Source organism: Choloepus didactylus, chromosome 12 (assembly GCF_015220235.1).
Source record: "Choloepus didactylus isolate mChoDid1 chromosome 12, mChoDid1.pri, whole genome shotgun sequence".
NCBI lineage: Eukaryota > Metazoa > Chordata > Mammalia > Pilosa > Megalonychidae > Choloepus > Choloepus didactylus.
Genome location: NC_051318.1, coordinates 25,962,934 through 26,035,022, shown reverse-complemented (window position 1 = coordinate 26,035,022; position 72,089 = coordinate 25,962,934). Strand labels below are relative to the sequence as shown.

The 72,089-nt window shown below is 40.5% G+C and overlaps 1 protein-coding gene across 3 annotated transcripts; it reads right to left on the bottom strand.

Annotated features, from left to right (window-relative positions):
• Window positions 1-28,484: 28,484 nt before the first annotated feature.
• IRS2 (insulin receptor substrate 2) lies at window positions 28,485-57,669 on the bottom strand. Of its 3 annotated transcripts, none has more exons than XM_037799990.1 (3): window positions 53,472-57,669; window positions 42,097-42,323; window positions 28,485-29,260 (listed from the first exon to the last, which is right to left on the bottom strand). In XM_037799990.1, exons 1-2 carry the CDS (start codon window positions 57,631-57,633, stop codon window positions 42,115-42,117), a joined length of 4,371 nt encoding a protein of 1,456 aa, XP_037655918.1. In that variant the 5' UTR covers window positions 57,634-57,669; the 3' UTR covers window positions 28,485-29,260; window positions 42,097-42,114. The 3 variants fall into 3 exon arrangements, with proteins under 3 accessions (XP_037655918.1, XP_037655919.1, XP_037655920.1); XM_037799991.1 differs by having other exon boundaries at window positions 42,187-42,323; XM_037799992.1 differs by lacking the exon at window positions 42,097-42,323.
• Between the last annotated feature and the right edge of the window lie 14,420 nt (window positions 57,670-72,089).

The following is a 72,089-nucleotide window of genomic DNA, read 5'->3' as shown; positions in this document are numbered from 1 at the left end:
GACCAGCCAGGAGGGTGTCGTAACTCTCCAGGTAGGAGGTTGGGGCATTGAGGCACCCCAATAGAAACGATGACAGTAGACATGGAATGGAGTGAGAGATTCTAGAGAAGAAACCTTAACTGAGCTGGGGGTGAAAACCCCTGAAAATGTGTGCAAATTCTGCATGGATGTGCAAATATGTTTTTCTTCCTGGGCAGAGTTTTAACAGATTCTCAAAGGAGTCTGACCTAAGAAAATTTAGCAACCCTATTTTGGTGATGCTCCAGTGGTCAGGACTTGGTGTTGTATTGGATGATGATGATTGGGAAGAAGACAGCATTGATCCCCTAGTGTCTGACTTCTCTTAAGCAGAGTATCTAAGACAAGGAGCAGTTTTGAGACAGGTTGCTTTTGAGGCGTCTGCGAGAGAATGAAGACAAGGGAGTCAGGAAACACACACACACATACACACACGCCTTGGGCGCACACACGCATTCACACGTTGGTGTGTCTTTAGGATGCTGCACGTGTTCTTTAATTGTGTTAATTGCTGAAGCACTGAATGGAGTTAGTTCAATCCAGGGAAAGACTTGCCATCTCAGTTTTCTTTGCCTGTCTCACTTCAGAGAATCCAGTTTCAGCCAGGCTGTGATCCTTGGCACAGTGAGAATTTGATACAGTCTACCCTGGTCCGCATTTGAGATCCCAACGAGGAAATGAGCTACAGTCTTACCGCAGGCAAGTACAGAACAGTTTCCTGCGCTGCATAAGAGGGCCTGTTTCACAAATTCCAAGAGGTGGTCGGCAGCTGGAACAAAGGAAGCAGCAAGAAACTAGAAAGGAAAACGGAACAGCTCTCCTTCTCATAAACGTTGCTTTAAGCCTGGTCCCAAACAATTGCCTTCCAGTCACTGCGAATCCCTCGGTGGTTTCACAAAATTGCAAATTAAAAACAACAGCCTGCCAGTCAAAGGCAATGTTTTTAAGCACAGAAAGAGTAATGCCACTGTAGGAGGTGGATAAAAGGGCTTTTGAGTACCTTAGAAGCTGCTCACACACAAAAGCACCTCTATGTCTTTAAACAGGAACACCTATAAGTTTCCCAAGGTTTCATAACCTGAATACCGCTGGTACTGCTGTGGTTTGGAAATTAACCTTCGCTTTTCTTCCCACTGCTGTTTTACATATTAATTAAAGTGTTTTCCTCAGATCAGGAATGCCTGTAGGCTAGCTCGGTTCTGCAAAGGCAGTTCCATTTCCCTACTGCTTCTCGCCATAGCCCCCGTTGTTCTGCACAGTTCAATGATTAAAACTTTCTGAAGTCTGCTGCAGACCCACTCCCCTCCCTTAACTGCCGTTGTTGTACAGAATGCGCACTTTAATATGGTCTTTAAAATATAATCGCTCCCCCCCCCCACCCAAAGAAGGATTGTGCAGAGCTAATTTAGAGGAGTTGTTTCATAGAAGACATTATTGAGAAGATGTCCAAGTGATTTGCTCCAACTCTAGTTACCTCATTCATAAGCCTATTTCTTTGTGTGTTTTTTTTCCAGCAATGTTTGGAAAACGTGTGAAATCACTCACATTATATGAACAATTTGACTTGTTTTAATTCGTATATTTATGGGGACTTATGGTGTCTGAAAGTCTGAAGGCAACAAAAGATCTGGCCACTGAATGTGTGGAATTGAGTGCAGATTTCAAACTGTGAAAATTTGCATATCGTAAAAAAGTTGAAGATTCATAGAGGTGTTCAAGATGTACGATAACTCCAGTATTATTTTTGCCATATGGTTAATTTATCTGTGAATCAAGATCATAAAATCCAGCCATAGTTACTTTCTTAGGTGGCAGACAGTTTTAGCCTTTTCAAGTTTGAATTATAATTTGGACTATATCCATGAGCTTCTTGGATTACATTAAGTGAACGTATTTGTTTGTGATTATAGGGAATACTTTGCTTTCAAGTGTAAGGTGATTTAACTATAAAATGCAAAGTGTAGAGACTATTGGCAATCAGTAATGAGGGCAAATTAAGTTTATATATCCCAAAGCAGATTATTCCAAAATGTGTATAACAGATTGTAAATAGATACCCCTATTGGTGAATCCAGCCGATTTATTGAAAATAAAATAAAACCACTTTCTATATGTTCCTTCTTAACACTCATGTCCTAGTTTGCTAATGCTGCAGAATGCAAAACACCAGAGATGGATAGGCTTTTATAAAACAGGGGTTTATTTCACTACACAGTTACAGTCTTAAGGTCACAAAGTGTCCAAGGCAACATATCAGCAACCAGGCACCTTCACCAGAGGATGGCCAATGGCGTCCAGAAAACCTCTGTTAGCTGGGAAGGCAGCTGGTGTCTGCTCCAAAGCTCTGGCCTCAAAACGGCTTTCTCCCAGGACGTTCCTCTCTAGCAAGCTTGCTCCTCTTCAAAACTTCACTCCCAGCTGCACTCAGTGAGTTCCCTCTCTCTGAGTCAGCTCATTTATATAGCTCCACTGCTCAAGGCCCACCCCAAATGGGTGGGGCCACACCTCCATGGGAACATCTCATCAGAATCATTACTCACAGCTGAGTGGGGCAGATTCCAAGCAAATCTAACCAGCACCAAAATTTCTGCCCCACACAAGATCACAAAGATAATGGCATCTGGGGGACACAATACATTCAAACTGGCACATTCCACCCCCTGGACCCCAAAATGACATTATCTTTCCAAATACAAAATACATTCATTTCATCACAATATCAAAAAACTTACATCATTTCAGTAACAATATCAATCCCATCAAAATCAATTTAAGCATGGTCAGTCCTAAGGCACAATTCCCCTCTAGCTTTGAATCTGTGGAGTTAGAAGTTATATGCTTCCAACATACAAAGGAGGGACATTCATAGGATAAACATTTTCATTGCCATAAGGAGAAACAGTAAAGAAAACAGGGTTAACAGGACCAAAACAGTTCCTAAAACCCGCAGGACAAACTCCATTAGATTTCAAAGTCTGAGAGTCATTAACAGAATGATGTTGCATCCTTGGGGCTTGAGAGAGTGGGAGTCTAACACTTCCTAAGTGCTTTTGTGGCAGCCCTTTGCTCTCCAAATGCTTGGGTGAGTGCTCCAACATATCCACACATTGGGGAGACCACCTTCTCGGCCCCACCCTCCTCAAACATCGGGGCAGCTCCCGGATTCCCTTCCATCTCTGGGGCACACGCTCAACCCCTTCAGAACAGTGGGGTGGCAGCCAGGCTCTCCCCAATTCCCTGGAAATGTGCTCCACCCTCTTTGGAACCTGAGGTGGCAAAACTCGTCCAGAGCATCGAGGCGGAAAGCCTGCCCTCGACCTCCAGGGCAAACTCACCCTTTCCATGCATGTGGGCTGCTCCGCTCTCCCAGTCCCAAACCTCTTGACTTCAGACCTCAACCTCCATGGCTCTGTCTTTGAAGAAATTTTTCCTTTAATTTTTTCCTTGTCTGTCTCCTCCAGTCCAGACCAGCAATGGCTCTGTCTATAAAGATCTCACAAAAATTCTGTTGGCTTTGCATGAAGCACGCAGGGGTCAAAGCCATCAGACAATAGGACTTTCCACAAATCCTTTCTGCTTAACTCCTTTTCCAATCTTGGCTTGTACTGAAATGGCGGCTGGGTTCCATGTTTGGTTACATCCTCATGTTGGGCTACAGCTTCAGGGATTCCACCCCCTGGAAGCTCATAATTTCCCAAGCGATCAGCTTCTGGTCTCTTTGAACCAAAGAGTTCAGTTCTAAGTTTATCTCTCTCTGCTCGCATTTTGCTATAAGCTGCAAGGAGAAGCCAGGATACATCCTCCACACGTAGTCTGGAGATCTCCTCAGCTAAGTATTTCAGGTTGTTGCTTTCAAATTCTTCCTTCCATCTGACACCAGGACTCAATTTTGCCAAATTCTGTGCCACTTTAAAACAAGGATCGCTTTTCTTCCAGTTTGCACCAACACATTCATTATTTCTGCTCAAGTCCTCATCAGAAGTATCTTTAGACTCCATATTTCCATAAACAGTCTCTTTAAAGCAGTTTTGGCCTTTTCTATCAAGCTCCTCACAACTCTTCCAGAAATTCCCCATTATCCATTTAAAAAGCCGTTCCAACATGTTTGGAATTTGCAAACTCAGCAGCAAAAGCACCCCACTTCTCCGGTACCAAAATCTGTTCTAGTTTGCTAATGCTGCAGAATGCAAAACACCAGAGATGGATAGGCTTTTATAAAACGGGGGTTTATTTCACTACACAGTTACAGTCTTAAGGCCACAAAGTGTCCAAGGCAACACATCAGCAACCAGGCACCTTCACCAGAGGATGGCCAGTGGCGTCCGGAAAACCTATGTTAGCTGGGAAGGCAGCCGGCATCTGCTCCAAAGCTCTGGCCTCAAAACGGCTTTCTTCCAGGACGTTCCTCTCTAGCAAGCTTGCTCCTCCTCAAAACATCACTCCCAGCTGCACTCAGTGAGTACACTCTCTCTGAGTCAGCTCATTTATATAGCTCCACTGATCAAGGCCCACCCTGAATGGGCAGGGCCATACCTCCATGGGAACATCTCATCAAAATTATCACCCACAGCTGGGTGGGGCACATTCCAAGCAAATCTAACCAGCACCAAAATTTCTGCCCCACACAAGACCACAAAGATAATGGCATTTGGGGGACACAATACATTCAAACCAGCTGATTTATTGAAAATAAAATAAAACCACTCTCTATATGTTCCTTCTTAACACTCATTTATAAAATCCAAAAGTGGTGAATGAGTGTTAGAAGTAATTGCAATGACAGCTGAGCGGCTCATGGCAAGGTGGCCTCCTAAACCATATCCGCTGTATCATCAGGAATCCCCCATTGACTCATTCCTTCTCAGTTCCTTGTATCCCTTATTCCTTATATCCCTCCTGCATATCCTGAGTGTGGCAGAAAATGGAATTAAACTAGTTTAATTAATAAGGAAATTTAATAGCTCATATAATTGTAAACCCAGAGAGAGAGGCTGCTCCAAGACTGGAGGAGCCTGGACTTCATTGATGTCATCGAAGTCTCAGGTTCTTTCCATCTTTTTGTTCTTTCATCCACAATATTAGCTTCATCCCCAGGCTGATCTTCTTGTAGTCTTAGACTGACTGCCAGTAGCAATCAGGCTGCATGTGAACTTACATCTACAGAGAGAGTTGCTTCCAGATTTCTCTGCAAGGCCAGGAAAACCTTTCCCAAGAGCCACAGCAAACCTGTCCTCACATGCCACTGTAGCATTCTTGCACTGATAACCAGAAGAGGGAGGTGGGGAGCGGAACTGTCACTCCTGGAGCTGGTGGGGTGTCAGCTTCCTTTGAGGCATGTGGTCTGTATGGGAATCAGTGATCTCCTGGAAAGGCTTGTTGAAGTGAACTGACTGAATTCTCTAATAGAGGGATGGACTGTGAGATGAAGTTGCAAATTCCACATCCCCAAAATAACTGAAGGAGAGGAGAAGAGGTTGGTTACCTGTCAGGAATGTCATCCCAGCGGTTTCTGCACTGAAAAGGAAAAAGGGTTCAGCCACATCGGAAGTCTCTTCCAGCTTCCAGACAGGTACCTATCTGAAAAGAAATGCTCTTTGACCTTTATCTAAGGAGTCCCAAAGCATTTACTGAGCACCTATTATAGGCTGGGCACTGTTCTCAGGTCTGGATAACCAGCTGTGAACAAAGCAGACATCCCTGCCCCATGTTGCTTCCATCCTGATAGTAAATATAGACAATAAACAAGATAAATAAAAGAGTATTTTGAAGAGAGACAAATACTAAATAGAAATTTAAAAAAAAGGAAAAGAGCATAAGAAATATTGAGGCAATGGCTGGAGTTTTAATTTTAACTAAACAGCCAGGGAAGTTTTTCTGAGAAAGTAGCCATCTTAGTATCGCACACACACACACACACACACACACACACACACACACAACCTCCAACACGCACAAAAAACAAATAGTTCCTGAGACAAGGATTTGGGCTTTGGGTTCAAGTAGTTTATTTGGAAGACAATTCCACAGAGTAAAGTGAGGAAGTGAGGGAAGTGAAACAAGAAAGGGAAAAAAAAGGCAAGGAAAGGTGTGTTACTGGATGAGTTGATTGCTGTCAGCAGTTGGAGCTCAATCGCACAGGACCCTCTGAGAGACTGTAAAACTTGCTTCAGAATTCTCTTCCCAAGAGGTGAGAAAGCTGGGGCATTAATTCCCTGCACTTCTGGCCTCAGTGCCCAAAAATGCCCTCAGGCAGAGGGACACGGGGGCTTGAGGTATAGAGTCACCGAGTATGTATGGAAATGTTCACCGAAACTCCAGGTGACCTGGGGTGAGCTGAGGGGACATAGGTAGAGTATGAAAAGCATCTGCTCCAGTGACTTTGGACTTTTGAAAAAGGAACTGAAAGGAGTGAGGTGGCCAGCTGTGTAGTTACCTGGGGAAGTGCAGTAGGGGCGGCTTCTACTGAAACAGTGGTTTCGAGGGCTCTGAGGTGGGGTGTGCCAGTGCTGCCAAAGGCCCTCATGCGTGAGTGAATTCAGGGGGTGGGGGTGGGGTGGAGAGGAAGCTGGGAGGAGACCAGATCTGAGAAGTCACTGGAACCAAACCGCAGAGGTTTTTAGGTCACAGTAAGATTTTTACCCCGAATGAAGTTGTGACAGAATCTGACATATGTTTTTAACCGGATCACAGTGGCTTCTTAATTAAGAATAAACTGAACGGAGGCAAGAACAAAAGCAGGGAGACCCATTAGGAGGGAAGGAAGCTATTGTCAAAATCCAAGCAAGAGGAGAAGGCTTGGGCTAGAGTGGTGGCATGGGAGTACAGAGGAGGGCTTACAGTTTGGATGTATTTGAAGGTAGAGTCTACAGGATTTACTGATATATGGAAAATGAAGAATATGTCCAATTCTTTTGGTCTAAGCATCTCCAAGAATGAAGTTGCCATTAAGTAAGATTAGAGAGACAAGTGGAATCAGCAAGTTTCTTTTGCCTTTTTTTTTTTTTTTTTTTTTTGGTGGGTTGGGGGAGTGTCTAGTTTTGGACATGTTAAATTTCAAATGCTTATTAGACATCCAAGTAGATAAATTGAGGAGGAAGCCATTGTTATATACAAGTCTGGGGACATACAATGGAAAGTCCTGGAGATATAGGATATTTACTGCCATGAGATTGGATAAGAGCACCATGGTGGTAAGTGTAAATAGAGAACAAATATGTCTCAGGCTTGAGATTAAAACAGGGTAATGTTTAGTGGTGTGGTCAATAAAGGAACAAGCAAACAGACTAAGAAAAAACAGACAGGATATGAAGGACAAAAACCAGGTATGTGGGACATCCTGGAAACCTAGTTAAGAAAGTGTTTTAAGGAGAAGAGAAAGATCAAATGTGATTCTTTGGTCAAATCTGCAGTATTGGAACATTCACACTGAGAGAGAGAGGGAGAGAGAGAGAGAGAGGAGGAAGAAGAAGGAAGGAGACAGGGCAGGGGGAGACAAGAAGAAAATGTTAACTAAAACAAGTCTGCTTTTTGTTTGCTTGCCTATGTGTTTGCATTTATGACACCAAATAAGAGTTTGAACCTTACATACGGTATAAAAACAGGAAACATCCAACTTACGAGAGTGAAAAAATCTTTTTGTGTTTGCTGGCTGGTGGAGTAAAAACTGTGTATTTGGGGATGATGTCCCTTTCAGTTAAGACAACTTGGCCTCAGGAAGAAAAAGCTGGACTGTATTGCCACTGATTCAAACTGTTATTTTATTTCTTGTAACCTTTCCACACATTGAAAAAATGAATGTGCACATTAAGGGTTTTAACAAAATTTTCAATGAATGAGGGAATTCAGATAGAAGATTTCTCACAATGCCAGTATCAATTGGTTAGATCTTCTAAAGAAACATGTAAGGTTCTGTTATGAATAGGTTTATTAAATCCAAGGGGCAAAAAATAAAAATAAAAACTGAGGATACACACTTAGAATATATTTGCCTGAGTTACACATAATCATATCTTTCAAAAACAGACCTGCCAAAATATACACAGCAAAGTATAGCCCTTTCCCCAGACTAGCCACAAAAGTCATTTGTCAAAATCCAAAGTTGGTTCCCTACATTACAGACTTTTCATACCAATCCATGATTCTACAAACAAATGATTTTGGAAACCCAAACTTTCACATTCTTTGAGAGATCCATTGGCATTGGCATAAAACCTTAATCAGTGGGTGGCAAACACTCCACTAGATTTAAACTCTCCTAAGGCTATTTGCTCCTTAGCAACCACATGGCATACCTCTATAATCTAGTGTGTGTGTGTGTGTGTGAGCATTTTCACATTTTTTAAAGGATTGTCCCTGAGTTATAAAACCATAGTTACAACCATACTCTTAAAATCATATATGATTATTTTGATTCTATTTTCTAAATATTTACATCCATAAGAGTCAAGGTTCCTGGTACACTGGGCAGTCATTTGTTCTAACCTCAAAGAACATACGTTTTAGCAGAGGTATAAAACAGCTACCCCAATTCAGAGACAAACAGTATGAACAACAAGAAAGTGTTATGGGTCAATCATGCTTTCAAGGGGATTGGGGAAGTCTTCAAGGAGGAGACAACAATGACGAGAGGACTTGGAGGGTGGGAAAGCTTTCATCAAGCAGAGCTAGGAGAAAGTGAAAGAGGCATGCTGAAGATACGAAGATGTCTCTCCTGCCACCAGGTTGCTATAGCACAAGGGATGTGCTGATAACCAATCAGAGAAAAACCTGGAAGTTTAAGTTCACATCCCCCTAGAACACTTATCTGTAAATTTCAGGCTTTATTCATTAAGATTGGGAACTATAAAAGTTTTGTGCGTAGAGAAGCGACATAATCCAAGCTGAACATCAAATCGATTAATCTGGAAACCTGCAGAGGTGGACTGAGTGGGAGATAGCTGGAGACAGGAAGTCCAGGCAGGCAGTTATAATGAGATGAGAAGGAGTGAGTAATCAGTAACGTGTTATCAGGGGGAATGGCAAGGAAGGGTGGGTACAAGTGACATTTCAAAGACAGAAACTGATTTAATGTGGGGAACGGAAAGGGGTCTGTCAGAAATAAGAGGCCAACTCTAAATGTTAGCCTTGGTGACTCAGAGAAAATGGAGAAAAATGGAGAAGTGGAATTGGATGGGATTGGTTTTCAGGAAAGACAATGATCTATTTTGGACATGTGAAATTTAAGATGCCATTAGGAAAGCCAAATTAATGCATCCTGCAGGCAATTGTAAATGCAAGATTGTGGCTTCTGGGATGTGAGAGGCAACTGCAGATAGATGAAAGCAGAAGCCTTGGAAAGAAAGAGATTGTAGAAGAAGGAAATGGAGAAAAGAGAAAGTTAATGATGGACCATTGGAAGTTGATAAGGTTTAGGGAGCAGAGGAAAAGAGAAGGAGCAATTAATGCAGTAGCCGAAGAAAGAGGGTAGTTCAGCAACACAGGAACCAAAGAAGGAAAGGACCACTGTGGTCATGAGTACAGTTTTGGAATTATGACAAACTTGAGTTTAAGCCCTGAATCTACTCTTTTGTGGCCATGTGGCCTTGGGAAATTTATCTAACCTTTCCCTGTCCACATTTCCTTATATTTTAAGTGAGGTTATTAAGTGAGGATGAAATGAGATGAGGGTGTTTGGTACAAGGTCTGATATGCAATAAGCACTCAGAGAATGGTACCCATGTCTTCATCAAACAGGGATGCGTCAACAGAGGCTGCTGCTGCAGAAGATCAGTAAAGGACATTGTTTTGGCAACTAAAGGTTGTCAACACAGCCATTTCATGGGACGGTGTTGGCAGAAGCCAATTGCAAAGGGCTCGGGAGTGAGTAACTAGGAGGAAATGGACATTTTATTTCTTCCCTTCTCTACCTGGAAAAAGCCTTTTGTTTTTCCATGTTGTGACTTAAATTTTCTCTCTCTAAAGCTTTCGTTGACTCTTCGAAACAGAACCAGTGGCTCCATCCTCTGGTGTCTCCACAGGTCTTGGTTCTTTACGTTCGACCCTGATTAAGTAGTCCAATAATTTACTTTCTTACATACTTGTTTTCTACCAACCCACCTGTCACTGATTAAACTGAGAGTGGCTCAAGAAAGGAATAATTTCCTTGTCACAAAGGTCTTGACATACAACATGCTCTATATAAATACTTGTTGAATAGATGATTGACTCTGTGGATGAAGCAGAATGAAAGAAGACAGGATGTGTGAGGAAGCAGGGAGATTTTGAAGAGAAGAGGAGGGAAAAGAAGGAGGACCCTGCTTGGTTAATTCAGTCTCGTGGAAATAAGGATCATCGACATAGGACCAGTGAGAACCAATGACATTGTTAGGTAATTAAGCCAGAGCAGGCAGAGTAGAAATCCTTTGTAATGAATATCCTGAGTTGTCAATAAAAGAGAAAAGAATAACCAAGCATCAGTGAGACCTAAATTGAAATGAGAAATTATAGATTTGATTCAGGGTATCACCTGCAACCCACAGTGAGGAATGCCCCTGACCATAGCACCATCTGGGACCAGGGAGTTGAAATCTGCCAGGCTTTTCTCTGCTCATCTCTTGACTCTGCTTATGCCTGCACATCTGCTTCAGGATAAATGTGGCTAGAAAGGCAGGTGAAACCATGGAAGGGTGTTGGACTGGTAGAATAGAAAAAAGGTGAAAGACTAGAGGTAACCACTGTCTGGGGACAAGTTCAAGAGGTTTATCTATTGTCTGTTTCCTAACTAGTACACCCTATCCCCTTTTCACTCTTGGTTAATTAGTGTTTTATAACTGAAAAAGGAGAAGAAAATGATTGAACACATGGTTACATTAAGTTGCATAATAATTTTTAATTAACCCCTCTTCCACCTAAAGTATTATAGCTACTGTGATTTATTATATGGTATGAAATAGATTACCTTATAATTCAAGGAATCTGATTCTGGGCCAACTTCCTAATACCATGGCTTGGGAAATCAAACCCAAGAATGTTGTTCTATTATTTTATCATCAACCTAATTTATTTCAGCCCCCAATTTTTCCATGACAATTAACTCCATATTTATTCCAGGTTTTCTATTTAGGTTCCAGCATTCATGAAATTCTTCAGTAAAAGTGAAACTCCCCCCGCCCCTTTTTTTTAAATTCTCAGTCAGCTTTCAGTGTTCCTTTTGTCAAGAAAAAAAATGATGATTCCACCCCCAAACTGCATGATGGCACTGGGCTAAGAAAAGCCTCCGACCACAGAGGAATGGTGCATGAAGAAGATAGCTAAGACAAGAGGAAGTGGCTCAAAAGCAAGGTTCCAGAATGAGTAAGTACCATGGGAAGTAAATAGTGAACAAATGATTTGACTAAGAAACATCTGAAGTAGCAAGCAGAAGCGATCAGCAGGTAATAGTCAAGTCTGCTGGAATTGGGTACTTGCGTTATAAAGGAAAAACAGGAAAACACAGTCAAAAGATACTATTCTTAGGCATTGATGACAGCAATTCATACATCAGTTGTATTTAAAACTTTCAGGTCTGTGGAGACATTCAGAAAATGTATGTTTAATGAAAATGAATGGGGTAAATATTAATTATCTAAAGATAATTGGATAATCCTTTTTCTCCTTTTCCAGTTTTAATTGCCCCTATAGCTCCAAAACATGTAGTGATATATAGCCCTGTGTTCTAGTTTGCTAATGCTGCCAGGATGCAAAACACCAGAAATGGATGGGCTTTTATAAAGGGGATTTATTTGGTCACACAGTTACAGTCTTCAGGCCATAAAGTGTCCAAGGTAACAGCACTTCAGCATGCCTCAGAGGAATGATGTTCAGAATAACTGATTGCAGCTATCCTGGTTACAAAGTAGGTTACCACTTCCTATTGGAAGAAATGAGTGAATCTTTCTATTTTACCTGTGGCTTATTAGCCCTACTATTACGCAAGTTAGGTAAGTCAAGGCTTGAGGAAGAAGGGAATACAGTGAAGGACACTTTTAAGAGTTATCTCCTCTTCCCAATATGCTACTTCCACCCACTCTAGGATATGCATTTTATACCCTTGGTACTACCCAGGAGGTCTGAGGCCTTGCAGCATCAGCTTCATCTGGGAGTCTGTTCAAAAAGCAGAATCTCAGGCCCTATCCCACCCCAACCACCTGTATCAGAATCTGCATTTTAACATGAACCCCGGGGGATCTGCATGCACATCAAAGTTTAAGAAGCACTATTATATGTTATTAAGTGACATGTCACATAAGTTTTTCCAGCTTCTAAGGAAATTTAACAACACTTTGAAATGTCCACACTTTTCGGTAAAGAAAGAACCCATTTCAGTTATCTCAGGTGTATAACAAAATATGAAATAAAAAATAGGGTGTTCATGGCCATCTTAGTGGCTAATGTGGCTTTAATAACTACTTGGTACAGTGCTTCACTCTTGATAAAGTACGTTCATATGTGTGTATGATTTTAGCGATACAACAAAAATCTAAAAAGATATTATTCTTGTACTTACTGATGAATGAAGACAATGAGCCTCAAAGATCTCAACCATTTGCCCAATATCATGCAGGACTCGAAAGAGGACTTGAGTCAAGGTTTGCTGAGTTTATTTCCTAGGTTTCTTTGATAAATACATGCAATCTCCATGTGCCAGAGGCTGAGGAGTAAGTTCTATTATTTTCTGCTGTCTACAAGTTTTGATTTTTACTTATATGGCTTAAGTTCAGTTAGTCTGTATATTATTCTGTGTATTTATTTCACAAACAACGATTAGAAGTTATTATTCTATAGAAAAATGACACAAAAAACTACTGCAATCTCTCTGTCAAATTCACTTAGATGTGCACTTTGGTACAGTTCAATAATTGGAAGTCTCACCTTTCTACCTGACCTTCGTTGCAAAGCATACATGATTAAAAGGTTGTTTTTCCCCCTTCCCCAAGACAACAGTTGATAGGGCAATTTAATTAAACACTGTAACCTACAGAATGGAAGAGCATGTGTGAAACCTCCTTTCCTGTGTGAAATTATTCTTAAACAATCAAATGAAAGCGACTGCCAGCCTTTGCAATATGCTAACCATCTGGCCTCTGAATCCTGCTTGAGTCACCAAATGAATAGCTACAGGTTGTTTTAAACACACTGCACCCTGCACAAGCTGTTTCGCTCTGCTACGCACTGCCCTTAGGTGCAGATATTTACTCCCAGGGTTGAACATATTTTCAGCCACACCTGGATGCCTCTAGGTAATTAGGAGAAAACTCAGTGGAAGGAAAACAACTTACCTCTGAATAATCAGAATGCGTATGCAGTGGGAAGGTTAAATGGGAATGGATGGGGTTACTTTCCTTCTGAATTTAACAGCTTTGCTTCCTATTGGAAAAGCATGCAATTGAAAGGAGGTAGATATCCTAAAAGGCTTTCCGTGACTCCTTCCTGCTGTATTCAATTAGCCTTCTAGAGGATGCCAGAAGGGAAGCTCAATTACCAGAGAAACTCCAGGATTTAAGAGAACACTGGAGGGCAAACGAAGGGGGTTGCCATCTTGCAAATGTGACATGAAAAACAAGGTGGGGAGTGACTGCCGTGATTGAACTCTATACAAAGTTTTTATTATAATTTTATATTGCTATCACTAGAGTTGTCCACACTACCCTGCATGTGGGGTTTTAAAAAATATACTAGCATTCAATAACTCATAAGGGGGAAATGATAAGAAGAGAAAAGCACAACTCTCAGAAGTGTCCAGGTGTTGGCCTTGCTGAGAATGGACTTCTCTGGGGGCAGTAGCCACTGCCCTTGGAGGATTCCAGAAGAACAAGGGTTTGTGCACCATCCCCACCCACCCACCCACCCACCCCCTTGATGGGCTGGCCTCTTGGGCAGCAGCCGCCTGGCTCTGGCCACTGGCAGGAAGTCATTGTTTTAGGCCAAGCATATGAAAGCAGGAGGCAATGACTACAAGCCAAGGGCCTAATGTTTTTTTTTAAAAATGGACCGGATGGGAGGAAGTATCCTGAGTTTGCTTTTAGAGCAGTAAACAAAATATTGGCTGCCTGACAGGGAGAAGTATACTGAAAGCAAGTAGGAGATCCTCGAAAGCCCAGTAAACCAGCTGATAAAGGCTCTTTTGGATTTGAATGAGGCAGCCAAGAGCCAAAGGCTACCACTCTGTCACCCACCAGGGCAGTGGGCATCCCTGCTAGAGCTGCACCCAGTAGGGCAGGCTCTGGGCCGCTCCCGCAGAACTATCAACCACAAATACCTCCGGAGGGATTCATTTCTTGTGCTTTGATGGGGAGAGAACAATGGCAGAAAGAGCGAGCCTGGGTTGCGGGTTGTGTTTGATGTTTTGAGATAAACCCTACCCTAGTACGGCTCAGTTAAGAGCAGGAGGATAGAGGTGAAGCAAACCAAGGCTGCATCATCCCACTAGCTCCTCTCTCGGCTGAAAAACTGGGAGCTTGTGCATATTGTGGTTCTTTTGCCACTAAATAGCTACATGGGTTTCTTGTAAGGAAGGCTTTTAGCTCTGTTCTTAGCCAGAGGCCTCCCTTTCTCTGTTGCAAGGTGTATGGGAGTTGTATGAACACATCTAAAAAGATAAAAGAGCTTTGCAAGTCATACCCTTAGTTGTGTGTCTTCTACTGCTTTTGCCAATTAACTGGGCTCTGGTGCTTTTTAGGGGAAACCTGCTCACACTCCTCTCAGCTCCATACAGTTATTTGCAGAATATCTAATCTTAAAAAGGTGCAGTCATGACGATTTCTGTGCATTTGTTGGCATTGCTTCGTATTACTGTATGGTTGAGTGATGTGCTGCAAAAAAAACACAAGGTGGATTGAGAGGTGGATTTTGGCTTTGAAACCTTATCTTTGTTTTAATAGGACATGCCAATCTCCTCTTCTTGGCATTGTCATGTTGATAAATGTTCATTACCGTGTAAGAAAAGGGACAGTGACTTCTGTGTGCTTCTAAATTTCTTTTGGAAAGCATGGACATTTTTAGTAGATGTGAGTGATGATAATAACCAAGATCACAATAATACCAATACCAGTAATTATATTGGTAAATAAATAAAATACATGGCATGATAATTTTTGATTCTATGAACTGACAAAATTAAGAACTTCAAACATGGTGTGATGGGTACATCAACCTCAAGATCTTGTTAGCATGGGGCCCAACTCATTTCAACTAGGGATGTCATCTAAAGGCTTGTGTCTGATTAGACAGTGATTAGATAACACATGTGCTGCATTACAGCATCAGAGATAAGCTTGGTTACAGCAGAGTACACAAGTGCAGTAGGCGTCATAGAAAAGCTGATCAGCACCAGGCCCAGGTACAATGACAGTGCTTCTTGATGCTCTGAAAACCTCCGCTCCTGCAAACTATTTTTTGACGTGTCAGTAAGAAGAGAATCAATTGCACTGTCAGCTTTAGTTTCAGCAGCAGTTCTGGATCATTAGAGAAACCAAGTGCTTTGTTGGGACAGTAGTATAGAGGCAGTCTCGCCCAGCGGAATCCTGGGCACTGAGCACTCACTATTGCCCATTGCTTCACTTACGACTGATTCCATGCACATGGGGCATCACATCTACCACCCCCAGAAGATACTATCTAACCTAATGTCCAGCCAACCTATGTCCTGCCCTCTCTCAAAGAATATAAATGCATCCCAAAAGGCTAACCTTCAAAGCCAAGGGAAGTTTCTGTGTATTTGCTTAACGCCGTGCTTCCTCCCCCTCCCCCCACCTCCTCTGAATTAGGTGGGAAATGACAGTTCTTAATGATCACATTTAAAAGGCAACATTTTGGTAGATTATGTTTATAATTGGTTTTCAGGTAAACATGGGAGTTCTGAAGAGTGAATTATAAAAAGTGGAATGGCAGGGCAGGACATTTCCCAAAATGTCAAGCATTCTTCTGCCCCAGGTCCTTTGCACTCACTGAACTCTAGCTTTGGATATTTTTCCTCTGAATATCCACACAAGTGCTCAAGTATAGCCTTCTCAGAGAGGTCTTTTTTGTCCATCCCTATAGAAAATAATGCTCTCTCTATCCACTCCTGCTCTAGCCTGCTCTGTTCTCATTTCCTGTCTTACTTCTTTACATCTCATTTTATATTCATTTACTTGTTTATCATCTCTCTCCCACCACTAGAAGGAAGTTCCATGAGAGCAGGTACTCAGGTTTCTTCACCACTATATCTGCAATACCTGGAAGAACCAGACATGGAAGAGATAGACAATAAACATCTCTGGGAGAAATGAATAATGGAGAAAAAAATGTTCTCAGTGTAGTGCGTTTCCAATATGAGGGCATATATCATGTCTTGCCTTCTGTATTACTTGAGGGCAAACCATCATCACAGCTGGGTGGGAATTGCTGGAATTTTCTTATATCTTCTTCCAACTGAATTTTCTGCTAAGACATAGGGTTTCCTGCAGTGAATTAGTGTTAAACAAACCACCCCTTACCTTCAGACAGCTGAGCGAGGACCAGTCCTAAGAAGGGCCATCAGAATTAAGGTTCAAAAGTAATCTCCATAATTTTAAATTTGTACGGTTTTCCCTGAGAAAGGTGAGGTGTTCTCACAACATAAGATTATTGTTTCTAACAGACATATCGATATGTAGACTTCCTATTCAGCATTGCATAGGTCAAATTCATTTCTTGGTAAAGGTAAAACACTATTCTGCTATGCCCAGTGCTTTTAGGACATATCCATACATACCCTGCTTTTGAACCAAGTCCTCAGTTCAGACTCACACTATTTTATCTAAAATGGAAACCTGATAAAAGATTTATTTTAAAAATCAAAACCTGATCATGTTAACAAAAAAGACATAGCTGTTTGCAAAGTCAAATTTAGAAATTTGATGTTTTGGTTTGCTTTAGTCTACTCAATAACCAATCTCCCCATCTTCCTTAGATTTACAGCTTGATTGTACTTCAGGGCACCATGATCCCAGTTCAAAGTCCATTTCCCAGTTTCTATTTCAGCCTGTACCATGTGCTTAAAGCCTATCTTACAAGATTTAAGCAGAAGATTCATTTGTAAAGTAGCTGACTCAGCCAGAAGGGGTACCCTTTTTATGTATCCCCCATTCATTTTTCTTGCTGGGAAAGCAAATGTGATAGCTGGAGCTCCAGGATCCATGTTAGACCATGAGGTGAACTTGAGGATAGAAGACATGCATTGAAGAAGGCAAAGCTGAAAGATGGAGGGAGCCTGGGTTCCAGGAGACTTCATGAAAACACTATACCAATCTTTAAATGTCCACATCCAGTCCTTTAACATTTTTAAGTCATTGTTGTGTTGGCTTTTCTGTTATATGTAGTTAAATGTAATTCCCATAAACACGAGGTATTGGGGGAACCATTGGGATTCAATATTGGAGAATTATAATTCAAAGAATACAATGTAATTCCCCGAGTAGTGTTCTGCCTTCACAAAACCAAAAAATAAATATTGAAGAAATCATGCAAGTATACAGTATCAATCATTCAAAGCAGCCAATTCCCTGAGTGTGGTCACATTATGGTATATATAAGAAAATTCATTTGAAATATTCAAAAAAATTTCCTTGAGTACCTATTATGTGTCATATATTTTGTTAGCTCTACCAAAATATAGAGGAAAGAGCTGGAACTTGGAATAAATGCTTTGAATTCTGGCTCATTTATTAGCTATGTGACCCTGAGTCTGTTGTTTTATCTCTCTTCGCTTCAGTGTCCTTAATAATTCTTAGCCCACAGAAGGTTGTGAATGAGAAATGAGAATGTAGTAAATGTCTTAACAGTTGCTTAGCAGTTATGGAAGCACAGTTTTAGCAGCTATCGTATCTACCTTGTGATCCCTGCTATCATGGAGTTCCCTTGTGGGAGAAACATATACAGACAGATAACATAGTGAAACTTGGAAGATGTTAAAACACAGGGGTAATCAGGGTTCTTTGGGAATCCAGAGAAGTAACTAGTCTACTTAGGTGAGTCAAAAATAGGTTGTGTTTTAGTCATTAGGACTGTTCACCAAATATTTCTGGTTTTCCTCCCTCTGACACATAGCATGATCCCTTCTCCACCCCCACCGAAGTTAGATGTGACCATGGGATCATTTTGGTCAATGGAAAATGAGCAGAAGTGACATGTCTCACTTCTGAGTGGAAACTTTAAGAGTCAGTGAGTAATTTTCCATGTTTCCTTCTCACTGCTGCAGTGATCATGGGAGCAAATGATGGTGCCTCCATCAGCCCGGCTCTCTGGTGACTATGATAAGCCAATCCCCCTTCCCTTTGCTCTTCCCCCTCTCCTCCAGCTCACATTGCATATGTTGTTGTGAGTGAGGAATAAACTGCAGTTGGGTTAAGCCTCTAAGATTTGGGAATTGCTTGTCACTGCAGCATCACCTAACCTAGCCTGACTGGCACAAGAGATGATATCTATTTTGAAGACCAAGAACAGGTTTCTAGGTAAAGCAGGGGGTTTCAACAATCTAGGGAAAGAGAATTTGTTAAGGGTCTAAAATATGGTGACAAGTTCAGTGCAACTGTTATTAACACTGGGGCCCATGAAGTAGAGAGATAGAAGTTGAGTCTGGTTGGATAGATAGGGGACAGATTGTAACTGGCCAAGATTTATTTATCCTGTGGTAGGAATTAAACTGAGCAATGACAAGATCATAGTTTCTTTCTTCATGAGACAACACTGGCAAACATATTAAGGAAAGATTAGGTTTGGGAGAAACTGGTAGCAAGGAAGCTGACTTGGAAAGATGTGCCATGTTTTTCCTGGAGGAGATGCCATGTAAAGTAGTGTTTGTGGGAATAAAGGATCAAGGTAGGGTTCAGCTAGATTTGTTGACCAAATCAGGCAGGGGCCTGTCAAGGGAAAGATGGCAAATTAAGAGACTATTATTGAAGAGTGGTCAGGGTTTAGGGAAACAGACAAAAGATAGTGCAGTTCTCCAGGTAGCAGGAGGGAGCCTTTCCCATCCCTAGACCTGATGGGTAAGGGAAAGAGCAATTACCAAAATCCAGGATCATCCAAAAATAGGCTATCCAATCCTAGGTGAAGCTTTTGATGATGGATACAGCCAAAAAATACTGTCCCAGAATGGGAAAAAGTAAGTTGACCTCACTCTCCCTTTGCCCTTTGAGTTCCTGGCAGCACCTACTACTGGGTGAGCCCAATGAAATATTAGATATTAAAGGAAGCGTGTGATGTAGTTGTGCTGGTTTGAATCTATTATGTGCCCCCACAAAAGCCATGTTCTTTAACATAGTCTTGTGGAGGCAGACTTATTAATCTTTTGATTAGGGTGGATCCTTTTGATTGAATGTTTCCATGGAGATATGACCCATTCAACTGTGGGCGAAACCTTTTGATTAGATCATTTCCATGGATGTGTAACCCTGCCCATTCTGGGTGTGTCTGGAGTCCTTAAGAGAGCTGAGAGCCCACACAAATCCAGACACTTGGAAATGCTGGGAGATGCAAACATGACATTTGGAGATGCTAAGCTAAGAGATGAAGCCCAAAGTTTGCCCCAAAGAAGCTAAGAGAGGACCCCCCCCAGACACTTAGAGAGAAATGCCTCAGAAGAACCAAGCAGAGAGCTGAGAGAAGCTAAGAAGACAGAAGCCCAGAGACATTTTGGAGAAAGCCATTTTGAAATGCAACCCGGGAGCACAGGACCAGCAGACGCCAACCATGTACTTTCCCAGCTGATGGAGATGTTCTAGATGCCATTGACCTTTCTTTAGTGAAGGTATCTTCTTGTTGATGCCTTAGTTTGGACACTTTTATGGCCTTAGAACTGCAAATTTGTAATAAGTAACCTAATAAATCCCCTTTATAAAAGCCAATCCATTTCTGATATTTTGAATAACTGCAGCTTTAGCAAACTGGAACAGTGGTCCATATAAGATAGCATCATGGGGTAAATAGCTGGGGAAGTTGGATAGAAAGTGGATGTTGAGGGAGACAAGTGGAAGACATCTAGCACAGTAGATCACAAATGTGTAGATAAGTATGAAAAATAAGTATCAAATATATCTTACCTTGGGAGAAAGGGCCGAAAGTGATGTTGCTAGCATGATATCAAAACAGGAAGAAAACATATTTTGGTGGAAGAAGGGATAAACAGAAAGGGATGGGAAACGTTAAATTTGTGTAGTTGTAGAGCGTTGTTATAGAAAGTCCGGGACACAGCTGACAATGCCGAACTTCAGCATGGGAGATAAGTCAGTCTGAAGCTGCTAGATGCATCAATGGCATATCAGTACAGATGAAATTATAAAAGTGGAAGTTCCCATTCAGAGATTATGGAGAAAATGATTATAATATACGGCTGAGAATGTTTGCCTAGAGGGCACCAGGCATGACCCACATCTGATCTCTGCATAGCTTTAATCTGAAGAACTGACACCAAATGTTTGAGTGCCACTCATTTACAAGGGAACTTTTCTCGGGCCCCTTTAATCTTTACCTAAAAGGGGAAAAGAAGGAGATTGGTATGAGATAGTGTCTATAGGACAGTAGAGAATGCTGCTTTTGTCAGGCTGCCTCCCAGTCTTGCTTCCTTTTGTAATTGCAAAGAACACACAGCATGCCAAGAATCATTGAAACCAAATGTTCAACACTGAGACATGTACTGGTTAAGCTACTGAACTTCAAGGATAACAGCAAAAATCTTCAGCCATCTAAGCAGAAAGGGAAAAACACTATAAGAGAAAGAAATCAGGTGAGGTAAGATTTCTACAGGGGGACATTCAATACCAGAAAGCAATGGAGAAATATCTATAAGGTTCTTGAGAAAAGAATATGTGACCTAAGGACATTATACCCAACCAATTTGTTGCACATATAAAGACAGCCTATGGAATAAAGCCTATGGAAAGGTCTCTTGAAAAATGTTATTATGTTTGATTGTTTTTAGTACCAAAATTCAGACAATTAATAGATGGATCAAAAGTGAGTGTATTCACATCCCAAAGCAATTTGGGTGGAGAATAAAAATATGTATTCGGGGCCCCCCTGAGGAGCTGGGCGAGGATGTGGAGGTGTTGGACTCCCTCACCTGGATTGTTGCTGATGTTCTGACAAACACTGGTGACTGATGGCTTGACATGCTGAGCCCTCTGTCTTGGGGCTTGCCCCTTTGAAGCTTGTTACTGCAAAGGAGAGGCTAAACCTGCCTATAACTGTGCCTAAGAGTCATCCCCCGAGTGCCTCTTTGTTGCTCAGATGTGGTCCTCTCTCTCTCTCTAACTAAGCCACCTTGGCAGGTGATCTCACTGCCCTCCCCACTACATGGGACCTGACTCCCAGGGGTGTAAATCTCCCTGGCAACGCAGGATATGACTCCCAGGGATGAATCTGGACCTGGCATCGTGGGATTGAGAACATCTTCTTGACCAAAAGGGGGATGCGAAATGAAACGAAATAAAACTTCAGTGACTGAGAGATTCCAAATGGAGTCAAGAGGTCACTCTGGTGGACATTCTTACACATTATGTAGATAACACTTTTTAGGTTTTAATGTATTGGAATAGCTAGAAGTAAATACCTGAAACTAACAAACTGCAACCCAGTAGTCTTGACTCTTGTAGATAATTGTATGACAATGAAGCTTACAAGGGGTGACAGTGTGATTGTGAAAACCTTGTGGATCACACTCCCTTTATCCAATGTATGGATGGATGAGCAGAAAAATGGGGACAAAAACTAAATGAAAAATACAGTGGGATGGGGGGATGATTTGGGTGTTCTTTTTTATTTTTATTTGTATTTTTATTCTTGTTCTGATTCTTTCCAGTATAAGGAAAATTTTCCAAAATAGATTGGGGTGATGAATGCACAACCATATGATGGTACTGTGAACAGTTGATTGTACACCATGGATGATTGTATGGTATGTGAATATATCTCAATAAAACTGAATTTTAAAAAAGTAAGTGTATTCAAAATAAGCCCATGAAAAGATGCTCAGCATCATTAACCATCAGGGAAATGCAAACCAAAACCACAATGAGATACCGTTTAGTACCCACGAGTATGGCTACTATTTAAAAAATGGAAAATTTTGGATACAATCGGGAGAAATAGGAAAACTCATTCATTGTTGCTGGGAATGTAAAATGGTACAGCTGCTGTGGAAAAGAATTTGACACAGTTAAGTATAGAATTACCATATGACCCAACAATCCCTCTTCTAGATACATACCCAAAAAGAATTGAAAGTAGCGACTTGAGCAGAGATTTGCATAGTGGCATTATGCACAACTGCCAAAAGATGGAAGCAACCCAAGTGTCCATCAATGATGAACAGAATGTGGTATTTACATATGATAGCATAACATTCAGCAGTAAAAAGGAATGAAGTTTTGATACATGGGACAAATTGGATGAATCTTGAAGACATCATTTCATCATGAGTGAAATAAGTCAGACACCAAAAGGGCAATGATGTCACTTTAATGAAATAATTAGAATATGCAAATTCATAGAATAGAAACTAGAATAAAGTTTACCTTGGGCTGGGGAATGGGTAGGGAATGGGGAAGTAACTTAACTGGTACAGAGTTTCTGTTTGGGGTAACAGAAAAATTTCTCAGTGGATAATGGTGATGGTAGCACAACACTGTGAACACGATTAACAGCACTGAATTATATATTTGAATGTGGTTAAAAGAGAAAATTTTAGGTTGTGTATATGTTACTAGAATAAAAGTTTAAAAAAAAAAAACAGGATTGTATAACACAGTGAACCCTAAGGTAAACTATAGACTAAAGATAATAGTATAATTATAATAATATTGTTTCATCAGTTGTAGCAAAGATCCCACAGTAATGCAAAGTGTTAGTAATATAGAAAATTGTGTGTGTGTGTGGGAGTAATATGGGAACTCAATTTTCTGCATTATTTTTCTGTAAACCTACAACTAATAAAATAAATAAATACATATGTCCAAAGAACTAATTTAAATGGAGAATGAGTATTTAAAAATCACATAAATTACATTAAAAATGAAGGGAGAAATGAGAATATGAATGTCCTCAAATTTCAAAGGAAAAAGGCAAGGAATGATGTGTAAAATTTAAATGTATATTTAAAAAATTCTCCCAACTTCTAATATTTAGCACTAACTTTTCTAGTTAATTTTCTAGTTAAAAGATTCAGGGATCTTTAGAAATCATATATTTCCGGTCTCACTCTATGTTTTCTCCCATGCGTAAGCAGGCACATTTCAAGCAGTTTAGTAAGGCTGGGTGCACGTGCAATGGCTGGAACACGGGGGAAAGGGCCATGAAGATGAAACTAAAACACTTGGCAGCAGCCAGATCATCAAGCGTCTTGTGTTTACCATGTTAAGAAATCTCTAACTTTTCCTGTAAGGTAGTAGAGGCAGAGGGAGGATGCACAGGGGAAATCAAGGGATTTGTCCAGGACATAAACATAAAATGTATATGATTAATATGGATTTTACAAAGATCACTTTGGCTGCATTGTGTTTTGAAAAATCTCTTTAAGTGACGTGAATTACAGACATTCCGTCAGCATGGTTTTATAAAGCTAGATTATGGTCAGGATTGACCGAATATCCTGAAATTTCTTTTAAATTCTTAAATTCTTAAACATTACTCTGGCAAATTCTTTTACCATAAAGTAAACTAGGTGTAATAAACACTGTAATAATCCTTTTTTGTTTCCTTCTTAAATCCAATACTAAGTAATTCCATAATCCTCAGAGATGCCAGGATGAGAGACAGAACCAGGCTATGTGGCCATCGAGGCTGTGCCCTGCACAACTTCAGGGGGCGCCATTCCCATGAGCAACAAGTTATTGGCACCTCTCCCAAAGTTGTGAAACACAGTGGCCCTGGTGGGAAGGGAGAGTTGGGTTCACAAGGTCTAGTTTGGCTATCTCCCATCACTTCAAAGGAAAATGGCTGTAGAGTTGTATTTTTAAAGCATGAGACCTAAATTCTTTGAGTCAATATTGGTATTTAATATCCCTCATTATTGTTCCTTGTGGAAAATGAATATTTCTCCCATTGCATTTTGTCCCTTGTTCTGGTTATATTTTATTTTGAGAAGGTCAGCTGAACAACCTTTCTCTTAGAATAGCTTCTAATGTAACTGAACCTGGTACTAAATTATACTTCAGATTTCTCTGTCGTAGCCTAAATAGTCCTAGATCTTTAATGTACCTTTAAAAGTCCAATTTTCTGATCCTTCACATATTGATCCAACGATGAACAGAATAGCAAAAACAAACATGTGAAGAGCATAATGGTAGAATTATTTCTAGGGTCATGAAAGTAACAATTATGTCTGTAAAGGCCAATATCACCATTCTGTTGTTGATAATGTTAAATTAATAGTTTTATTCTATTTGTATTCTATTATAAATTCTCTTTACAAAATTGCTGTAGATTTGGGAGTATGTTCACCAGGTATAGAGAGCATGCCTTTGAGATATGATTGCATTTAAAATGGGTTTTGATCACAATGTCATTTGCTACTATAGTAGCAGATGCTGTTAGCTGCCTATCGATTAGAAACAAGCTCTTCTTATTCCTTGTCACCAAAACCCATCTTTTGTTCAATTATCTGGCAGCCAGGTACTTCACAAGATGCTGACTCCTTCCAGACCCTAAAGGGTGACTCTATATTCGTGTAAATCAATCATAGTATTTCTGTTCTTTTCTAGTGATTAATATAAGAATAAGCATGTGACTCAGTTTTGTTCAATGTGAAGTGAAACAGTCTGCTGGAGGTGGGATGGTTCTGGGATCACTTGCATCCCTCCAAAAAGGGGGGGTCTCTCTACCCAAAGAATAGAGACCATTTCCAACAGATGTTGTTGTAGCAAGATAATGCTGTTTGGAGCTGCCACAACCATCTTATAAACACAAGGGGACAAATCTAAGAGATAAAAGCTAAGATCATGAGATGTCAGAGTAGAAAGATGAACGCAGTCTGCGATCTTGATAACGTGGTTTAGTTGCTGAATTAACCTTACCCTGAATTTCTTGTTATGGAAGACAAATCATTTGACCATTTAAGCCAGTGTTTCTCAAACACAGTTCCAGATAGCAGCAGCCAGCAGCACCTGGGAACTTGTTAGGACTGAAACAAGGGTAAGGCCCCAGCCATCTGTGTTTTAACAAGTTCTGCAGGTGATTCTGATATACCCCGAAGTTTGAGGACCACTGATTTAAGCCATTTCAATTGGATTTTCCATTACTTGCGCTAAATGCAGCCTAATTAATACACCTCCTTTGGTGTATTTTATCCATTTTTCCTGGTGATCTATTAATCAATATGATGTTTTGTTTTATGTCCGTGTCATCCAAGAATTAACAAGATTATAAATAGGAAGGTCTGGAGCGATAGAAGCATTTTTTTTTTGTTTTTTGTTTATTTGTTTTTTCCTGTGATAAAAGTTTGAGGCTACCCAGGTGGGCTGTTAAAGAATTGAGGTAAGTTTCTTGGGATGTAGGGAATTTTTATAAAACTTTAGAGTTTTTAGAGTTCCTAGAGGAAAGGAGGCAATTCTTAAATACAGAAGAAGAAAACTTAGGTACAGAATCAGAACTCAAATCAGAGGAACTGATTAAAGTGCCTAAAATAGAACAAGGAATTCCTGTAGGCACTGGCAAGGGCACCGTCATATGAACGTTCAGGTGGATTTAAGTAAAGTAGTTTCAGCATGAAATTAAGGAGGAGCTAATGATAAGCAGACATAAAAACCATATATTGCTATTTAGGGACACTCAGAGTTGTGGAGTGAAGATAGGCTGGCCATACAAAGAGAGACTCAACTGGAAGGGTCAAAATCTAAAATGAGTTTCTGAAAGAATGTTTAGTTTTAAACCTGTTAACTGCACAAGAGTACAATTGCTATTTCATATGAAGATCATTTGCAACCCAAGAATCATATTTCTAATTGAAGAACCCAAGAACACTCTATTTCACTTAGTTGTATAATTCAAAAAAAATATGAAACTGTTACACCATTGGATGATTGATGGAGAAGACACTGAATTTTTTAAAGGAGTAATTAGCATGCCCGATTTGATCCAACAGATCCAACAACTATACTTTTAGCATATATAATGGATGTACAAAAAATGATTTCTAACAAGCAAGTAAAATTGTCTTTGATAAAAATCAATTGGCAACATTTTTGTATTTTCTGTTCCATGAATTTCATCTCCTGGCTCTGGTGCTATTACTTCTACGTACTCTTGATGTGTTAGGATGAATGCCTTTATGTGTGCATTTCTGGGAGGTAGCCTAGCAGAGTGGGTAAGAGCAGATTCTGGGGCTGCACTTCAGGGTTTGATCTCTGGTCCTGCCACTCAGGAGTTACATGTTCTTGGACAAATTACCCTTTTTTGTGCCTCAGTCTCCTAATCTATGAAATGGGGATGGTAATTCCTATCACCTAAGGTTGTTATAAGCTGTAAAGGAGTTAATATTTGTAAAGCACTTAGAAGAGTATCCAGTACATTGTAAGGACTCTGTTTGGTAAAGTATCTATAAAATTTGTTCTGTTTCATAATACATTTAATATTTATAAATTTTGGGATATTAGGATATTTTCTGATTTCTAAAATAAAAATTTTAAAGTTAAAAGGCCTCAAAGGATTTTTAGGAGTCTAGTATTTTTAATCTATTTACTCTGAACCAGAATCCATGCAGAGAAAAAAATACACTCAAAGCTTTAATCATTTCATAAATAATGTATTTTATTTTATTGCATATGGCTATTAAGGAGCATCCATGATCAATACAGACTAAATACAATGCACTATTCTAGTTCCATTTATTCGTCTCCAGCAGCGTCACATTTATCCTTATATACAGCGTGTACATTGGAAGACAGAGCAAGATAAGTTAAGTCTCTTGTCGTATCACAATAGCAAGAAATATATTTAACATCTTGATATCCAGAAACAATACGTACCCAAAAAGAAAACACTGTTTAATAACTGTTAAAGTTTATATAGCAAAAAATATTTTAAATTTAAGGTAAGTCAGGCAAAATGTACAAAGACCCAATATACATTGTGAAGTTTTAGCAAACATAACATTTACACATTTTGGTTCCATTCTGTAAACTAAATTAAAAATGTAAATATTGCATATGCCTTTTTTTTTTTTTGAAATGTACAGGATAGAGGAAAATTTAGTACATTATCAACTTTTTATTTTGCTTGATTTAAAGTTGCAGTATGAACATGAACCATTTGTATAGTGGCATGACTACTCTAAAGTATAGAGCGCTACTTAAATACGAGTCAATACACTGTATTCAGCAGGGTCCATATTCAGTCCTATTGTACCTCGGGGTGGGAGGGAGTTACATAGCAAATACCACCCATCGATTCCTATTCCCAAAACTAAATAAAAATTTTAGGACATTTTATACATTTTAATAAAGTATATTATACACTGAAATTGACCTTCAAACTAACATTGTATGGCCTATGCACTGCTGTGATGTGTAAATTTGGGAAATTAAAACCTTAAAAATGTTTAGGGGGATTACTTTACATTCAACTTTGTCTTGTAATACAATCCTCTGTTCTAAAAGTTCAGCATGTAAGCAGGAAGACTTTTGCATTGCCATTAAATATATTTTTAAGACATTGAATTTTTTGGTCTTCCTCTAAAAAGCCTCATTAATGCATTATTCTATACTGATATATATCTCTATCTCTATATTTATATATATTTTTCTCCATAGCATGGATTTTTTTTTTCAAAAAAACAAAAAAAACAAAACCTCACATCTCCAATGCATTAGTGTAACATCTATATGACTATCAGAGAAGATAGGCACTGGGGATGCACCCATGGGAGGAAACACCTACAGCTCTCCAATCAGATGTGTCAAGGGATGACATAACATTCTGCTGGTCTGGTACAGCAGCTCTATGTGACATCTGCGATAATCGCCACAACACTGGTATTTTCAGAATACTGAAAACATAAAACAAGGGTCATCTTGTCAGGAATTTTTTGACAAGTGACATGTACTGCAATATTTTTTTTTCTTCTTTTCCTTTTAGTAACAACGGAGTTGGAATGCCTCTTTTATCATTTTTTTTTTCCTTTTTTTTTTTTTTTTGTTCAGGACAGCCTTCTTGGCTGGCACAACAGAATTATATTAAAGAGAATAAATACTTTTTTAAAAAAATCTGCCAAACCCGTGACCACCCTTGAATTGCTAGCATGCCTACATGAATTTTTGGTTAAAGAAATGCAAGCTCAAGATAAGGATAGCAGAGAAATTTGAGCTTGTAAATAGGATAAAAGGCTTTTGCAATTTGAAGTACCTACATAAACATCTACATAGAGAAGATTAAACAAGTCTGTTAAAGGTAAAAAGAGATATTCATCCCATTCCCAAATCCCTTCCCTCCCACCCCCCACAACCCAATACAGTTGATGATTTTTCAAAAGTAGGTTGCTTCAGTTACATGTAATAATTATTATTTATTAATCTGTCTTCAAAGTCCGATCCCAAATTCCATTTCAGTTTAGAAATGTCAGCCCCTCACCGGGCTCTGTCGGTAAGTAAACACCGCACGTCCCTGGACTGAAGTCCAACCAGGGGCTGTCTCCTGGAACCAGTTCAATAAGGCCGATGACCATGCTTCAGACACATTCAGCACAGAGAAATTCAGGAGGCCCTGCTGTAGCCCAACCATGCAAATCCGGCTTTACCTTGAACTGAGGTAGGACTGTGGTAGTTCTGAGTGTACGCCAGTAAATACCAGATTTTACCATTTTAACGGGTTTTAGTAGAATCTCCCAGAATGCTGAGGAACAAATTTGCTTTGCCAAAATGAAAGTGAAAAGAAATGAAGACACTGGCCACAATTTAAGAAGGCCAATGAAAACATCCAATTTTCTTTAGAATAACTTCTTCAGCTAACTTTTGTTAAAAACAAAACAAAACAAAACACAAAAACAGCAGCACAACGATGGATGCCAAATACAGAGAACCAGTATGTGAGGCAGGTGTTCTTTCCTTGTTGATTCCTTGTCCAACACAGACCTTAAGTGTTTCAAAACTTAGTAATTGCTCAGATCCAAAAGTAAATTGTAAAGCAGCTTCAGAGTTTAAAAAAAAATGCTGAGCATCTTCTTTTGTTACTCTTTGATGTGTGAGGTCATGGTGATAAAGCCAGATAGATCTTCATTCTGAAAAAGAAAGGCGAAAAGTCAGTTGGTGATTGTCCCAAGAACAGAGCAATCTTTACAGTTACAGAATAGGACCTTTCAAACCTGCCTTTACAATGTTGTCATTTTCATAAAATACAACTTTGTAACATTTCCTTATTTCATTTTCCAGAAGCAAGTTAAATGAGTGAAGTCCAACTCGATTTTACTGGAAGCGGAGTCACTGGATTTATAGTAAGTCGTGAAGGCTATAGAGTAAGGTTCCTATTTTCAATTTAACAAAAATATTCCCATGTCTTTTCAGGAATCATTCCACTGAACAAGATGTAGAGGCATGATTTTACTCTTCAAATTGAGAAGCTGCGTGACCCAGAAACTATCACTCTAACTTTTCAGGTCTCAGTTTTTCATGTGTGCTGTGGGGTAAATAAAAATGACTGTATTCCTCATAGGGTTGTTGAAAAGATAAAAACACGTACATACGGTAAAATGCTTTGTAAACCCTACTTAATATACAAATGTTTATTATATTAAGAAAGTGGGAGACATAATGAGTCCATACTTCTGCCCTCAGAAAATTCTTCCAACTCCATAAGTATATCCTATTCCTAAGAACTACCAAAATATTTAAAATCTCCTTTAGTGGCATATGTATTGTTGCATTACCTTCACTATTAGAAAAGGTTTCTTTTTATCTAGCCCACTCTCATATGTTCCAGTTTAAGTAATTTATTCATGCTCTGAGTGCTGCGGTCATATGATGTAAGTATACTTAACCAGATCGAATGGCTTCCTCCCTTCCAAGTTGAAGGATCAAACTTCTTTAAACTTTTCTCTCAATTTCCAAGATGTTAGACATATTTTTACTTGATACATTCCTTCTTTAAGATACAGACTAGACTTGGGACACTGACATTTAATAGCATAGTGTTGTGTTGTTGTTTTTTTTTTTAAGCTTCTTGGCTTTTTATCTAAAATACCATGTTGTTAATTTTCATCGTTCACCACAGTCATAGCTAATTCTGTCAAACGTGAACACTGCTGGTCTTAAAGAGATGAATTTTCTTCCTTTGAAGTTTTCTTTACATAAACTTTGTTTCTGAACACTTGTCTAAAATCATTTAGAATTCTGTTCCTGTACTTTAACACTCCATGGTTTACATTTTTTTTTTTTTTGAATCTATAATTATTTTCTATTACTATCGAATACAGAGGACTGATCCTAGCAAGAGAAAATTTTCTGGTGTGTCCTGAATCTGAGCGTTAAGTGCCTAAAAATCGCTCTCTGGCTCTGCTATCTAAGACCATGCTCCTTGCTATAAACTTGAGGCAATGCATCGGATAGCCAGAAAAATGAAGTTTATACAGAAAAAGTATTTGTCAATGTGCAAGGTAAATATTATATCTTGTAATGCCTCCTTTTAAAAATTCACTACAATCTTACATTTGTAGGCAATGCTTCATCTTATTATTTTCAAAAAGTTTTAATACCTTTGAGAAGTTAAGAGGTAAGCATTCTACAAACAAAACAACTTAAAACAGGGCCCCAAATTTCCTCCTAAGATCTATTTTCTAACTATTTTATATTTTATGTTTGTGATTTTCAGTCCCAAGGAACTTCATTGATAACCTTATTTATTTGCACCCCCTAAAAAGTAGACGTTTACTAAAAGTCAACAGAACTTACTTGCATTTCACCATAAAGTGAGTTAGCATGTGAGATGAACCCCACTGCCACCCCAGATCCTATGCTTTACATACATAAAGACTTTTAATCAAAGTTTATTTTAGTTTTACACTAGCAATTAGCTAAATGCTGCTAAACTTTCCCCTATTGACTCTAAACCCATTATCATGGAAACAGCTAAGCAAGTGAGCTCTTAAGTTTCTCAAATGTAAAAATATGGTCATTATTTTAAATAGGGGCCTGTTAATTGCTGAAAAATTTACTTTTCATTTACACTTACAAACCCATGGGGCCCCTGAAGGTTTTACTGTTTTTAAGGATGTTGTATCCCTGTAAAACACAACTCTTACCAGTAGATCTTCATAAGTTCTAATTAAGTTAAACATGTAATTCTATTTCTTTAAAGTACAATACAATTATCAACACCTTAATTTCTAAGCATTAGTATTTTGAAAGAAGGGAGCTGCTAAAAGGCAAGAAAATCACTCATTCACTCATTCATTCATTCAATGACCTTTCAACATTTTTTTTTTAAAATTCTACTCTGGTGCAGGGAATAATCTAGGCAGATGGGACACAGATGACTAAAACGGAGTTCCTACCAGAAAGGAAATGACATGGCAGTTATTCTGCTTGTCAGGGGAGTAAAAGGAGTACTTTAAACGTGCACAGCACTCTGCAAACAGGTGGAATTTGACCTGAATTTTGAAGGATTGCTAGGGTGTGCTTACCAGAAGAGGAAGAAAAGCTATTCCAAAGAAAGCAACAGAAGTGATAAATGCCACACGGTAAAGTTACAAGACGTGATGTCTGGACAGTAAGTAAACACAATTCATGAAGACGAGACTTCGGGCACAGTGGGCCTAGAGTCCTCACTGAAGAGCCATGGAAAGGAACTTGATCCTAATACATAAGTCATGGAGAGCCACGGATGATTTGGGGAGAGGAGACTGGCAAGGGGAAAAAAAGGAAGACAAATCCATTCATAGTATGTGGGAAGGAGGCAAGGAGGTCTGGGTGACGGAAACTGGAAACAGGATGACCGATCAGTTCAGAGACAGGGGACTGGGACTGGACGTGACTTCTAAATGTACGAACGCTCACTGGAGCAAACAATGAGAATGTAGTTTGTCTCCTACCATGTTACAGAACAACTGTTTTCTGCGGGTGCCGCCTGTCACAGCTCCTGAGTCTCCTGGGGCCTATGGAATTTTATGCTCATGCTACATCAGCACTGTCACTTCAACCCCACTGCTTTCCCACGGACGCTCCCCGGCAGGGCCACAGCTGATACAGGCAGACAGTCTGAGATGCTCAGTACTCGCACCAAACATAAACAGAATTAGCCATCAGAAACAATCCTGCTGAGCCGGGAAAAGAAAAGGAGCCAAGGAAAGGCTGGTGACACAGCTCAGCCCTGGCTCATACGACAACTGTCTTGCAGAGCCCATGGCAAGAGGATTCTGACGGAATGGTGATCTAGGAAACAGAAATACTCACTAAAAAGGAACAGAGTAACAGAGGAGTCCACTCTGGAAACCTGACTCTAACTTTGTCGTCTTTTTTAGAAAGAAGGCCTGCGACATAAGTTGTCTGCCTCAATGGACATTTAGAATACCCTCTTCAAATGAGAGCCAGCTGTAAGATCTTGGGTGCACATGTGAGGACCCCTGAACTAGGATCAGCAACAAGGGAACCTGGCCTAAAAGAAAAAGTTGAGGTGGAAACTGCAAAGGAAACATGCCTGAGCTAAAATGATTAACACGTGGCAATCAGTCAAGCAGCTTCTCTGCAGTTGAGGCCACAGCATTTAGACATCAAAAACCCAGAGTTCGTGCCCCTACTTGCCAACCACCATTGAAGGGCTGCAACTGCCACCCACCTGATACACACTCATTAATGTCACTTCCCTAGTCTCAGGAGAAAGGAAAGAAGGGGAAGGGGCTGTAAAATACTGCTGTACACTTGAAACTGGGAATGTGGATGAACTTTTGCCTTTTTATTTATTTTCTTTTAAACTAAGTCAAATTATCCCTTCCCTGGAAACTATTCTGGGTCATCCCAGTCTTGGGCCGGGGGGGGGGGGGGGGGTGTATTTTAAAGCTTACTGATACTCAGTGAATTTGTCATAGAACTATGTACTATACTAGTCTATCATTTGGACACTGCTTTTTAAAGAAACCCATCCACAGAAGCATCTATCTAGAGTGACATGAGTCAAAAAAAAAAAAAAAAACAATTTTTTTATCAAAGAAATTAAAGTTGTTCCATATGACACAACATGTAGGCCAGTGACTTTCCCAATGTTTTTCTACTCTGTCACATATGACAAATGATGTTCATATGGGGGATACAGTCCCATGTGCCAGTTATCATGTTTCAGGCTAACTACCTATAATTCCACCCATTTTCTCTTCCACTTAGAAGAGCAAGAGCAATCTGGAATGCAAATGGCAAAAGTCCTGTTTGTAAAGGTCTCATCTTCAATGTGCTCTACTAGGAAGGAAGGAAGAAAATAGGGAGGGTAGGAAGGAAGGAAGGAAGGAGGAAGGGAAAAAAAAAAGTAGTAAAACTTTGCTTGCAACATACAGCACAAACATCAAAAGACCAGTTGGTCACACCACCACTGAGCCGGGCACCATGATTACAAACGACCTGAAAAAAAAGTAAAGCTGAACATCAAGTCCAGAATAAGAATAAATCAAGAAAATGTGCCAGGCAAATAAAATCAAGCAGCATTTCAGCTACGCATTCTGACTTGCTACTGCATTTCGGTTATGATTTCTCAAGAGAGTTGGGTGTCTGCACATGTTTGACATCAAAGTCTTATTTCAGTGTTCAAAGCCTGGTACTTTCACCCTGCCCAAGGCTGCTACTCTGCCCATGAGGCCAGGATTCTTGTTACAGAGGGCCTTCTGGACTCCGTGTCACAGATGACGGGTAAGGGCACTTAGCAGACCTTTGGTGAGAAGCACTGGAACAAACGCTGTAGAAACGTATTGAGTAGGTAAAAATGTCCAAATTTTCAGGAATTAGAAGCATTACAGTATTGATTTGCATAATAAAATGAAACAATAAACTGTTTTTAAAAATTAAAAAATTTATTTCTATTATTTCTATTAGCAACTAGGATTAAATAAGGAATAAACCCCGGTCAGTCCAAACATGTCCTTGAGGCATATCTCAGTACTCAGTTTAGACCTTTTATGTTAAACACAGAATTGGGAGAGAAAATAAACCTTTCATTTACATGAGAAATTCCTAGAAAAATTAGCCTAATTCAGTATATCCTTACTTTACTGTAAGCAAAACATTCTAAGAATATGCCAAAAAAAAAAAAAAAAAAAAAAAAGGGTAAGGTGGGGTGTGATAACAAATGAGCCAGAGGTTCTAAGAAAAACGTTAACTTAAAAATTCTTTTAAATTGGAAAAAAAATTCACTTCAAAGGAAAATATGGAAAAACAAATTGCCCATGACAAATGGGGGCAATGACTTACTTTACCAATCCTACTTTTGAAAGATTTAGAACTTTCTTTTATATGGGCTCATCACTTCCACTGACAATTAAAATCATGTCATTCAAATGCTTGTTAGTAAAAGAAATATCCTAACATCGAGTTGTAACTTGACGTTAACACCACAACACAAAGCAAGATGAGGCACTCTAGCTTTCATATAAGTCTAGCGTTAATAGAAGCTACCTTTTCTTCTTTAGCTCCTATTTAATTCTTCACATAAGATCTTGTCTTAATCACCCAAAGCTAGTAATAACTAAGTCTCCCAACTGTTAACATTGCACTTCAAATTTCATCTACATATGAGAAATTTCATATAAATGAACTTGTATTAATTTTACAGTGCATAGCCTCAGCAGATTTTATACTGTAATACTTAAATATTTGTTTCTTTCCAGTGTTTGCTATTAACAAGCCTTGACATGTGCATCATGTAAGCTATTCTTCTGTAGCAAGAATCTTCAGCCATACCTGTGGCAACATCATCCAACAGACATCTGAGAAATCTTATCAATCAGCGTGCAGCAAACACCTGAGATGCAAAAATGTCACTTGAATCACTGATGGACCCGTTCTCTTAAATTATGAAATGCTGTAACTTTTCTAGTTGAAAACCACATGAAGAAGCATAAAATGCCTTGTCCAAAGCCTCTCAGCTACTTGATAGAAGAGCTGAGAACCTCAACTTCTCCCAGACAGCTTTTCTCACTGCTCCATTCAGGATCAGCCCTTGTCAAAGATTCTTTGCAAAGAACAAATGATGGCTGGGGCTGGGCAAGGAGTGGGGAGGTCTGAAATTTTCACTTGGCAACCGGAATTGAAAATTTTACACTGCACCATTGCTCTTTATAAAGATCTACTCAAGATGTTAAATACGACACAGATAATGTTTTTGAGTTTCTGGAAGGAGAGACCAAGACTTTTTTTTACCTTTATGTGCCCAACATCTGGCTTAATGCATATTAGATCCTGAATAATGCTCTGTTGAATTGAATTAAAATAAAAAGCACATGTGGATCTATGCCATTTCTGTAGGCAAAAATAAGGTTTTTATTTTTATACTGGTTATATTCCTTACTTAATGGTTCAGAAAAAATAAAATCTAAAGGAGAACAAAACTTTAGAACTGTCTCAGACCCAAAAGAAAACCTTTCATCACACATCAGGGTGATGTTCTAAGGCAGAGGTAAGTAAAGTATGGCTGGCTGGCCAAATCTGGCCCAGTGCCTATTTCTGTAAATAAAGTTTTATTGGAACACAGTCATGTTCACCCATTTACAGCTGTTTAGAGCCGTTTCTGTGCTATGCTGGCAGAGTTGTGTAGTTGTGACAGACACTGTATGGCCCAAAAAACATAGAATATTTGCTATTTGGCCCTTTCCAGAAACAGTCTGTCAACCCTTCTTGGACATGGCAACTTTTATTTAAAAAAAATAGAAAGAAAGAAAGACAAATTTGTCAAAATCCCACAAATTTCCAACTGTGTTTTATACCTGGAGACAAACTGATAACCCCTTTGAAAATCAGCTGTAAGCTTACGTACTTTAGAAATCTAATACTATCTACTAAAAATGGCTATCCTGTTACAGACCCTACTGAAAATGAGGAAGCAAGTCATAAAATCATTTATGAAGTCAGTACACTTCTGGAATTAATTTACCATACCTATGTCTCTTCTATTTGGTTTTTCATGCATAAGACAAATATATGAGTAAATCTGATGATTTTAAAATATATCCTATACTAGCATTCTCTCATCTAACGGAGATAAAAGTTATAGTCTTCACATCTGCAGTTCAAAAGAAAGACCACATCTTTTCTCTGTCTTGGGTCGACTGAGAATGTGAATATAAGCATTATGCTTCTGCCCTATGGAACAATAAGAATGTTTGGACCAAATGATTCATCTTGCTTTAAAATCACAAATATCCTGTGAACAAAGAAATTCTTTCCTCAGATTTCTTTAACACATTATTGTCTTTATGACTTTATACTTGTGTAAAAATATATGTTTATGTGCACTATAAAAGTATACTGTGTATATCTGAAGTTCTAAAATTTAAATACTATGTTTTTTCCTATGAAGTTAAGGGAACGTAGAATGTCCATTTTTTATAATCTATCTCCAAATATCTTGTTATTGTAAATCATTTCAAGTATCCTTAGGATACTTAAATATTTAAGGGATGCTACTGAGTGGATGTTTTTTTCTTTCTGGTTTTTCTGATTCCTTGTTTATTATTAAAATCAAAATAAGCATTTTCTGAAAGTCTGAAATTATCGCAAATAGACTTCAGATCCCCTATATAATATCACTGATTAAGAAACATATTTATGAGTATGGTTAAAAAGATATACCTTTGGAATTTTAAATATATGTTGGTTTTCACATTTAACAATAATGTAGTAATTTGGAAATATATTTAAAAATACAGTTTAGTGCAGTGTTTGTCTTTCATGACTGGAAAAAAAGAAAAGAGTAAAGAAAAAAAGACCAGACCAAAGGAAAGAACATCTAATCCACATCTGCCTCTACCATCCCCAGTGATCTCTGGCCATCTTTCTTCTAGATAACATATTTCTATGGGGCACACATACAAAGCGGCCCGAGCAGCCTCTGCATCTAAACTCTGGGCAAATGTCTACTGAGTATGTAAAATCCACATAATACAGGATTTCAGCTTATGTCTCTTGGCTCTGAGGGAGGGACGTTGACAGGGGTGGGGGTGGAGATATATCTAATTTTAAAGCCCTAATGCAAATGAGCATGCAGCCTTTAACCATAGGACCTCCTAATAAAGTCAAGGTTAAGAGATCAAATCCTGCTCTGTAATTGAAAGTGCAAACTTCTCTTTGCCCTAGTCACACACAGGAACATTAATTCCACCTAACCAGCCCTTTCAAAAACATGCTGCTGTTCACAGGGAGCTTAAGAATGACTCAGAGCAAGCCATCCCCACACCTTAAAACCACATGCCATTCTGATGGTTAAACATGATGTAGGTGTGGAAAGCATACTGGCCACACCAGAATGAGGAGCCTAGGGTTTACATTCTGTGTTATCTTAGACCCATCTACCTCTGTCTGTTTCCTCATATGAAAATGGGGGTGTTATCTCCTGCCCTAAATTCCTCACTGGGTCATTGTGAAACTATCAAATATGATTTTACCTATAACATTTATAAATAAAGAAACGCATGCTAATAATGCAACTAGCATTTTGTGGTTGGTTTTCCTTTGCTTTCTTCCTGCACCTTTAAATGATGTGTACATGTAACCACATGTTGTGTTCTGAACAACTACAAACACTTGTTAAGACCAGGCAGCCCTCAGATGCCAAGGAAACACTGCCTCCTCCCACTCTGCTTTTCTGGCTAATTTATGCAGTTGTAGTGGGGGTGGCTCTCAGCACATTTGCCACCTCCGATTTTTCCTCATTCAAAACTATATTCATGAATGACATCACAAACAATTGCAACTTCAAACAGCAAATAAACAACTGATGAATGCACAAAAACAATGGCAAATAGCTCTCAGAATAAAATGAATAAACTTGTTTTAATTGGATAGAAGCAGAACAGAAGTAGAATTGTTTTTCTGGGGGTAACCAGAGGCCATTTAAAGCTAATCGTTCTCAAACACTGCAAAGAGCTAGGGCCTTTGCCTAGCTGCTTTCTTCAGGCCCTGCGGATGGTAAAACAAAACAAAAAACACACCCTGAAAGGGGCTACATATGTCCACGGTGCAGGCAGCTGCACGGTTAGAGAATACACAAATCCCTTTTAATTTCACATGTACTGAGCAAGTACAATGCGTCATAAACTAACTAGACTCTGTCTAGTCCAGGTCATGGGGTAATAGCATTTTTTGTTCTCTTTGGTTTATACAAAAAGGTACACTAAAATGTAGATGGACATTAAAGTCCCTCTGCCCCAGCTGAAGATTTACATTCAGATGATGTACAATTTATTCAAATTCCACTCATGAAAAATAGAAAGTTACAAACTATCTTAGTGAAATTCATTGGAAGAAAGAAGGGAGGGAGGGAGACAGAAGGGAAGGGAGGAAGGGAGGGAGGGAGGGAGGGCTGGCAGCGACAGCTGCTGATGGCCAGGCGCTGGAGATGGAAGGGAAAACCACTTCCACGCTTCCTCTTCCCCCTTGGACTGCTCACGACCCACCAGTCCAGGTCTTCCTGCCCAACTTCCACGTGACTCCACGGTCATTTAGGAAGTGCCCAATTCATGTTAAGTTATTGCACACTTTCTTTCACTCTGGATGTTACAGTGTCTATAACATTATTGGAAAAAAAGAGTCTCAGTAGAATAAACATTCTGAGGAATAACTTCTTTAGCCTTGGTAAAACCTAAAATGACAACGATCTTGTAAAAAGTTTGAATTACTCGTGGGGCTGGGGGGGCTTACAGATCAGCAGAGCCCAAGCCTTGGGGACACCTGGAGCAGCGAACTGGCCTTGGTATAATTTAAGGCTCCTCGGCAGATTCTAACAGGCAGCAGGTGGGACACCATGGAACCCAGCTCCTCCTGGAGGTAGTGGGGGGGGGGGGGGTGAAATGACTTGCCCAAGGTCACCAAACTGTTAGATTCAGAGCAGGGATGAGCCTCCTTCTCCTGCCTCTCTGTCTCAGGAGGTTTCCACCACTGGGGCATGGAGGACTGAGACACCTAAGACAGAGTCTGCACATCCGGCTCATGTCCAGACTGGAGCACGGCCGTAACATTCCTGAGGCGTGATCACACACATGTCTGGTTACCCTTCCCTCTTTACCAAGGAGTAGAGAGCAGCATGAAGAAGCAAATATTTAAAGAGAGAAACACACAATTTCCCAAACTGCCAAAGGTCTGGAAATGGGGGAAACAATTAATTACAATGAAGACATTTCTTACATGGAAAGAAACCTGCACCCTGGGTGATCATTACAAAGTCACATTTCCAGGTTTCTCAAAGCAATAAGTGAGTTTTCTTTTTTTTTTTTAAGGCTTTTAAGGATGAGATATGAAAGAGCTGTACCTTGTTAAGCATCTCTTTATTAATTAATATGACAAAATCAGGAGACAAACACATTGCCAATTACTATCCAATAAATATGGCGTATATACTACAAACCCAATAAATTCCTTCTAGGAGAACATCACTCAGAATAGTGATAATTCACCCAGAGAAATCAATCTGAGTATTTAAAAAAATTGTACTTGTCTAATTTTGTGATATGCAGTACATGTGAATTAATACGAAACAATTATTTTTCTCAATTTTTCTTAAAGAGAAACAGGCCACTTTACAATTTCTGCTTGTTTTATGGAGCTGAACATGAATGGGATTTGGGCTTTAAAGACGTAAGCAGGGTCACAGAAAGAAAAATAGTAAACTTGCTAATAATTGAAACCATTTTGAACAGATACTATAAGACAACAAGTGAATTAAATCAGTCATGAATGTATCTTAGCAAACTGCTTATAAGGCAGGTAGCAACATACACAGGGGCTTCTAAGGCATCAGCTTCCTTTCATTCTTCACTTCCCCCACATTATTCTTTATTCACAACATTTTCAATTGTGACCTTACGAACCAGAGAAATCAGGGAGATCCATCAGCATAAATACATTTTTAAAAATACACACTTGACAGTAAAAATTTAAAATTTAAATTTCACATTTCTGATCTGGAATAAGTATTAGCAACCCCCTGGTGGAAAGAATAATGACTAATACGGGTAAAAGAAAGAATTAATGGATGAAGTCCTCAGTCCTCTCTTATTAAAAGCCAATGCAGTTCTTGAAGACAGTTTATGCATGCTATCACTTAACACGCATTCTTATTTCAGAAAAATTAAGTAAAACTGAGCCTAAGTTCTAAAGATAGAAGTAAAGCACCATATCAAGACTTAGAAATCATGTAAGCTACAAGTAACTGTGCAAAGTTGGCTCATCGAGTCCAATGATTAAACGTGCATTTCCCTCACCACCAGGCTACAAGGGAGAGCAGGATCTTTTTATACATGGCACACTAATGTTTCTCAAATTTTTACAACATTAGCTCTAAACTCATCTCATTAGTGCTTTTCTATTAAGCCAGAATCTTTATGAAACATATGGGATAATAAATTATCTATAAATTTGCTACTTTCTATCATTTTAGTTTCCAAATTAACTGCAGAATGAAATCAATTTGTTTCATAAGTCTAAATTTAACACTCCCTACATACAGTACAGGAGAATATTTTGGGAACCCTGCCTCAGGTAAAAATTAAGAATTAGCAGCTACGTATATCACAGACCGAACTCTGACAGGTACATTTTATCAACTATCAGAGGGACCTTTTTTCTTTTTTCTTTTTTCTTTTGTAAGGTACCACATTACCTAGAAGATACAGAACCTGAAGCAAGAAAAACACGTGTTCTGCAGACCAGGAAAGGGTTCTCCAATACACCTGAGCGCACCAGGCCACATGGTCTAGAGCATGTACTTAACATCTCTGGACCTTGGTTTTGTCATTTAAAAAATAACAATACTAACAAGAACCTACCCAACAAAGAGGCTATGAGGATTCAGTACTATTTAAAACACGCTTTATTAACTGTCAGGTGCTATGGAAATAGAAGGATTTATAATAAAGTATGTAATCCAATGACTAGACATTTGTGCTTCTATTTTGTGGTTTATCTTGTGAAAAGTTTCTACTGGTTTCCCAAATGTTAATTACATCTCAATGTTTTCATTCCACCAGCAAGTTTGTAGGGCTTTTCAAATTTTATATAGATTTTTTGAGACAGAAACTCAAGAGGTGACATTTTCCTCACCAAGTACAAAATATCACTCAGGGCTACTACAAACACTGCAACAGAACTAGATGATTCTAGTATAAAAGTCTTAAAATGCTTTACACATTGTTGCAAAGAGACTATATTTCCCTTTTACAACATTAAATATGACCAAAAGTCCTTATGGTAGCTGACCAGGTCCTACATGTTCTCGCCCTTTGTTACTTCTTTCACATTACCTACTACTACTGTCCCCTTAACTCCCCCTCTGCCAGCTCCACTGGTCTCCTTATTACAGAACACATCAGGCAACCTTCAGCCCCAGAGCCTTTGCACCTGCTAGTTATGCTGCCCACTAGAACTGCTGTCTAACCACCTTCAGACTGACTGGCTCAAATGTTACCTCCTCCCTCCCCCCTTCTCCTGCATTGTTTTCCAGAGAATTTACGAACAACTACAATAATGTGTTTTCAACACACCGCAAAATTAAAGTTTATTTCCTAAGTTTCAAAGGTGGACAGTTAACTGAAGACTTGCCTTTTGTTTCTCATTTTAACTTGAAATCCAAACCTGTTTATATCCAGCCTATACTGCAGTATTTTTCAATGGGTGAAATACTTTCAAAGGATTTAACATGCATTATTTGGCTTCTTTGTAACAAAAGAATGGTAAAATTTAACAATTTGGTTAAATTGAAAAATTAAAGGGAGACAAAATTTTCTGCCATTGCTCCTCCTGCTCCATGTCCCACCCTTCTACCTTTTCCGAGAAGCCCCTTAAGTGAAGTTCCTGTCGTTTTTTTTGGCTTTTTATTTTTTTTCTTGAAAGAACAGTAAAAGCTGGCAAAAAGTAAGAACGACAGGAAACTCACCTGGCACCGACTCCCACATCAGCCCGATGGGTTGGTAACACAGAGCTGCCCAGCCAAAAGAGATTTCCCTCCTCCGACTACGGCGCTCACCATAGTGGAAGGCAGGGGGTCGAACAGCAGTAAGTTTTCAGAGCTGGAAGCACTAGGAGCAGTAGGGGCTGCTGGTGGCAACGATGCCTCCTTTGCACATGAAGGGAAGGGGGCTTTCCTGGATAGATCATGGATGTCTGTAAAAAGGATGGGATACATGCTTTAAAAAAAGGCTCCTGAGCCACCTTAAGGCTGTTACAGGTGTGTCTTAATAAAACATAATACTATTTGGAAATTACTAGGACAATGACTAAAAAATTAAGCAATTTTGAAGTATTCAATAAAAAAGAACTCTGATCATTTTAAATGTTTGTGGACACTTGATGAGAAAAATGTTAACCAAAACCAAAATGGTTATTTGTTTTAATAGAAGGGCACAGTCACGGGCAAGTAGCAGATCCACAATCATTTTAAGATGTAAGCTTTCTCATCACGAGTATGAAAACACAGGAAAGGTTATGAAAAGAAGAGATGAGTTCAAAGAAATAATTCATATTACACAAATTAAAGGCATATCTTTGTTAAATAACAGGTGAGGGAAAGTGGAGAAGAATTCCAGAAGTAGGAAAGGGAGAATAATAATCTTAACAATTGAGAAGTTACTGGAATATTAGCATTTACAACAAAGACTGGGAACACAAAGGGAGTTACAAGGCAAGGATGCCAAGAGCTTAGAGCAAACTGACATCTAGGAATTATGACAGAGCAGCAAAATCAAACCTACGGTTTCTCAGAGAAGGAAACTGATTAAAAAAATACTGCCTCATCTTAAGCACCCCGGGTGTGTGTGTTGGTGACGGGGGATGGGGTAAATGTTTGAGGGGTTCTATCAGAGTTTTTCAGTAAGGATACCCACAACTCCAGTAGAGACATCCTATTCTTTGGCTTAGACAAGAATGCCTGATGGATGGGCAGGCACCGAGTGAAGGAATCAAGGTGGCCATCCAGAAGATAGCTACAGGTGGGACACTGTCCAGTAGACTACAAGGTATTGAGGGGGCAGACCAGTGTCATATTTCTTCTGTATCTCCCAGAACAACTACTCCTGTGTTGGCACATTCTGAACTCTCAATAAATTGATTGGTTTAAAAAGTCAAACTATACATTAAAAAAAAAAAAAAAAAGATAAGTGATACTGAATCAAGGTGAATCCATTTTGCTGCATCTTTAAAACCCTGATAGGATCCCAAATACCAAAGCGTCATTAGGTTTAGGAGCTACATAACTTAGAAAGAAAATGCCTGCTTAAAAATGTTGTCAACATAAAAACTAAAGAATGATTTAGAAGTCTTCAATGCTTAACACTTACAATGGTTTTATCAGGCTTTCATATTTAGTTTTTCAACATTATTAGTTTTAATATTTTCTTTTACTCAGCCAGCTAAATTAAAATTAGTTTTCTGAAACCAATTATAATTATAATAAACTTACACTCCTGGATTTACAATACACTAAAGAAGAAAAAAATACAGATTTTGCAGTTTTGCTAATATATTTTGCTAAGGCATACCTAAACATATTTTAAATTGAACTGTATCCTTATTAGACGTCTACTTGGCAAAATAACAAAAGTTCTTTGTAGAAGTTTTACCAAACTCATTTGATAAATATAACTGGAAGAGCTTAGGGGTAGCAGCTTATGGATTTATTTCCTGTTTCAGTTTCATATGTAGAAGTGTTATTTTAGGTCACTTTTATGCTGGGGGGGGACAAAACATGCTATCGTATAAGAATAAAACAGAAGCGTAACATGAATATTTGCCACAAATCACTTTAGTAATTTAGTTTCTAAAATGTTTCCAGGGCATGCTATGAGAAACTGACTACCAGAATCTCCTTTTCTAGGAATTTCTGCAGTCTTAGAATCTCAGGCGCTCTGCAAGACTGACAATATACTCAAGTCTAGCACCTCCATTTCTGACCTCGTCAAACAAAAACAAGCTGCTCAACATGTTTTAATCCATGCATCATTTAATCCTGCTTATTGACTGGAGTTTCTAAAGCATTATTTGCATAGTTTTTAAATTTAGCAGGAACATCCTGGCCTATTTGCAAAACTTCTCCCACTACTGCACAATTTCCCGCCATTTATCCATCTATCAAGGGCCATCCAAAATCTTGAACAGTGAGGCCCACACTGATGTGAACTGCTCCCTGGCACGGCAGTTAACAGATGGTGGTGTAACTCAGATAGGGGTTTAGGGATGGATTCTATCACAGACCTGGGAATTCACAAAGATCAAACAGTCACTGACTTCAGTCCCTATTTTAGGTGACTGCACAACACAACACTGGGCAATGTACATGCCTGCTCAATTCCCAGTTCCTCAGAAGCTGGTGAGGGTTCACACAAGGAACCCAAACCCCACCCAGGAAAAGACATCTTGGTTTCTTTATCACGAACTTCATAGTGCATCACAATCATTATTCCCTTTAGTTTTTCTATGTAACTTGGTAAGTCCTCAACAACTCTCAATAAATTGATGGGTATTCTGAGCTTTACTTTCTTTTTAACCTGAAAAGATGTTTCATCACTCCTTGAATCCCTAAGAGAGAGACAAAAACATCTCCCTATTTTGTTTATCCCGTGCTGGGATAGGTTACTAGGTGCAATGAGCTTACGAAGGCATGGCCCTGAGGCTGCCATCTGCTAGGAAATATTCTCCGCTAGGATGCCGAAGAGACTGACAGCTAATGTAAACAAAACACTGAATCACCCGGAATAGCACAAGGCCATACATTCGCCTATTAAATTCTTTTTCAAATATGGATGTCTTATGAATTTGTGTTTGCTTAAGCAGCCCTTTATGCTTTTGGAAGGAGGATTACAGTCATTAGAAAGGTGGCAGGCTTTTGTTAAATTAAGTTGGTATGAAAATAATTTCTATTCATTTTGAAATTCAGTTAAATAATTTTTCTCAGGAAAAAAAATTTATCTTAAAAATAATAAAGGTGCTGGTAAAATAATCATCTCCCCAGAAGACAACTACCTAGCAACAACTGATTAGTTACTTATCTGTCCTTAGGCAAATTCTAAATTTGTTAGTTTTCAAATAAACTCATCATTAAGTAAGTTAATGACTCATTTCTGGGGAAATTGTTAATGAACTTATTCATAATGAGGAGTATATGATATTTCACTTACAGAATAAATGAATTTCAAAGACACGTAAAGCAGTGACTGAAACAACTGACTCATTAATTAGTGGATCTGCAGTCCAGGCTGAACAAATCTACAAAGAGCAAAGATTTAAATTTTTCCAGATAACATAGGCTTTAAATTTGAATTATCCCAAGAATATTTTTTCAAAATCAGCAAATGTTGTCAATCTTCACTTTTCTGCCTCTTCAGTAAACACTGCCCACAGGATCTTGAAGAGCCATATTTTCCTGATTTACAGGTTTCCTTATTTAGGTGCCTTGGCATTCTCTATTTCTGCCCACTGAAGTAGCTTTTAGTGTATGTATGAAGCAATTCACCAAAATGCTCCACAGTAAAAAGATGAATTCTGCTTCCACAAATACTAAGTAGCTGGAAAGGGAATAGCCTATATCCTGGGAGAAAGTTATTCATCAGTATACAAAACACCCGACAGATACATTTTATACTTTGTAACACATTCCCCTATTCCTTCTTGAAATGTTTACAAACATCTCTGCCACTAATTAAAGAAGTGACCTTGGACAAGTCACCCACCCTCCCCTGGCTTCTGTTTCCACAACTGTAAAATAAACAAGTTACATTAGATCAATGGGTTCTCAACCTTTACCCTCAAAACGTCCTTGAATTTTGTTTTCCAATTGTCATGATTTAACCAGTGTTGTTACCACACTGAATTGAAAACGTTTTAATGATTGGTAGAGGTGGGCAGGAGGGTAGAGGTGTGCAGTGTCTTATGAAACATAATGTACAGTTTGCTTTAACATACTAAAACCTGATAAAAATAACTGAAGGAATATAAGTTTTCCACCTCTGTAGACCACTAGAGATCTAGGAAGCTGAGTTAGAAATCACTAGGGGGAGATGACTGCCCACTCCAAAATTCACAGACAAAATGAGAGCCCTGAAACTAATACCAAATTCTAAGTCTTTAAAATGGCAGATCTAAAAAATGGTCAAAATTTTAGGGGGCTTTCCTACCATGTTCACTCTTCCTCCCTAACTGGTCCCATTTTACTAGGAATTCTAATGTATGGAAGAAAAAAAAGAGAAAGATTAATAACTATCACCCAAATGAAATAAAAACAAAATGTTAACTTGAAAGTTACCCAAGACAGGGTCTACAGTAAAATCCTAATGTAATTACTGTATATGAACTTCAAAGCAGACAAACTTTATGTGACCTGGAGACAATGTGATATAAAATAAAAGAGCACTGGGCTAGCAATCTGAAGTTACGAAGTGAAATCACATGAACCTGCTAGTTAGACAGTATGTTCAGGGTGTTTCAGCCCAATGCTGTTCCTTCTGGCTCTGTGCTCTTGGGAAAGTCACTTGACCTCTCTAAGCTTCAGGTTGCTTATCCTGCGCCCCCCCTCCCCCCCAAATAGGGATCTACTTTGCCCTTCTATATTGTAGAGGTCTTCTTGGGGAGCTACATGATATCATATGTATGAAAATGTCTTAAAGCTAGAAGTGAAGAAAAAACACCTTTTGAATTTTTAACAATTCTTTTGATCCAAAAGAGAGAGGAGCATGCAATTATCTTTCAATAGTTATCAGAAACAATGATTACAGATTCATTATACCCAACTCCCATGGCAGTTTTCAAAACTGTTAACTGCCCACCAAGGTTTGGGATTGTTGGTTACACTTATAATTTGGGGACAAATGATGGACTGATGTAAGTAGCTACTTTTAAATTTGCACAGAGAAAGTACTGTTAATAAATACTAGCATCATGCATTCATACTGTGCAAAAGCATTCTTAACACAAACGTATGGATTTTAGGTAACTATTAAAAATGACAAAGTATAATGAGCAATACTCTAATACCTATTTTTTTACACACTGAAAAAACCTGAAATTTAATACTCTATCATAATATTTCACCCAAGTACATATACTAAAACATACAGTAAATTTAAATAACAGTAAGACTACATATTTAAGGTTATAAAATTTAAACATGATCAGAGATCATGTTACTAATTAGTATCAGAGCTTCAATTAGGAAAAAAAATCCACATCAAGCATGAAAGATGAGATGTTATGAAACTACACACACATACACGTCACTCACAAATATTTATTTCTGAAAAACCTAATATTCTTTAAAATCAATATTAAAAGACTCTTTACAAAGTTCAGTATGTGTGATCCTTTATCTCTGAAATATATTATGGATCACAATATTTTGGCCAAATATTCTAAAATTCCAATAAAAGCATATTAATTAAAGAATACATTATAAATAAATATTATATTATGCATAGCAGAGAGAAAACTGGGCAAAATTTAAAGATGCAGTTACCTGTTAAAATTTTACAGTGCCATGTCTCTGGATAAGTAAAAGTGACTTTATACACATGTAATATTTTTTAATTTAACAGAAAAGAAACAAACATTCAACTATTTTATCATTTGTAAACATGCAGCTTATCAGTTTTAACTTAATTCTATTTCAGCATTCTAATGTAATGAATTCAATTAAGTAACAAGACTATCAAGCCCAGAAGTATCTTACATCTTTGGCATCCATGAAGCAAAAGGCTAGTATACGACATGTACTCCAGCTCTCTCTATTCAGACTTTCTTTTATGTGTTTTATTTTAGTGGACCGTTAATATAAGTCTCTGCAGCTATCTTGAAAAAAAATCGAGTAATCAGAAGCAATCATCAATGGTAGCACGTCCTCAGCCTTGCATTATGACTGCAATGGTTCTCTTCAGAAAAATTCTATGATTGGACTCTGTCTACAATAATCTATGTTAAGTGATTCAAAACAATCATTGCAGGCTTGAAGATCACATTCAAACTAAAGGAAATGAACGGAGAAAGTGTCCCACTTAAATTTGGATAGTATCGTTTTCACAAAATCCAACACCTGACAAATAACATAATGTTTAAAAGTGATAATTTTGGAGGTTTATAAAATTTTTTCATTTGTTTACCAAAATGCTAAAATTAAAATGTCTTGCCCATCTTATATAGAAACGTACATTCCAATGATGTCTATGCTAGAGAAATTCCTCAGAGAATTCAACCCAATTCTCATTGCCAAAGTGGAGAACTGGTTTAGGAGGATGGGGCGACAGCTCTCTGCTTTACTCTGAATGTTTTCCCCACTCTACCTGGCAGTCTAGACAAAAGGCTAAAGTTGCATTTTCCCTTAAGTTTCTAAGGTGAAACTGGAACACTTGATTCTGTGCTACCTAAAGAAAAAAACAAAAAAACCTTTCCACCTGCCAAATCTGATACCAAAAGTTAACTAGCTCTCGGAACCACGTTTCTACAGAAGATGTATTAGTGGGAATTTTAACAGAAAACCCATTTATACCCCATCCTGTTACTAAAACTTTAGCAAATTCTCTTCAAAAAACAACCAACCAAACAAACCAAAAAAAAAAAAAAAACATAACAATTTCATTTTAATACTGATAATTCTGAAAAAATAAAACATTATAAATTAAAATTCTTCTTTTGGGGGAGGAGGAAGGAATCAAACACAAACATTATACTACCCTACTTGGCAATCAAACAGCCCAGTATTACAAGTCAAACCAGTGCATGAGTGCGCAACCTAATGAAATCAACCCAAAATAATAAAACCCAGATTGAACAAAGGATGATTAAACAACTTAAAGATAAAGGTTCTGTTTTTTTTCTTTAATGCAACTTGCATTAAGAGCCAACACTTTCAATTAAAAATGTGTATATTCTAATTATCCATTCTCATCTTGATCACATCTCCTAGTATATAAACAAATCATAAAAGGTAATCAAAAGTGTAGTCTTAACATAGTTTCAGGATTAGGGTGCTGTTCTCCTTAATTGTTATTTTACTATGTAATTTAAAATACTAGTGCATTACAATCGATAATTACCATTGAGCAAGTCTTAAGTTAAACAGAGAGAGGAAAAAAAAAAACAATGGCCCTTGGAGATTGGAGTAGAACTAGCAATCAAGCAGTAGAGGCATGCACTTCTTAAAAGGTATTGGGCACCATTTTCAGAATACTCTGAGTTTACTGGGTTTCTGTTTTTAATTTAAGAGCACCCATCTGAAAAACTCTTTTCTGTACATGTCCATGGCTTTGAAGTAATTACTATCAAAAGAATTATTGGCTTTCTTAGCACCTTTCTTTAGAAGAGCTTAAAAACACTCCTGATGTTTATGATCCCATTTACCTCCCAGTGGCCCTGTGACACAAAAGGAGAGGGTTATAATTACCCCATTTTACAGATAGAGAAAGCAAGAAAGAGGGATTAAGTGGCTTGCCTATAGTCACACAATGACTCATTAAGATCAGCAACTAGAAACCCGGTTTCCTGATTCCTGGTTTAGTGTTCCACATACTATGCTTCCTTCTACGAAGTACTATTTTTGTAAAGGTTTCTCTTTCAATAAAGGAAATAGAACAAGTCATGTGACTTTCATTCACGAATGCGTGCCTGTGTTTTCACTAGCACTTCACTTGCCGGCTCCTGGGACTAGGACAGGAGCAGTGTGCAACATTATCTTATTATGACAAGCACTAGCCAACGAAAGCAGAATGGCATGCACAACAGAAAAAAATAAAGGTTATGTGGTTTGTCAAGTAATCTCATCAGATTTCTAAAAGTATTCAGGATTCTCTGCTTTAAGACTTCAATGGGCAATATTTCTAAAACATAAAACGTGATTTTATCGTTCCTTTGGAAACATTTCTTCTATCCCATAATTCTCTTACTCTATGATCTGAATTGTTAGTCCTTTTATCAAGCAAAATGTAAACACAAATGCTTTCAGTGGTAATTATCTAATTTCTCTCATACATACATGTAGAACAATTTTAGAATAAAAATTCCACTAAAGGGCAAAACTAAAATAGCCTATTTTTTATAGTATAAGCCATAAATCATACAATCATAACACAAACATATATATATATATCTCAAGCTAATATAAAATGCAGTTTTAAAGCTAAGTAACTTCAGTAACATTTCCAGTTAGCAAACAACAGCAAAACCTTAACAGATTGGTTAGATTTTTCTGCATAAGCATACACAAAACATACATTAAGTAACCTTCCCTTGCCCCCAAGTAAGATGCACAATTTAGAGTTAAATTTTTTAGTTTGGACCAATAAAAAATTAAATACCTAAGGTATACTAACTTTTTAGCTGGCTTTAAAAGTTTAAACCCCACCCCCATTCCCAATTCCACTGTAAACAACTATCAAAGATTTCTGGAATCTTACCTTTCTGTTACCATTTATGCAAATACTACATACTACCCAGGTAACCCCCAATTATTTTGCTTCAGCAAAACTAATTAAGTTTTTCCATGCCAAGCACAAGGAGCTCTATATGGAAACACATGCCACTTCTAAGAGCCAGGGCAATGCAGGCAGTGATCATGGAAGTTCTATTTCATCTTCAAAGAAATGTTCTGCGAGTCTTACTTCTATAAATCATTTCTTAAAGGATACTTGTCTAATGTGAGCTTTTTATTTTATAAGTGCCACAAACAAGTATCTACCTGTGTACGTGAGTTAAATAAGAGGGCATGGTCATCCTGAGTTTCTTCGTGTTCCCTTTCTGGCTCAACAGACCACATCGTATGTTCTACATTAATAGAGATGACATATTCATCTTCCTTACTCCACTGTTCTCTGTTCAAGTTAGTTCCTTAGAAATCCACTTAGCATGTATCTTTTTTTTTTTTTTTTTTAATTTAAGTGACTTTGGCACGCTGGATCAATTGCAGCTATCTTTTCTGTTTAAAAATAGCCCTTTTCCTGCCTAAAATAGTGTTTACAATAATATGCACACATACTTTGGAAGAACAGCAACCACAACGATCACTCATCTTTGTTCAGGAACTGGGGAACACATGAAATGCTGTTTTGATTTCAGAATCGTGAACCCCATAGGCTGAAAGGAATTTTATACTGGTGGGAAATCTTAATCAAAACAAGCTCAGGTCTAAATCAGGCCTCTAAATAAACTTATCTCTGGCAGTTGAAGGTTTTCACTAATCTGCAAAGGGCATTATATCATATACGAATGCATCTACTCTATCGGAAAGGCCTTGAATCCTTTCAGGCCTGTAGGTAAAGATGACAACACTCACCCCTCACCACACTGTAAGCCTCACTGAGGCCGCATCTGAACCCAGCCCAGGTTTTTACAGCCTACTCCACCAAAAATAGCTTAAAAGGTGTCATGTCCTTAATGTTTTTCTGACGAGAATCAGGTTTGGGCAAAATGTAGTTACTTTTATGGTTCACTATGGCATACACACATTTGGATACACGAAATGAATTTCTGTGCATGTGTTTTTCTCCCATTCAATTATGCTTATGCCAGGGAGTTTACATGGTCTATGCCTTCGATACCAGCTAATCCCTCCCTCCCCGGATGCTCTAGCAATTTTTCACAGGCATACCTGTGGAGTTTACTGTACCTCCAAGCAAAGTGACCTTCAGCTGAGAGTCACCGTTTATGGGCTACATTCTGACAACTTCACATTGATTTAATAAGGTGCTGAAGCACTGTACTCCTGATAATTCTCTGTGACTCTTCTCATACATTCCTTCAAGGTTTTAACAGTAAAACTAAATCGCTTTTCCTCTATTATATTAGAATAATGGGGGATTTACCTGACAGCTATCATCTTAAAGCTCATGAAATAACAGTCCCAAGCACACTAGAAAACATAAACGGGATTTAGATAGAATTAAACCGGTCTGCTTACTTTAAGAACAAAAGGCATATGGATCCCACGCCATCTCCATCATCATCTTGTAACCCTGGCAGACGGTTTACCTTAGGCCAGCATCTACTGCAGCATCCAAATAACACCATTTGCTGCTATGTATTTTGTGGTCCCCAAAGAGCCTCTACCCAATTAGCAACCCAGGAAAGAAAGGGCTACAAAATTAAAGAAACTCTCTCGAATTGAATATTCACCCCACTTGTGCCTCTTTACCCCCACCCTGGCACCATTCAAAGTTTGAGACAACCAGAATGCACTGTCAGCTGCAAAGCAAGCTCACATCACTCTCTTCATTGATATTTGATGAGAATTTGAAGAACAATGCAGCATACCGTCATTTCTAATTGTTCCTGAAAAGACTGTCTTTTCTTTGTTTTTCCTCTAAAGAACTGATTCTAAATCCTGGCTGCACATCAAAATCACCTGGGGGAACTCTGCACAAAGTCAGTGCCCAAGCTCTCTACCCATCCGATATTTTACTTTTAATATGTCTGGGGTGAGGCCCTAGCATAGTCTTATTTCAAATCTCCAGAGATGATGCTAACATCGGGGCAGGGTGGTTCTCAAAGTGTGGCCCCCACATCACCAACATAAGCATAATCTGGGAACTTATTAGAAATGCAAGTTCTGGGTTGCACCACAGAGCCAAAAGGAAACTCTGGAGGTTTACAGAGCCCAGCAATCCATGTTTTCACAAACCCTCCAGATGAACCCCAGAAATGCTCATGTTTGAGAACCACTGTTCCAATGGGAAAGTTCCTCTGGCTTAGGTATAAAATTTAAATAGTTAATTGTTTCCTTTAGCAGCCAGCAAAATGGATGCTAAAGTCTTAAATGACTTTCCAGTCTGTTTTTATAAACTTTGAGAATCAGCTTGGGCCCAGCTTGGGCCCAGCTACAGGAAGAGAGAAAGGTGAAGGCCTCTGGGACCAGTTTAGTGCCTTGAAGAACCTTCCTAGCAGAACTTTCCCAGTACAACCATCGATTAAGAAAATCCCGTCTAGCTGCCTCTTTTGTTTGGCTTACCTGAAAAGAATTTCCATAATGTTAACAGATTGGAAGAGAAGGGCTCTGGGAAGAAAAAAAAAAAAATGGGCTGGGCCTAAAAAAATCAGTCTCCCATGTCGGAAGCTTCACATTCATCTCAAAGACTATGTGGCTGTTCTTGGCAAGTTCTTTGGGGAAAGAGGAGGACGTGGGACCCAAATGTAAAACACAATACCACACGAAGCCAGTACTTTGACATTCAGGTCAAGGTACAAAAAAAGAAAAAAAAAGAGGGGAGAGAAGTGAAACGCAAAGAACACTCATATACTCCCCAATCCTTCCTTCTCACCAGACCCAAAGTGAAAAGGCCTCACCTTTCACAACAGTGGCCTCCTTCAGGTGATGTGCCAAGAAGTCAATGCTGGCGTAGGTGTTGGCAGGGGGCAGGGCGCCAGAGCCCGGCCCCCCGCACACCCCGGTGGTGCTGCTGCCACCCACTGCGCTGATGAGCCCGCCAAGGCTCCGGTTCCGGCCCCAGGAGTTCTTGTCCCCTGCCGGGTGATGCTGCTGCTGCTGCTGCTGTAATGCCCCAGCCTCATCCCTCACGTCGATGGCGATGTAGTTGAGACCATTCTGGAAACCGGCAGAGGTCTCCCTCCGCATTGGAGAACCACTGCCCCCGGGACAACCAATCAACCCCCCTGGCTGACCCTGTGTCCACGGCCTGGGCTGCTGGGGAAGCGATGGCACAGAAAGGGATGGCTGTGACTGATGGGGGGAGGGGGGCAGCTCATCCCCCCCACCAAGGCCGCCACCACCGCCACCTTCGCCACTTTTCCTGAGAGAGACGTTTTCCACCGAGGCTGAGTTGTGGCGCTTAGGGTTGTGGGCGAAGGACGGGGACACGGGGGTCACAGTGGTGGTCGAGGAGAAGGTCTCCGAGCTGTGGCGGCGCCGGCCCCCCTGCGGGTCGGCGCGGATGACCTTGGCGCCTCGGTGGGGGTCTGGGGACTGGCTAGCCTGCAGGAAGGCTTCCACCCCCGACACCTGATCCATGAGACTCAGCCTCTTCACCCCAGAAGTTGGGCTGCTCACGCGGGCACTTTCTGGCTTCGGGGGTGCCGCAATGGGTTGTGGCGGGGTGGCGGCCACGCCAAAGGCCATCTCGGTGTAGTCACCATTGTCCCCAGTCTCGGAGGACGAGGAGGAGGCAGCGCTAGGGCCCTGGGAGGTGGCAGCGGCTGACACTGGAGGCAGTCGGTACAGCTCCCCTGGTGGTGGCGGTGGGGGTGGCTGCTGAGATTGGGATGAGGAGGAGGAAGAGGGAGAGACAGAAGGACGTGGTGGCAGGGGTGGGTAAGGGGAGGAGGCCTCAGGGGAGAGCAGGGCATCCAAAGAGCCTACAGGGTCCCCACTCTGGGTGCCCGGTTTGGGTGACTTGGGCGAGCTGAAGTCGAGGTTCATGTAGTCAGAAAGTGGGGAGCGCTGCCGGCTGTCACTGCTTGTGCCAGGGGTGCCAGAGCCCAGGGAGGAGGCTGGGCTACTGGCCGACAGCAGAGAGGACGATGAGGCTGCTGATGCCAGCAGCGGAGGGACAGGTGGCGAGAGGCGGACTCCCGCCTCTCCAAAGTCAATGTTGATGTATTCGCCTGGGCTCTTGGGCTCTGGGGGCAGAGGGTACTCGTGCATGCTGGGCAGAGTCTGCAGCCCCTCCAGGGACAAGCGAGTGGGCCGCACCGCCCGGCAACGCTGGGTCAGGAAACCCTCCGGCCGGCTGCCGCTACTGCCGCTACTGCTGCCACTCTGCCTCATCGGCGAAGGCACTACTGGGTGATGAGGCTGGGCGTGGCTGCCCGCACTGTCCCCAAAGGTGCTCGCTGATGGGGTGGCGGGCAGCTGTGGGATGGTCTGCTGCTCCGTTCTCTCCTCCTCCAGGATACGCCCCACTGGGGAGCTCATGAGCACATACTGGTCACTGTCCCCGTGGCAGGTGTAAGGAGCCTTGTAGGAGCGCGGCAAAGAGCTGTAGCAGTAGCCAGGGACTCCCTTGAGCACTTCTCCACCACTGTGCAAGGCGGCTGAGAAGAAGTCGGGTGGGGTACAGGAGGTGCCCATGTCACCGGGGGACATGTTGAGGTAGTCCCCGTTAGGAAGCAGCTTGCTGTCGGAATTCTCCATGGACAGCTTGGAGCCACACCACATGCGCATGTACCCACTGTCCTCTGGGGAGCTCTCCGCTGGGGAACTGGTCTTGTAGCTTCCCCCGCCCACCGGAAAGCCTCTGACAACTACAGAGGTGGGTGCTGGCACTGGGGCTCCAGAAGGGGGCAAGGCTGAGGCCGCAACTCGTGGCTGCAGGATCTGCTTCGGGGCAGACACACTGGTGGGGCTCATGGGCATGTAGTCATCACTCTTACAGCTGCCGCTGCCACCACCCACCAGTGGGGCCACGCCAGGGGTCATGGGCATGTAGCCATCGTCCGCTCCCAGGATGCTGCTTGAGCTCCTGTGGGAGCCAATCTCTATGTCCCCATAGTCCTCGGGATAGGGGTGGTAGGCCACTTTCGGAGAAGATGCCGGGCAAGAGGGGCAGAGGCGGCCTGAGCTGCCGGAGAAGGTGGCCCGCATCAGAGTGTACTCATCCAGGGATGCAGAGGAGGGCTGGGGCACTGCTCGCTGCCGGGCAGGTGTGGTCAAGGAGTAAGTCCTTTTTCGCAGCCCTTTGTCCAAGTCTTGAGCCCCATCCCCTGAGACTCGGCGGTAAGGGCGGCCACAGTGGCTCAGGGGCCTATCCATGGTCATATACCCATACAACTCACCCCCACTGCCGTCCCTGGCAGGCGGAGTCTCTGCGATGGACTCGGGAGTGTTGCTTCTGTGGGTGCAGAAGGCTCTCAAGTCGCCAGGACTGGAGCCGTACTCATCCAAGGACATGAAACCAGGGTCGCTGGGGGAGCCCGAGGCAGAGGCACTGCCACTGGAGGGCCGCTGACCCTGGTGATGGTGCAGGGGGTGCTGCAGGTGCGGGTGTGGGCCTGGAGGCAGCGGGTAGGAGCCAGAGCCGTGCCCACTGCTGGACGAGAGGCTGCCAGGGCTGGTGGCTGCCGGGGGAGAGTGGGACACGGGCATGGACATGGAGCGGCTGTGTTGCAGGGCGCCCCCTGCCGGCGCCAGCATCATCTTGCTCGGACGGCCGCTGCAGCCGCTGCTCAGCGTGTGCGAGCGGCTTAGAGGCGTCCTCACCGGCCCGGGACTCATGGGGCTCCCAGCCACCGACATGGGCCTGCAGCCCCCGCTTCCCGCGGCGCCGGCGCTGCCGTCCCCCTCGCTGGCCGTGCGCACCCGGCAGGAGCTGCATTTGGGTCCCGCGGCAGCGCTGGCGCTGACTGCCGCCGGCGGGGTCGCCGCCAAGCTGTCGGTGCGCGAGCGGCGCACCAGGCCCGTCTGGCTGGGTGGCAGGTTGACCAGGTGGTGGTGGCGCCGCGCGCCGGGCACGCTGATGGGGTGCGTGGAGGAGCAGCCCGACGACTGGCTCTTGCTGCGCGGCCGAAACTCGAAGAGCTCCTTCAGCGCCTTCATGGCCTCCAGGATAGTCTCGTGGATGTTTTGCGCCACCACTGAGTCGTCGGCCTGCATCCAGAGCTCGCCGGGGCCCGTGACGGCCGAGCGGCCCACCTCGATGAAGAAGAAGCTGTCCGAGTGGCCGCAGCGGCGGATGTTCATCAGCTGCAGTGTGACAGACGGCTGCTCGCAGTTGAGCTTCACGAAGCCGATAGTGCGCGCCGACAGGCACAGCCGGTACACGCCCGTCAGGTTCTTGCTCTGCCCCAGGCCCTTGGGCTTCAGATTCACCTGCCAGACCTCGCGGTAGACGGAGGTGGCGGGCGCGATGAGCCCGTAGTTGTCGTCGGCGGCGCCCGCCGAGCCGCCAAAGACGCCGCTGCCCGGCAGGGAGGCGCTGCAGGACCCGGCGCTGGCGGCGGCGGCCGCGGGGCAGCGCGCGGAGGGCGCGTCGCCGGCGCCCGCGCGGCCCTCGTTGACCAGGTCGGTGAGCGCGCGGTACCAGCCCTCCTGCTCCTGCTCGTTCTCGGCCGCCACGGCGAAGTACTCGTCCTTGGTGTAGAGGGCGATGAGGTACTTGTGCTTGGCGTCGGCGCGCTTGTTGATGTTGAGGCAGCAATCGAGCGCGATCACCCTCTTCGGGGCCCCGGACTTGTTCTTCCACTTCTTCTCGTTCTCGTAGTACTCGAGCCGGGGGGGCTGCGGCGGCTGCCCCCCGCCTGCCGCCTGCTCATCGCCACCCGCGCCGCCCCCGGGGCCGCGGAGCACGAAGAAGCGCTTGTGCCCGTGCTTCTGCTTCCTCAGGTAGCCGCACTTCCGCACGCTGTGGTTGTTGTTGTTGTTGTTGTTGTTGAGGTTGGGGCCACCGCCCCCTGCGCTCCCGCCACCGCCGTCGCTGCTGCTGTTGCTGCTGCCGCCGCCGCCACCGGAGGCTCCGGCCGGGGTGGGGAGCCCGTTCAGCGGCGGGCTCGCCATCCTGGGAGCTTCAGCCCCGGCCGCCCCCAACCCAGTGGCAGAAGAGAGGGGAGTTGGGGAGAAGCAAGGGAGGCACGGGCCGGATGGGGGGTGGGGGCGCGGTTCTTCTCTCTCCCTCGAATGAACGTTCCCCCTGCCCAAAAGGTGGAGAAAAATCAAGTGAAGGCAACGGGAGGAAGATAACGCGCTGTGGCGCAGCGCCCCTCCGGGCTGCGGCCGCCTCCGGGGGGTCTCTCCGAGGATGATGCCCAGATCGCAGTAGGCAGCCGCCCTCCCGTGCCCAACTTCCCGCGGCCGCTCCCTCTTCAGGGTCTCCGGCTGCGCCGCCGCCTGCGAGAACTCGCTGGATGGGGAGATAGCCCGGATCTCCAAGCCGCCAACCGCCGCCGCCCGGCCGGAGCCTAAGCCGTCTGCGGCTGCACTTGTCCTGCGGCGGCCGCCGCCTCCGTGCTGCGCTCCGGGGAGCCGGGGTGCGCCGGGGAACTCGGGGTCCGCGCCACCGCCGCCGCCACCGGAGCTGCTGCTGTTGCTGCCAACGGCGACTCCTGCTCTTCCCGGTCCCAGCTGAACAGTGAGTAACACATCGCGCACCGAGTGACTGAACTAAGAAGAGCAAAACAACATGTGACTCGGCGTTACGCAGGCACACACACGAGCGCGGGGCCGGCGGCCGCTCCTCCCCCACCCGCGCCCCGCATTGGCGGCCGCGCCCCGGGACGGACGGCGCCAGGAGCCAATGGCGCGCCGTGCTCGCGAGCGGGGCGGGTCGCGCGGCGCCCCTGCCCACCCCCGCCGCCTCGCTCCCGCTTTTCTCCTTCAGTCGCTTTTCCCGCCCGTCCCCTCCCCCTCCCGCGGAGGATGGAGGGCCCGGGAAGGGGTGGGGGCCCGACGCCCCGGTGCCTCATTAATCAGAGGCTTGTTGTTGATGCACGCGAAGGAAATGCCACCCAGGGCGTGAAAAAGGAGCGAGGCGAAGGGGCGGGGAGAGCGGGGGCCGGGGGGCGCCGGGGAGGACCTTTCAGTCCTGCCTTTGACTATATTAATTTATCTTCACGCTTCCGCTGGGAAGGGAAACCTGGAAGGGAGATCAGGAAGGGGAGGATGGGGGGCCTGGTGGAGATCAAAGAGCAGAGCCGGTTAGCCGAGGGCCGGGTGGAAAGGGAGGGGGCGAGCAGCACCCCCTCTGGAGCCCCGCACCCCGCGGGGCTTCACGGCGAGCCCGGGGGCGGGAGGGGGCGAGAAGATGCGAATGAATTTGGATTGCTTTCTCCTTTGCCATTCCTATTCCGCCCTTCCCTTTCGGCGAAGTTGATCCTGCGTTCGGGGCTCGCAGGGCCGGCGCAGAGGCGGGGTGTCGGCGCGCGCTCCCGCAGCCGGGTTGTTTGCGCCCGTGTTTTTCTCCCCGGTGTTCGTCAGCACGGGGGTGGCGGTGTGCAGAGCCCGCTGGCGCTTGTTTACGAGCATCCAAATTAGTCACACGGTGAGCCTAGGATCAATAGCGGCTTCGTGCCCTTTACTGGAAGGAAACCCGGGGGCCAGGGTGCGGGGAGAGGCGAAGGCTCGGCGGCCAAACGGCGCGGGCCTCTGCGGGGGGCTCGGATGAAAGCGAAGCTCCGGGGAAACCCCGGGCCCGTGCTGGCTCTGCTCAGCGGCGTTTCTCAACCGAAGCAGCATTCGGCCCTCTCCCGGTTTCCCACCAGTGCAAGGAGCCGGGGCGGGGAGCTGGGGAAGGGCGCTGTGCGTGAAGCAGGGGCAGCCTCACCACACCCCGATTCGCGGGCTCTTTCTGGGGTGTCATCAGCACCTATTCACTTGTCAGGTTTTCGGGAAGTTGAAATTCTCTGTTTTGGATGTAATAGGAGAAGGAGAACGAGGACAAACAAGCATGGAAAATGCAGCTTCTACAGTGCAGGGAAGGGGCGGGCACTTGAAAGAAAACAACCCCAGGGAACCCGCGTAACCGCGACGGGGTGTCCGCCCCCCGTAAAGACCGTCCCCCACCTCCACCCCCTCTGCACTCGCCCAGGGATCGTGGAAAGTGGGCGCGTCCATACCTGTAACTGCACCGTTGAAGATGCCCTTGAAGAAGTGCTTCGGATTTTTATATCTACTTGGCTTTCGCGACTTTTCAAAGTCGTATACAAATAAGTATCTGCACAATTGCACCTTCTAAAATACAAAGTGAGGGCTACTGGTGAGGATGGGAATTCCCTGAGTTCAGATCAGGGCAGGGTCTGGGTCATGTGAAAAGTAAGAAGAATAAACAAGCAAAACCACTCCTATTTTTTTTAAATGTGTGTCTTTACGAAATAATTTGAAGAAATAGTTTATCTTACTATAAACTTGGTTATTTTTTATTAAGTCTTGGAACATACCCTTTATAATTTATAGATGTTCTAATGTAATGTAATAAAATCTTAACTCTCATGAAAGTAATTTAAGAATCTAATTTTTAAAAAGGTGATATATATTTAAAAATATTAATGTGTCTTAAAGATTATGGCATTCTTACGATTATTGATGAATAGCATAATTTGGCATACAATAATCAGTGTGGCAAATATAATAAGTTACCTCAAAGAGGTAGTATTTAAAGTTGATCCTCCATTTTAATCCACACTGCCGAAGAAAATACTCCAAGGAATGCCATTTCAAATTGTGTGTGAGTGTGTGTGTGCTGGGGGCACCACCTTTACAGGCACTGAGCTTCAGTTATCTGTTCTTGTCTATTATTTTTAGATCTTGTTGCCTTTTTATGTTAACAAATGTTGCCTAGCAATATGTCTGCTCAGAGAAGAAAGATGAAGGGATCGTTATCTTGGAGCTTGAAGAAAATGTGGCCCAAATTTATTGGCTGTGTAATAATGTACATCCTACTTTATGACTATGACAGAGGTAAATGTGGCCTAGGTGTATATTCCTCAACCCTAAATAGATGTCAGTGATATTGGGGGGGGGGGGGCAGCCTCTTCAGCATTATGGGATCAGGATTTCCTCTGAGAAAGTATCTTTTGTAGTAATGTCTTTCTTTTCAGATTTTGGCTTTCAATACAACATCAGATTTTCATATATTTGTTGAATATTCACTTGATGCACCCATCAGATTTTAACAAGTTTCATCAAGACTGTTTAAGTTTTTTTTTTTTCTTAAGGCTATTCTAATGTTAAATGCCTATATTTTTAAGTTAATGTAACAGAAGCTGTAAGTGACAAGTATAGAGTCTAAATTGGCAGTTACAACTTTGCCTATCTACTGCCTTGCCTCAGTTACCATGTTAGGGGTAAAAGAGGGAAGGAGAAAGAATTATCACCTGTATCAGTACCTTTTTCATACCCTAAAGATTACAGATCTCCTATGGCAAAAACACAAACTAATTGTAATTCTGAAGTCCTAGAACCTCTAAATACAAATGTGGAAGGTGCAATTTCAGTTCTCATTAAGGAGTCAGTCCATGAAACCAACCTTTAGAAATTCTGCAATTGGAAGTACCCCTGTCATCTTATTCAACTGAGGAACTCTTTATCTTTCCCCCTTTCTAATGCCAAATAAGCTATTTATTTATTTAAAGCTTGTTCTACACCTTGTGATTTTCCAACTGTTCTCCCATACTTTTTCAGCAAAAGTCAGCTAATAACATCTGCCAATATGCTCTCTACTGCAGGGCCAGGCGCTGCTTGCGTGGCCTGTTGCCAACAGCCTGGTTGAAATTTTTTCTCATGGTCCAAGATCTTTCGTTGGCAGTTTTCTTTCCTTTCTTGTGGTTAACAAAGTGGCTATATCTTTTAGCAAAGTGAGTTTTACATAGAATCTTACTGGTAGTGATTCTTCTATTAAAAGTCCTTCTTAGAATAATTTAATTTCCTTTCATAAACTAATCAATTTCATAAAAGTGCAGAGATTAAAAATGTGTCACAAATCCATAATCCAAAAAAAATATTAGAATAATGAACATCCATTAGTTTTCTTCTTTTGTTTCCTGTAGGATGGAGACGAGAGGCATATGTAGGAAGAAAGTAGATAACATTTCAGTGCTTGTGAGGTTATTTCTTTTTAATTTTTTAATCCTGTGGATATTTGACCGTATTTTGTGTCTGGATGAACCAAATCTAAAAACTGACAAACTGGATCTTTAAGTGGAATACTACATGGCCAGATAGAAGAGCTGTAATTTACAATGTACTCTAGGAGATAGTTTTAACTTCAGAGGTTTATGTTAAAAGGGATGTATTTAGTCTTTATAAAGAGAGGCAATATTTCATCACATTTTGCTTTATTAAATAGTGTGCCTCAGTACCTCATTTAATATTTTATCCATTTCTCTGCTCAATGAGTTGAGCACAGAAGACTTTTTTCTCATCTAGGATTCAGGGAACTTCAGTACACATTAGCAGCAAGTTTTTCTTTGCAAATCTATTTGCTAATATGTTTCAACCGAAATTTCACAAGAATTTTGTAACATGCTAACTCTGTGTATGTGCAACAGAATGATTTACATGAGAGAATGTAACTGTTGTTTGTATCATTTGTTATCTTGTATGGCATTGCAAATGTTTAAAGAATCAGTATTCGCTAATATATTGTATCAGTTCCTTTAGAAGTTTACACTTTAGTATTTATTCTGCTCCTTAAAGATACTTAAATATTTTTAAATACTTTCTTACCTAAATGTTCATTGGGGTGGGGACTCTGAAAACAAATGATTATTTCATTTACGTATATGGTAGAGCAAACTACTATGATTTTTTCAATAAGAATTCTTCTGAAAAGTGTGTTAATTGAATTAATGCTGCTTAGAAAAATACTTATTTTTGTAGTAGGCACAAACACAGCCAACCCAATATTCAGAAGATTTTTGTGATAGAATTATTTTAAATATAATTATGTTGAAGGAATATCAACACTCACTTAAAAAGTGACTGCAGTTAGAAACTTTAAATTCGTGTTAACACTACTCTGCTTTTTGTTGCATTTGAATTTTGAGAATGAATTTCTAGATTAAAAAAATAAAAATCAGCACTTTTTTTCCTGAAAGATTTTCCATGATTGAAGTGAAAATTGTACATTAACAGCAGTGTAACATTACAAAATCATAAAACACACATACACATACACAGTGGTTCCTACTTAGAACATCTCTCTTCCTTGGAATGCTTGGCCTCTGTAATATAATACACTCACATTTTGCATAACTAAATTGATGTCCTGTGTATTGCTAGCTTTTAGTGTTCTAGCTGCTGGGTTGAAATCGTTGTTTTTGTTTGTTTGTTTAATTTTTTTCTACCAGAACAAAATTGTCTGCTTTTCAATCTGTAGATCATGATCAGATGACATTAAAAATGTCTCTAACATGACACAGCTATATTTTCGGGGAGGGGGAGGGGGAGAGAAATGACAATCACTGGGAGTGTCCTTGAACAGAGTACAAATGTTGCAAAGGGGGAAAGATCAGCCTGTGTTCATTGATTCCACTGTTTATTATAGGAGCCGTTTTTGTAAACTGCTCAGGAAGTAAATAGGACATGAACCACTCTGCTTTCTGCCATAAGCTCTAGTGTTTTATGGAACTGGAATATAGTCAGAAACCTTCCACTTTTCTACAGTTGTTCACGTCTGTTTCTAGGCTTGCCTTCTGAGTCTGTTTTCTAGAGTTGTTTTGAAATTCAACCCAAAGATAACGGAGAAAATGCGACCCACTCTTGTGAATGCTGCCACCAACTGGCAATGTTTCTTCCCAAGGCAGATTTGGGTCTCTGAGGCAAGTTATCACAGCCAAAATGATGGCTGCTGTTGTCAAAAGTTGATTATAATCTAACATAAATTTGCTTTTCACTAACCTTTAAGAAGTTGATAGAAACAATTTGAGATAAAACAAAGAAACATCAATAATATGAGCCTAAGAGCAGTATCATATAACAAATGAGAAACGAGTAAATCTGCAAATACAGAAAGTTATTTTTTAATGATTGAAAATCCATTTCAATTTGCTTATTTACTAACAAAGTACAGTTGTTTAAAAATGTATATTAATGTCCATTTAAGATTTTGGAAAACTTATCTAGCCATCAAAATAAAAACAAACAGCAATCTTAAATTCAGGATTATTTTGGAATTTTTAGAGCAAGTATAAGAGTTACAATCAAGATTTACTTCTCTGGCAAGCCTTTTTATTTTGAAAGTCATGTTTTCCCTTTAAACTGACCTATCAGTCTCAAATTCTTTTTAGAATAATCCAAAGTCATCTTGACAGATATTGAAAAGCAAGATTTGACAAAGAATGGATGGGAAAGAAAATGCATTTTTTTAAAACTATACATAACAAATATAGTTAATAAATGTTGACTTTTTGATTGAGTAAAATAATTTGAACTCGTACTCATGACCTATTCATCAACTCAAAATATATGAATTATATTTTCTTTCTTAATCGACTAGATCTTAAGCTTTAGGCAATGCAAATGATAGAGATAACATTCTATAGAGAGTTAGTTTGGTATTCAGAAGTAAGTTAACCAAATAGAGTGAAGGGGTCATCAGAAGACTTGATTTATTTGCTACCAAACATGTTCTTGAGGTTTTCATCTATGGATGAAAACTAAAAGGCTGATATATAAAATAGCAATAATAGTAATAATTGGTGAGAGCAGTATATCAATGTATTCGTATATGCATATAATTATCAAATTTGATTCTTACAAATGTGTGGAATAAATAAAAATATATTATTTTTCCATAATGCAGATTATAAAATTATGTAATTATAACACAACTGGGAATTGAGCATAGGTCTTTCCTTTAATTCTTCTGTTGGGTGATCTTTTACTAATCTCTTTTATGAGTCCATTGGTATGTACATTTAAGAATGATTAGTTATTTACAAATGTATTATACTTTTTGCCTTGCTTAGAACACATATAACCCAAAAGATACTAACTAAAGTAACTTGAGGAAATACGGAATAGTGACATTCACAAGAAAATAAATAAAACAACAACTTGTGAAATGAAAGCACGTACCATTTATCACTATTTCCTGCTGACTGTTAAATAGAGATTTCAGTTCAGATAAACGCATTCTAAGAATTACTACTGGAAGTGGAAATATCAGCCTGAATTTTAATATTTGCTACTTCTTTATTAAAGCTTCATATATCAGCCAGCTTTGTCTTGTTGAAAAAATTGTGTATTGAAAATATTTTTAAATTACAGTTTATAAAGCAAGAATGTCTTTTTAGATACTGCGAAGTAAGAATTAATAAGACATTGCTGTTAAAAAGCACCCAGCAAATGAAATATATTGATATTTTGAGATTTGATAGTTTTGTTTTTATTTTGGTAAACTTGTACCTAATTTTAAAATTTCTTCACACTAAAAATATAATGCAATTCCAAATAAGCAGCTTTATTCCTCACAGTAAAAATTAAAAAGGAAATTACTATGCAAATTGTCATTTAATCTCATTGTTTTAAATCACAATATTTTTCAGTTATAGAATAATAGAAAGTTAGATTATCTTGTATTATACATGTGAAATTATATCTTTCTCAATTCAAAATATAAAAATCAGCAAACATTAAGTTATTAAACATGTATTAAATATTTGTTAAGCATCAAACATATTCTAGGAATTATCCAGAATAGAGGTCTTTGCCACTCTAGTTTTCTATCTAAACAACAAGCCACTATTTTCCTTAAATGATTTATTGAGAAATTTCTTTTTTCCTGTACCTTTTCTTACAATATTGTCAGGCATAATTTGGAAACCAAAAATTGTATCTATTATTCTAACCATGGTTAGCCTATTTTTTTTCTTAATACTTAACTTAAATTCCTAATGTTGATATTTTAGCCTCTTCTTACTAATGGTAAAATGTAGAGAAAGTGACTTTGATCTTTGAGCCCAGGAAGTTTCACAAAGTATCAACTATTCACATCAGATTATATATTCAGGACATTCCAGGAAAAGGTGATGTAAAGATTTAGGAAGAAAACAGGAGCTGAAGTTTATCTTGGGTAAACAGAAATATCTTGTGATTAAAATTATGTTTGCACTTAGAAGAAAGAAAAGGGATAAATGTGAAAGAGCAGAAGGTAAATTGAGGCAACATTAAAATAGTCTTGTTTTAAATGTCTCTATTTTGATGTATTGATGTTGAATGTTGAACAGTCAACATTTAAATGGAATTTAAAATTATTCTCGGACATGTTTTCAGTACTTCAGTTTAAGTGAGGTCTGTGACACACTTACCAGTACTGTTAGATATCTCCTAGTGTGCTCCCACGGAAAGCATCATCAACTTTATTAGATTCTTATTTAATGTTCAATTAGAGATGAACAGCTCTACATTTTAGTGATACTGAATTTCATCATTCATTTCCAAAAGGTTCTTAAAGATGGCTAAACTGTTTTTTTGTGCATCACTGTTTCCATTGGTTCTGCTTTTCGTTGGGTTCTTAAATAAGCTTATTTTCTCATTTCTAAATGGTGTTTGCAATTTCTATTTCAAGAGGAGGGGAAGACCTTTTATGCTCCCTAGGTTTGTTTTCTGGATAGTATTACTAGTTGTAATTGGATTACAATTTCAAACATAATAATACGTAATTAAAACAGTTTAGTGATAATAAACAAGTGCTCATTTTGTAAGTAAGGCACATCCATTTAAGAGAGATCAGGGGTGCATGATTTCAAGTTATCAACTGAACACTTAGAGGGAAATGAGGATAGTTAAATAAATTCTCTAAATTTTGTTTCATGAAAATAAGTTTTAATTAATCAAACTTTGGTGATGCTATTTAGCTTACTTTTAGGTTAAATTTTTTTAAAGCTAACGTTTTAGCCTGTGTCTAAACACTGCAGGGGACTATCCTTTAGTAATAGAATAATACTAAATATATGATTTCCAGTTAAATTATCTGGTGATAAATTCGTACTAACCCAAAGAATATTTGATTCAGTCAAATTTGTCAACAAATTTGAAGCATCTCCTTTGTGCCTGACAATGGATTTGGTCCTGTGGGCATCCCAGAAGGCAAAGCTACACAACTTGGCTGTTTCTATCCGGAGAGCCAGTCCCCCATGGCTCTCTCCTGCTCTTGGTGTGTATGCCAAAACAGCAAGGCTCTGACTTCCCTTTACCCAGGCCATTTCTCAGAGTTGTGTTGGCAGCGAAAACCCCTGAGGGTGAAGGTAATGGCTCCCTCCAGGACAAAGAGCAGACCTGCGTATTTCCTGCTACAAAAGAGATGGATTCCCCCAGCCTCCGTGTTCCTCAGCTGTGACAACCATCCTGCATGAGTGACACACATCTGGGTGCCTTCATGTCACTCCTATGGTGTTTGCGGGGCAAGAGGAATCCAAGCAAACCATATTGCTTGCTGTGCCATGAGTCTCTGACCCAAGAAGCTCACGTATACTGCCAGGATCCATGTAAGGGTAACAGGCTGGCTTATTCACTGGTAAAGAGAGTAAAATAAGATCTCAGACCCTGACAGTGCCCTTACGAAGCTCACAGTGTAGTGGAAGGTGGAGAATGCATGTGCAAATAGTCAAACCACAAGGCCAATTATATTGAGTACAGAAATAGATACAATTATGTAGGGGAAAGTAGTGTATTTTAAAGTTGACATTTTATTTCATTGGAAAGAGGTAGATTATTCAATAAATGGGGTTGGCAAAACAGGAAAATATACCTGAAAATAATTGTCTCTAGAATAAGTAGCAGGTGAATCAAAGACTTAAATGTTAAAAAATGAAACTATGAAACTTAAGAGAAAAGGAAAGAAATATTTGTAAAAATGACTTTCTCAAATAGAATTGGGGGGGGGTGCAGTAAAAGCAAAGTAAAAATACAAACAGAAATCTGGGAAGAAAATGCAGCCCATATCACAGATGAGGTGCTAATTACGTATCTATTTAATACGTTAAAAGCTCCTATGAGGTAATAATAAAAAGACCAGAAATATTTGAAGATGGGTGAAGGATCTGAACACAAGTTTCACAATAATGAAAATAAATATAAGAAGCTCTTAAACATATAGAAGCTCGCTTAACCTTTCTCGTAATAAGATAAACACATGCTAAAACCACAGCATGGTACAATAGTTCACCTATCAGATTGGCAAAGATCAAGAAGTTTGTTCGCCAGGATGCAGGGAAACAGTCTCCTGCACAGGGCTGTTGGTAATTCAGACTGATAACAGCATCTCTGTAGGTCAATTTGATTATATCTATCAAATTTACAAAAGCCCATGTTCTTTAACGCACAATTTTAACTTCTAGATATTACTTGTACCTATATGAAATTATTTAATTGCAAGGCCATTCACTGCATTATTGTTTGGAATAGAAACTTATACACAGGTATGAAATAATGCACGCTCAAGTATCATCATTACGTTTGCCTGGAATAGCAAAAGATTGGAAGAAACTTAAATGCCAACAGTTTGGAACTTGTTAAATAAATTATGGTACATCTGTATACTAAAATACTATACAGCTGTAACATAAATAAAAAACTGTATATATTCTAACCCAGAATAATATTTCAAGATATAGTGTAGGGTGGGAAAACAAGTAACAGAATAGCATGTGTTACTACCATTTTTATCTATAAAAACTCTCTCTAGAAGGACAGACACAAATCTTGTAAGAGTGACCGACTCCAAAAGCAGAACTGGGTGTCTGGGGACAGAGAGGCAGGGGGAACTTACAACTCAGCATGTCACTTTTTCTGATTTTTTCATACAAATATGTACCGAATATCCAAAAATGTAAAAATAAGTTATTTTAATTTTTAAGGTCTAATGGCATGGGTGTGGGGGAGGAAAGAAAAGAACCAAGATTGAAAGGGAGAAAAAGGAAGGAATGAGGAGTGACTCCCCAGTCGGTGTGGCCACTGAGTAGATGATGAGACTGGCAGAGGCGGGAAGGTTGGGGAGGGAGAACGAGATTTATTTTGGAAACACGAGGTTTGATGTAACTGTTAGAGACACAAGTGAGTATGTCAGGTAGACCATTGGAAAGGGTTAGGCTGGAGATAGCAATTTGAGAATCATCAGCACAGAGCTGCAATTCAATTCATGGGATTTGTTAAAATCACATAGTGAGTAGAGATGAGATAGAGAAAAGCACTCAGGATTAAGCCCAAGTCACTCTAATATTTAGAAGCCAGGGACAGGAAGAGGAGCCAGAAAAGAAAACTCAGAAGAAGAAATTAGGAGGTGAGCTATCATGAACGTGAACAGAGGAGAGAATTGCAGGAGAGATTGGTCAACCATGTTTAATGACGCTTGGTAATCCAGGGAGTTGATGGCAGTCCTTTGGATTTTGCAATATGGAAGTCATTGTTGATCTAGACAGCAGGAGTTTCCTGATGTGAGGTATTAGTAGAGATGAAGAGGTTGGAATACAGCCTAGGGGAGGAATGAAAGATGGAGCCATGTCCCTGAGGAACAAGAGATCACAGGGAGGGATGGACTTTTAATGAGCAAGGCATTTCCAATATTGTTTAAAAGTAATATTGTGGCAGAAGACTTGGGAAACAAGAAGTATAGAGAATTCCTGAAAAAAGTTGAGCTGTAGAATAAAGAGCATCCTTAGGGAGGTAAGGGCAATTGATGGTCTCAGGATAGAGCCATGTTTCAGATAAGGAACAGACTAAGAAAGTAGGGGAGTTGGTTTACAATGGAAAGAAAGCTTGAAAGAACCTATTGAAAGTGTTTGAAAGATAAAGGAGGAAAGTAGGTTTGGTTTAAAGGAAAAATTTTCAGGAAAACCCTATGGGAGAAGATAGATGGCTGTAGGGACTTCTGCTTTTGTCGGGAAGTATGGTGCATGGTAGGTTTCGTTTTAATATTATCTTTGAAAATAGCTAATTGAGCTGTGACCTGGAAGTGAGAGTTCCTCTGTGTTCTGTTTGTGTTGGCAGCCATGGTGGGTGCAGCAGTAGCCATCATCAGCGAGCAAAGGGACTCCAGCCATGTGGTACTTCACATTTGCAAAATGAAAAACAGAGAGCCACGTGTGTCCTGTGTGCTCTGTTTGAGACAGTACCTCTTGGGGTCTAGGAATGGTGTTCTTGGGGGTCTCTTTCAGGCTTGATCATGGTACTCTCCACCATTCCTCTCAATCTCATGGTTTTGTTGTACAGCTTCAAAGCTTTTCCCCAAAGTAAATGTTACTTTGCCACTTCTTTTCAGCTTTTACATTTTTGAAATAAAGATCAAACCCTCCTGACCTTCCCCTTTCATTGGCTCTCAAAAGCTAAGACCTTATAAGAACTGTTCAGTTTAATAACTGAGCATGAGTGGATGCAACTTGGTTAGAATCAACAGCTCCCTTATGATGACTTCAGCTTACCAGTCATTCAGGACAAGGATTTTCAGAGATTGCTCTTTTAGAGGATGGTTATATGCCACCAAATATGTGGAGCTGAAATGTTGATATAATTTTGGAATAGAATGAAACTGATGCCTGACCTTTCATCTTGTCCTCTGTGATACAGACCATCCTTTCCTAACTGCACCTCCTTCAAGAATCTCTTTGGTAGCCTCTCTGACCTCCGGTGATAGACTGAATTGTGTACCCCCTAAAAGACGTCTTCAATCTTATATTCATATTCCTGTGGGCATAAACTCATTTGTAAATAGAACCCGTTGAAGATGTGTGTCAATTAAGTCATGGACTCATTTATGAGTAGGATCTTCTAAGATCCTATTAAGAAGTGGCCAAACGGAATGAGGGCAGGCCTTAATCCGTGTGACTGGACACCTTATTAAGAAAGGAAATTCAGATGCAATCAGAGGAGCCAGAAGCCATGGAAACCAGAAGAGCAGGCACACGAAAGAGACATCACCACATGACGGGAGGCAGAGATGCAGGCCAAGGAACCCCAAGGGTTGCAGCCAGCCAGCACTGAAGCACTACAGACTATGGGGAGAAAGTGTGGCCCCGCTGAAACCTTTATTTCAGACATCAGCCCTCCAAACCGAGAGCCAATAAACTCCTGTTAAGCTGAGCTATTGTTTGGTATCTGTCATAGCAGCCTAGCAAACAAGACACCCACCTAGGATATTTTTTGATTCACTTTTAAACTTGATATGCTTTTTAAAAGGACCTGACACCTAGAAGATGCACAATATTTTCTTGTCAGGATTGTCTTTCTGAATATATATTTTTGAATGATACTTTTACACTTTTTTCCTAATTAAATGTTTTTGTGGTTCTAGAAAAGCACAAATGAATTATTATAGTTAAGCCCTTCAAATCCTGCATGGTATATTATAAATAGTCATTAAATGTTTACTATTACTATTTTCTGTTTTACGTCATAGTATCTTCTGTAGGCCAGGTTATGGATCATCTGCTTAAGGAGGTGAAGGGCTGACATCAGAGGTTGTAAGGTGGCTTATCTTTGTAAAGTTGTGGGACTTCCAGAGGGTGCAATGAAATGATCTGGAAAGAAGAGGAGCAGGGGATGTTGGTTCAAGGGAGGGGGGGCACAGAGTATGGACAGGGCAAAAGGGGATCCTGGGGGTCTACCTTTTGAGATGTAACCATAAGTTACAGGGCTATGGGACGGACATGGGGGAATTAACTGTACTCAAAGCTTCTAAAAGAATCAATCCTAGAGTCTCCTGGTGACGGGAGTGGGAGAGAGATAGGGAAATCAGCCCTCTGTGAGAGGAGTCGGAGAAGGTTTATGACAAAAATGTTAGTATTTCTTGTCCTATATGGTATAGCCTGGAAAAATATGTGTAAAGTGAATATATTATATAGACAAGTAGGTATTTAATAAATATTTCTTGATTTAGTTTCCAAAAAAGCAATGATTTTTGTTTTAACCATTGTATGGGGAAAAAAAAAAATGAGTAAAGCCAATCAAAGAAATCTAAAGGGTTTAGGGAAAAAATACAGTTTGTAAGGAAAAGGATTAAAATACAAATTTTGGTCTATTTCTGATGTGCTATTACAATAATCTAGAATTTGTTTCTTCTAATTCTTAATTTTCCCAAACTGTAAAGATGAAGAGGATAATCTTCAGTGTGAGAGAGAAATCTGTGACCTGTGGGATTAGTTTGGAAAGGGAAGCCAGAGGGAGATCCTAGCCATTTTTGGTCACTCTAATAAAGTAGACCTACTTTCAGTGTCTTTTCATTTGAGGAGTAGATAGCCTTTATTTCAATGGAAACAATGTTTCCCTCATTTTGAAGTCTACTTCTGAAGAGCTGATGACATATAGTATGAATTAATAAAAGTATCCCTTACTATGTAAATTCTCTTGCTATCTAAATTCATATTTGTATTAATTTAGAAATTTTAGATATAAACAGTTTTACTTCATACATGTAAAACAGTATTTGTCCTGATGAGGAAGAAAATGTTTCCCATTTGCATATTATTGCTTGGAGGCTTAATTAATTCTAAGCAATCTTATTTATTCACAGATACCTATTAAAT

Bases quoted from the DNA above. Each gene is read 5' to 3' on its own strand.
- IRS2 (XM_037799990.1), bottom strand. From the start codon at position 57,633: ATGGCGAGCCCGCCGCTGAACGGGCTCCCCACCCCGGCCGGAGCCTCC. The intron at 42,324-53,471 runs GTGAGGCCTTTT...TCCTTTTTACAG, and splicing joins GGAGGCCACTGTTGTGAAAG to ACATCCATGATCTATCCAGG.